Here is a 70,936-nt window from a genome sequence, read left to right as displayed (position 1 = left end):
AACCACAGATGGGTGTGAAGTAGAGTGCCGTGAAATAAATCTGGGATCCTTGCACCTGAATGGAAGCTGGGAAGTCGTTTGCTAAAACAGTACACATCAATCAAGAGATGAACGGATATATTCCATGATGTGTTCTCATTTAGATTTATTCATAGGAACTCAGTATGAGCTACAACAGGATAAACTCAGAAATAATGATGAGGGGCTCCTGGTGGCTCAGTTAGTTAAGCGTCCACCTCTTGGTTTTGGTTCAGGTCATGAACTCATGGGCTGTGGGATAGAGCCGTACATCAGCCTCCTCACTCAGCAAGGAGTCTGCTTGAAGATTCTCTCCCCCTGCCCTTCCCTCCCCCTCCCCCACTAATACTCTCTCTCCCTTTCTCTATAAAATGAATAAATAATCTTAAAAAATAATAATAATGATAAAATCAAGTTCCATAAGCTGTAAATGAAAAATTAGTTTGTGCCTATGTTCAAGAGGGAAGGTACCCCTCCCTACAAGTTTATAGAAGTGGAAATGGAGAGTTTCTTATTCTAAGCAGCTTGGAACAAGCTAGAAGAAACCAAGCATGATATGTAAATTTTGTATGAGCATGTCACTCATTACTCAGATGGCATTTAGGCATTGAGAAAACATAAATTACAACAAACCTGTAGAACAGAAAAATGCAGTTAAGGGGTAAGGTAAAGGAAAAATTTCAGAAGGAAAACTCTGATTGAGAAATGAAAATTCTATTAAGATTTTTCACTCTCCCAACCAGTTTGTCTCCCCCTCCGATTTCCCCCCTTCATTTTTCCCTTCCTGCTACCTCCTTCTTCTTCTTCTTCTTTTTTTTTTTAACATATAATGTATTATTTGTTTCAGAGGTACAGGTCTGTGATTCAACAGTCTTACACAGTTCACAGCGCTCACCGTAGCACATACCCTCCCCAATGTCTATCACCCAGCCACCCCATCCCTCCCACCCCCCACCACTCCAGCAACCCTCAGTTTGTTTCCTGAGATTAAGAATGCCTCATATCAGTGAGGTCATATGATACATGTCTTTCTCTGATTGACTTATTTCACTCAGCATAACAACCTCCGGTTCCATCCACGTCGTTGCAAATGGCAAGATCTCATTCCTTTTGATGGCTGCATAATATTCCATTGTGTCTATATACCACCTCTTCTTTATCCATTCATCTGTCGATGGGCATCTTGGCTCTTTCCACAGTTTCGCTATTGTTGTTTGTCCCATATTCTTAAAGTGGCACCCAGTTCACTGAACTAAATATTCCCCCCTGGCTTCTCAAGTTGTTATGAGGGACTCTATTAAAGGGAAATACTATCCTGAAGAGGGGCAAAACAGTAGATATGATTATTGGAAACCAGGTCAGTCTTTTTTTTTTTTCCATTTTACCTCTGCTCATGTACCTAAACACATTGGATTTTCCTCAACACATCATGCTTCCCCAAGTAGCGATGCTCCTAGTTACCTCCTGAGGGAAGTGAGGTGTTGGGAGACTTGAATATTTTGGTTTCCACCTGCAGGTAGTGTTTCTGAGATTATATACACAATTACAAGTATGCAGGAGAGCAGCAAATACCCCAGGGGATCCTTGAGCAAATAGGAAACCACAGAGAAGGTAAGTCCCTAGGCCTCTTGTAACTGGTTTGTTTACCTCCATTGAATTGGATTTTGCTCAAAACAAGACTATGGGAGAAAATTACCCTAGTTATCCAGGACTTTATTCTACTGGGTTGCTTGAATATGACCCATATTTTGCCCTCTCCTGGGGTCTCATTTATTTGGGATTGATTTTCTGACTCATCAACAAGAATCATGTTCTTGTGAACCCTTACTGAATTTACATGAAGGTGGTAAAATTTACTTTATCTGGTAGCAGCCACATCAGGAGGGGATATTTATCTTCCAGAGATTCATAAGCATTATCTGTCAGAATAAAAAGATATCTGACCTCATGAAACCTGGCCATCTTAGTTTTTGAATATTTTCTAATGATTTACACAAGTAATATATCAATATACTATTATTAAAAAGGCTTTTTAAAAATGCACAATCACAAGGATATAAGTGACTAGTGAAATCCACTCATGGCTCTCTCTTCCCACCTCCCTCGAGGTAATTACTGATAACAAATTGCTGTGTATCTTTCCAACTTTTTCTATTTGGTATACACAGATAGAAGATTTCTCAAGACTTCATTTGTAACTTTTATAAAATAAATAGTTATTTTGGAATGATTTTTAGAAAGATTCAAAGAAAAGATGCAGGAAAAATAGAAAGAATTGCTGTACACCAGCTTCATTTAATGTTAACCACAGTGTGTTTCTTAAAACTAAGAAATTAATATTGGTATATTGCTTTTTAAAAATTTATTTTTTAAAGATTCCATTCATTTATTTGACAGAGAGAGACACAGCAAGAGAGGGAACACAAGCAGATTGGGGGAGGGAGAAGCAGACCTCCCATGGAATAGGGAGCATGAATTGGGCCAATCCTGGGACCCTGGGATCACTACTCAAGCCGAAGGCAGACGCCTAACAACTGAGCCACCCAGGTGCCCCGGTATATTGCTATTGACTAAACTCCAGACTTCAGATGGATGTCACCAACCTCCCCACTATTGTCAGGTTTTTCCTGTTCTAGGATTCAATCCAGGATACTATGTTTCATTTAATTATCAGTTTCCTTATTCTCCTCTGATCCATTTGTTCATGACCTTGACACTTACAAGAGTATTGGCCAGAAATTTAAGGATAATTACCATATCGATGATATTATGTCATATCAGGCAATACATAGCATCAACATGAGTTATCGGTGGTGTCTATTAACCTTTATCACTTAGTTAAGGTAGTGTTAGCCAGGATTTCTCCATTTTTCCCTTTCCATACACTATTTTTATTTTTTTTTAAAGATTTTTATTTATTTATTTGAGAGGGAAAGGGAGAGAATCTCAGGCAGACCCCCGCTGAGTGTGGAGCCTGATGCAGGGCTACATCCCATGACCCTGAGATCCTGACCTGAGCAGAAACCAGGAGTCATATGGCCAACTGGGCCACCCAGGAGCCCCTCCATATCCTATTTTTTAAAAAAGTGAACCTCTAGGGGCACCTGGGTGGCTCCGTCGTTAAGCGTCTGCCTTCGGCTCCGGTCATGATCCTGGGGTCCTGGGATCAAGTCCCACATTGGTCCCCCTGCTCGGCAGGAAGCCTGCCTCTCCCTCCCCCACTCCCCCTGCTTGTGTTCCCTCTCTCGCTGTCTCTGTCTGTCAAATAAATAAATAAAATCTTAAAAAAAAAAAAGTAAACCTCTATGTCAGTCCACACTCAGAAGGATAAGGGCCTAAGCTCTACCTTCCCGAAGTGAGTATCTACATATTTATTATTTGGGATTCTGTAAGGAATTTTTGTCCCTTCCCTATTTATTTGTTAAACCATTTATCAGTATGGTCTCATGTATATCTATTTTAAACTTTGTGCTATCTTCCAACACCATGTTATTTATTCATTATGTAAATATCTAGGGGTAAGATTGCTTGTTTTTATGATATGTCTTCTTTAACTTAATGAGAAATCGCAAAATTGCCTTTGAAAGTTCTGTACCATTTTGCATTCCCACCTTGGCCAGCATTTAGTATTGCTAATCATTTGGATTTTAGCCATTTTAAAAGATGGGTTGTGATATGTTATATAATGTAAATTTGATTTGTATTACTCAAACTGCTAACAGGTTTGATCATTTAATTGTTTTTGAGTAAAATTTCAAATCAAGTCTTTTGTATATATACTAATTATTTATAATTCAGACTTTTTATATGTTTTATACATAAGTTCTTCATCAGCTATGTGCTTTACAAATGTATTCCTCATTCTGTGGCTTGAAATTATATTCTCTTAATAATGACTTTTTAAAAACATCTTTAGCAGGATATAATTCAAATATTATGAAGTTCACTCACATAATGTGTACAATCAAATTGTTGTAGTATATTCAGAGTCATACATCAATCATCACAATCTAATGTTAGCACATTTTTACCATTGCAAAAATAAACCCATACTAAGTAACAGTCAATGTCCATCTTCCCTTTTCCCAGACATAGGTCATCACTAATCAAAATTCATGTCAATAAAATCATGCAATATGAGCTTTTTTATAGCTTGCTTCTCTCACCTAGCATGTGTTCAAGGTTTCTGTATGTTGTAGCATAAATCAGCACTTCATTCCTTTTTATTGCCAAATAATATTATGTATGCCAAAGTTTGTTTACACAGTCATCACATTATGAGTATTTTGCTTCCACTTTGTGTATATTATGCGTAATTTGCTATGAACAATCATATATTTTCATTGCTCTTGGATGTTTAAGAATGAAATTGCTGGATCAAATGGTAACTCTATGTCTAACATTTTGTGGATGTTTTCACATGGTTTTTCAGTGACCACACCATTTTCCAATTCCACCAGCACTGTACAAGGGTTACAATCACTTCACATCTTTACAACATTTCTTGTCTGTTATTTTTTTTTAAGATATTTATTTATTGGGCACCTGGGTGGCTCAGTTGGTTGAGCGACTGCCTTCGGCTCAGGTCATGGTCCTGGAGTCTCGGGATCGAGTCCCGCATCGGGCCCCCTGCTCAGCAGGGCGTCTGCTTCTCCCTCTGACCCTCTTCCCTCTCGTGCTCTCTCTCTCTCATTCTCTTTCTCAAATAAATAAATAAAATCATTAAAAAAAAGAGATATTTATTTATTTGAGGGAGCGAGAGTGAGAGATGGAGAGAGAGCACATGAGAGGGGGGAGGGTCAGAGGGAGAGGCAGACTCCCTGCCGAGCAGGGAGCCCGATGTGGGACTCGATCGCGGGACTCCAGGATCATGACCTGAGCCGAAGGCAGTCGCTTAACCAACTGAGCCACCCAGGCGCCCGCTTGCCTGTTATTTTTATCTTAGACATCCTAACGGGTATGGAGTGCCATTTCATTGTAGGTTTGACTTGCATTTTCCTACTGACTAGTGATGGATGTCAAGCACCTTTTCAGTGCTTCTCTTACCATTGTGTGTCTTCTTTAGAGAAATGCCTACTTCAATCTTTCAACCATTTTAGTGGGGTTCTTCAGCTTTATTATTTTTTCTAGATGTAATGAGAAACAATTGACAGATACAATGATATATATTTAAAGGGCACAATGCGATCATTTGATAAACATATACATTATGAAATGATCACCAAGATGAAGATAATTAACATACCCATCGTCTCACAAGTTAAATCTTTTGTGGCTGTGGGTGAGAATGCTCAGTATATCAGCAAATTACTCTCTTAGTCCCAGCAAACTTCAAGTACTCAATGCCATATTAGCAGTACTTTGTCGTCAGGACTTGTCTGTCTTAAGTGGAAGTTTGTACTTGGATCTTCACCTCCCTGTTTTCCCCTCTACCCGGCTCTGACAGCCATCTTTTCTTTTTCTCTTTATAAAATCAGCTTTAAAGAATCTACTTATACTAAACAGTTTGTTTCTATCTGGCCTATTTCACTTAGCATAGTGCCTTGTACTTTATGTTGTCAAAAATGACAGGATTTCCTTTTTTTATTGCTTAATACTGTGTGTGTGTGTAACCACATTTTCTTTATCCATTCATATGTTGAAGGGCACTTAGGTTATTTCCATATTTGACTACTATGAAAAATGCTGCAATAAACATGAAAGTGTAGATATTTCTGTAAGATGCTGATTTTGTTTCATTTGGATAATTGCTTGATCACATATTAGTTCCAATTTTAATTTTTTGAAGAAGCCACATGGTTTACATACTGGTTTTACCAATTTACATTTCTACCAACAGTGCAGAAATGTTGACTTATCTCAATATCCCTCAATAATGGACATGTTAGCAAGTGTGAGGAAATATCTATTTGAAATTTTGATTTGCAATTTCCTGATAGTGATATTTAGTGACATTGAGCATCTTTTCAAGAGCCTGTTACTTGTTTGGATGACTTCTTAAAAAAAAAAAACAAAAAACTAGGGGCACCTGGGTGGCTCAGTCAGTTAGGCATCTGGCTTCAGCTCAGGTCATGATCCCAGGGTCCTGGGATCAAGTCCTGCATTGGGCTCCCTGCTCAGCAGGGAATCTTCTTCTCCCTCTGCCCACCCCCCCACTCATGCTCATTCTCTCTCTCAAATAAATAAATAAAATCGTTTTAAAAAATCTATTGAAATTCTTTGCCCATCTGTAATTGGAATATTTGTTTTTGTTTGTTTTGTCATTGAGTTGTATATGTTCCTTATATATGTTGAATAATAACTTCTTATCATTGAGTTTTGATTTGCATTTTCCTGATAATGATGTTCAGTATCTTTTTGTGTCTGTTGACAATCTATGTCTTCTTTGGAATAATGTCTATTCATGTTTTCTGTCCATGTTTAAATTGGGTTATTCCATTTTTGGGATATTGCGTTTTACATGTTTTTTTATGTTTTGGATCCAAACACTTTATAAGATATGTCATTTGCAAATATCTTCCCATTCCATAGGTTGCATTTTAGTTTTCTTGACTGTTTCCCTCACTGTGCAGAAGCTTTTTATCTTGATGAAGTCCCAATTGTTCATGTTTGCTTTTGTTTCCCTTGCCTCTGGAGATGTATCTAGAAAGAAGTTGCTGTGGCCAATGACAAAAAACGTTACTGCCTGTGTTCTTCTCCAGGATTTTGATGAGTTCCCATCTCACATTTAGGTCTTTATTGCATTTTGAGTTTCTTTTGTGTATGGTATAAGAGATTGGTCCAGTTTCATTCTTTTACATGTTGCTGTCTAGTTTTCCCAACACCATTTGTTGAAGAGACTATTTTTTCCCATTGTATATTCTTTCCTGTTTTTGTTTTTTTTTTTGAAGTTTGCTTGACTATATAGGTGTACGCTCATTTCTGGGTTTTCCATTCTGTTGATCTATTTGTCTATTTTTGTGCCAGTACCAACTGTTTTGATTACTACAACTTTGTAATATAACTTGTAGTCCAGAATTGTGATGCCTCCAGCTTTGCTTCTCTTTTTCAGGGTTGCCTTGGCTATTCAGGGTCTTTTGTGGTTCAATACAAATTTTAGGATTGTTTGTTCTAGCTCTGTGAAAAATGCTGTATTTTGATATGGATTACATTAAGTGTGTAGATTGCTTTGGGTAGTATAGACATTTTAACAATATTTTTTCTTCCAACCCAGGAGCATGGAATAGCTTCCCATTTCTTTGCATCCTTTCTAATTTCCTTCATCAGTATTTTATAGTTTTCAGGATACAACTGTTCACCTCTTTGTTAGGTTGATTCCTAGGTAACTTATGGTTTTTGGTGCAATTGCAAATGGGATTGATTCCTTGATTTCTCTTTCTGCAGCTTGTTATTGGTGTATAGATATGAAACAGATTTATGTATGTTGGTTTTGTATCCTATGATTTTACTGAGTTTGTGTATCAGTCCTAGTTATTTTTTGGTAGAGTCTTTCAGGTTTTCTACATAGAGTATCATGTCATATGCCAATAGTGAGTTTGCCTTCTTCCTTGCTGATTTGGATGCCTTTTATTTCTTTGTTGAGGGTTTTTATCAAGTTGTCAAATGCTTATTCTGCATCTATTGAGAGGATCATAAGCTTCTCCTCCTTTCTTTTATTAATGTGGTGTATCATGTTGATTGATTTGCAGATATTAAACCACCCCTTCAGGCCAGGAATAAATCCCACTTGGTCACGATGAATAATCTTTTAATATACTGTTGGATTCAATTTGCTAGTATCTTATTGAGAATTTTTGCATCCATGTTCATTATGAATATTAGCCTGTAGTTCTCTTTTTTAGTCGAGTCTTTCATTTTGGTATCAGGGTAATATTGGCCTCATAGAATGAATTTAGATGTTTTCCTTCCTTTTCTATTTTTTGGAACAGTTTGAGAAGAGTAGCTTTAAACTCTTCTTTAAACATTTGGTAGAATTCCCCCAGGAAGCCATCTAGTCCTGAACTTCTGTTTGTGGGGAGATTTTTGATTACTGATTCATTTTCCTTGATGCTTATCAGTCTGTTCAAGTTTCTTATTTCTTCCTGTTTCTGTTTTGGTTGTTTTTTATTTGTAGGAATTCATCCATTTCTTCCACGCTGTCCAATTTGTTGGCATGTAGTTTTTCATAATATTCTTTTATAATTGTTTGAATTTCTGTGTTACTCATAGTTATTTCTCCTCTCTTCTGTGTGATTTAATTTATTTGGGTCCTTTCTCATTTTTTTTCAATAAGTCTGGCTAGAGCCTTATCAATTTTATTAATTTTTTCAAAGAACCAGTTCCTGGTTTCATTGATCTGTTCTTTTTTTTGGTTGTTTGTTTCTATATCATTTATTTCTGCTTGAATCTATTATTTCCCTTCCTCTGCTGGCTTTAGATTTCATTTGTTATCCTTTTTCTAGCTCCTTCAGTGTAAGGTTACATTGTTTATTTGAGATTTTTCTTGCTTTTTCTTAAGATAGGCCTATATCTCTATATACTTCCCTCTTTTGATGATTTTTGCTGCATCCCAAAGGTTTTGGAACATTGTATTTTCATTGTCATTTGTTTCCATGTATTTTTTTTTTTATTTATTCTTTGATTTCCTAGTTGACCCATTCATACTTTAGTAGCATGTCATTTAACCTCCACATATTGATGGTCTTTCCAATTTTTTCTTGTGTTTGATTTCTAGTTTCATAATGCTGTGGGAATAAAAGATGCATGGTATGATCTCAGTTTTTTTGTGCTTGTTGAGGCCTGTTTTGTGACCTAGAGTGATATATTCTGGAGAACATCCCATGTGCAGTTGAAAAGAATGTGTATTCTGCTGCTTTAGGATGAAATGTTCTGAATGTATCTGTTAAGTCCATCTGGTCCAGTGTGTCATTCAAAACCTTTGTTTCCTTGCTGATTTTCTGCTTAGATGATCTGTCCATTGATGTAAGTGAGGTGTTAAACTGCCCTACTATTATTGTATTATAAACGAGTTCCTTTATATTTATTAATAATTGATTTATATATTTAGGTGCTCTGATGTTGGGAGCATAAGTATTTACAATTGTAAGAGCTTCTTTTTGGATAGCCCCTTTTATTATGATATAGTGCTCTTCATCTCTTATTACAGTCTTTGGGTTTTCTTTTTTTTTAATTTTATTTTATTATGTTATGTTAGTCACCATACAATACATTATTAGTTTTTGATGTGGTGATCCACGATCCATTGTTTTCTTATAACACCCAGTGCTCCATGCAGTATGCGCCCTCCTCAATACCCATCACCAGGCTAACCCATCTCTCCAACCCCTCCCCTCTAAAACCCTCAGTTTGTTTCTCAGAGTCCATAGTCTCTTGTGGTTCATCTCTCCCTCCGATTTCCCCCCTTCATTTTCCCTTCCTTCTCCTAATGTCCTCCATGCTATCCCTTATGTTCCACAAATAAGTGAAACCATATGATAATTGATTTTCGCTGCTTGACTTATTTCACTTAGCATAATCTCCTCCAGTCCCATCCACGTAGATGTAAAAGTTGGGTATTCATCCTTTCTGATGGCTGAGTAATATTCCATTGTATATAGGGACCACATCTTCTTTATCCATTCGTCTGTTGAAGGGCATCTCGGCTCTTTCCACAGTTTGGCTATTGCAGACATTGCTGCTATGAACATTGGGGTGCACGTGGCCCTTCTTTTCACTACATCTGTGTCTTTGGGGTAAATACCCAGGAGTGCAATTGCTGGGTCATAGGGTAGCTCTATTTTTAAGTTTTTGAGGCACCTCCACACTGTTTTCCTAAGTGGCTGTACCAACTTGCATTCCCACCAACAGTGTAAGAGGGTTCCCCTTTCTCCACAACCTCTCCAACATTTGTTGTTGTTTGCCTCACCAAGACATAGTTTATTTAAATTTGTGAAATATAACAAAAAGAAAAAAATCTTTCTTTAGATTTTTATTTATTTATTCATGAGAGACAGAGAGAGAAGGGAAGGCAGAGGCAGAGGGAAAGTGGACACGGGGCTCCATCCCAGGACCCTGTGATTGATCATGACCTGAGCCGAAAGCAGATGCTTAACCATCTGAGCCAGCCAGGTGCCCAAGGAAAAAAAAACTCTTAAAAAGAGCAAGAAAAAAGAAGTCCCTCACTTACAAGGAAAGACCCAACATGCTAGCGGCAGATCTCTCAACAGAAATGTGTCAAGCCAGAAGGGAGTGGTTGATATGCTCAGTGTGCTGAGTGGGAAAAATCTGCAGTCAAGAGTACTTTATCCAGCAAAGCTGTCACTCAGAATAGAAGCAGAGGTAAAGAGTTTCCCAGACAAACAAAAACTAACAGAGTTCATGAACACTAAACCAGCCCGTAAGAAATATTAAAGGGGACTTTTTGAGTGGGAAGGAAAGACCAAAAGTAACAAAGACTAGAAAGGAACACAGAAATCTCCAGAAGCAACAAGAAAACAAGGAATGAAATGGCAGTAAATACATATCTATCAATAATGACTCTGAACGTAAATGGACTAAACCCTTCAATCAAAAGACACAGGGTGTCAAAATCGATAAGAAAACAAGACGCATGTATGTGCTACCTCTAAGACAGTCATATTAGACATAAAGACACCTGCAGATTGAAATTGAGGGGTTGGAGAAACATTTATCATGCAAATGGACAATAAAAGAAAGCCAGAGTAGCAATACCTATATCAGACAAACTAGATTTTAAACCAAAGACTGTGGGGCGCCTGGGTGACTCAGTTGGTTAAGCATTTGCCTTCATCTCAGGTAATGATCCCAGAGTCCTGGGATGGAGTCCTGCATAAAGCTTCTTGCTCAGAGGGGAGTCTGTTTCTACCTCTGCCTGCCGCTCCCCCGCTTGTGCATGCACCATCTCTCTCTGACAAAAAAGAAAAAAGAAAGAAAGAAAAAAAGAAATACTTAAAAAAAGAAAACCCAGGGGGGAGGAAGAAAAGATGGCAGAGGAATAGGGGACCCTAATCCAACCAGTCCCTGGGATTGAGCCAGATTTCTACCAGACCACTCTGAGCACCCACGAAATCAGCCTGAGATGTAGGAAGATAGATCTGGATCTCTACAAACAGAATATCGCAGGCAGTTGGTTTTGAGGTATGAAGTGGGGAGCTGTGATTCCATGGGCAGATATTGGAGGATAAAGGGCAGCAGGAGGGAGCCTGGCTGTGGGGATCTGACACCTCTGGTGAGCAATAGCCTCCTGTGCTGGGGACGGGGAACAGACTCGCAGACCAGTAGCAGTGGGGAAAGGACTTTAGATGGAAACTGGAGCTGTGGGGCAGCCCATGCAAACTGGGAGCGGCTGGCAGTTTTAGAAGCACAAAGGGCAGAGACGTGCTCCGACCTGGAGGAAGGACTGGGAGCACTGCGGAGGGGCACACAACCCAGGATGTTGCAGTTTATAGCAGCACAGACAGAAATGGAGATAGTGTGGCCTGAAGAGCTCACAGAACAGGCTGCGATCTCTCTGCTCTGAGGCAGAGGGTTGGAAATGGTTTCTTCTGCTCTGACTCTTGGAAGAGACGCAGAAAGGCACCAAGGGAAAAAAGCCCCAAAATACCGGTTCCCACTGAGCCCATCCCCCACCACAGGGGGACAGGGCAACTCCGCCCAAACAAGGTTGCTTGAGTAAAAGCGCAACAGGCCCCTCCCCCAGAAGACAGGCTGGGAAAACAAGATGCCAGCAACCCTAAGGTCCCTATAAAACAGGTGCTTCTTACTTGGGTTGTGGTCAATAATTTGGACTCTGTACATTCCCTCAACCACCCCTCAACAGAATGACTAGGAGGAGGAACCTCCAAAATAGGAAAGACTCAGAGATTATGACTTATGCTGCAGATTTACAAATGGATGCCGATATAACCAAGATGTCGGAGATGGAATTGAGGCTAACAATTGTGAAGACAATGGCTAGAATAGAGAAATCAATTAATGGCAACATAGAGTCTCTAAGGGCAGAAATGAAAGCTGAATTGGCCGAACTTAAGAATGCTATCAATGAGATCCAATCCAATCTAGATAATCTAACTGCTAGGGTAACTGAGGCAGAAGAATGAATAAGCGACCTGGAAGACAATATAATAGATAAAAAGGGAAAAGAGGAGGCCAGGGAAAAACAACTCAGAATCCATGAAAATAGAATCAGTGAAATAAGTGACACCATGAAGTGTTCCACTGTCAGAATTATTGGAATCCCAGAGGGAGTGGAGAGAGAGAGAGGACTAGATGTATTTGAGCAAATCGTAGCTGAGAACTTCCCTAATCTGGGGAATGAAACAAACATTCATGTCCTAGAGGTAGAGAGACCCCTCCCAAGATCAAGGAAAACAGGTCACACCCTGGCATGTAATAGTAAAACTCACAAATCTTAGAAACAAGGAAACCATCTTTATTATTATTATTATTATGTTATGTTAATCACCATACATTACAAAAATAGTTTTTGATGTAGTGTTCCATGATTCATTGTTTGTGCATAAAACCCAGTGCTCCACGCAGAATGTGCTGTCTTTAATACCCATCACCAGGCTGACCCATCCCCCCACCCCCTCCCCTCTAGAACCCTCTGTTTGTTTTTCAGAGTCCATCGTCTCTCATGGTTCGTCTCCCCCTCCGATTTACTCCCCTTCATTCTTCCCCTCCTGCTATCTTCTTCTTCTTTTTTTTTTCTTAACATATATTGCATTATTTGTTTCAGAAGTACAGATCTGTGATTCAACAGTCTTGCACAATTCACAGCGCTCACCATAGCACTTACCTTCCCCAATGTCTATCACCCAGCCACCCCATCCCTCCCACCCCCGACCACTCCAGCAACCCTCAGTTTGTTTCCTGAGATTAAGAATTCCTCATATCAGTGAGGTCATAGGATACATGTCCTTCTCTGATTGACTTATTTCACTCAGCATAACACCCTCCAGTTCCATCCATGTCGTTGCAAATGGCAAGATCTCATTCCTTTTGATAGCTGCATAATATTCCATCGTGTCTATATACCACATCTTCTTTATCCATTCATCTGTCGATGGACATCTTGGCTCTTTCCTCGGTTTGGCTATTGTGGACATTGCTGCTATAAACATCGGGGTGCATGTACCCCTTCGGATCCCTACATTTGTATCTTTGGGGTAAATACCCAGTAGTGCAATACAAGGAAACCATCTTAAGGGCAATTAGGGGGAAGATGTACAGAGGGAGGAACATCAAAATAATGTCAGACCAATCCACAGAGATCTGGCAAGCCAGAAAGGGCTGGCAAGACATATGCAGGGTACTAAACGAGAAGAACATGCAGCCAAAAATACTTTATCTAGTAAGGCTGTCATTTAGAATGGATGGAGAGATGCAGATCTTCCAAGACCGGCAGAAGCAGAAAGGATATGTGACCACTAAGCCGGCCCTGCAAGAAATATTAAGGGGGGCTCTATAAAAGGAGAAAGACCCCAAGAGTGATATACAACAGAAATTTACAGGGACAATCTATAAAAACAAAATCTTCACAGGCAACATGATGACAATAAATTCATATCTTTCAATAATCACTCTCAACATGAACAGCCTAAATGCTCCCATAAAATGGCACAGGGTTGCAGATTGGATAAAAAGACAGGACGCATCCATATGCTGCCTACAAGAGATTCATTTTGAACCTACTTTAAGATCAGGAACATTTGAAGGATGGCCGCTCTCGCCACTATTGTTCAACATAGTACTAGAAGTCCTAGCAACTGCAATCAGACAACAAAAAGAAATAGAAGGTATTCAAATTGGTGAAGAAGAAGTCAAACTCTCTCTTTTTGCAGATGACATGATACTCTATGTGGAAAATCCAAAAGACTCCACCCCCAAATTACTAGAACTCATACAGCAATTCAGTAATGTGGCAGGATACAAAATCAATGCACAGAAATCAGTTGCTTTCTTATACACTAACAATGCAACTGTAGAAAGAGAAATTAGAGAAACAATTCCATTTACCATAGCACCAAAACTCGTAAGATACCTCGCAATAAACCTAACCAAAGAGGTAAAGGATCTATACACTAGGAACTACAGAACACTTATGAAAGAAATTGAAGAAGACACAAAAAGATGGAAAAACATTCCATGCTCATGGATCAGAAGAATAAACATTGTTAAAATGTCTATGCCACCCGGGGCAATCTATACCTTCAACACCACCCCGATCAAAGTTCCGATAACATCTTTCAAAGTGCTGGAACAAACAATCCTAAAATTTGTATGGAATCAGAAAAGACCCCAAATCACCAAGGAAATGTTGAAAAAGAAAAACAAAGCTGAGGGCATCACGTTGCCCAATTTCAAGCTATATTACAAAGCAGTGATCGCCAAGACAGCATGGTACTGGCACAAAAACAGAGATATAGACCGATGGAACAGAATGTAGAGCTCAGATACGGACCCTCACCTCTATAGTCCAATAATCTTTCTCAAATCAGGAAAAAATATGCAATGGAGAAAAGACAGTGTCTTCAATAAACGTGCTGGGAAAATTGGACAGCTATATACAGAAGAATGAAACTCGACCATTCTCTAAAACCGTACACAGAGATAAATTCAAAATGGATGGAAAACCTCAATGTGAATCAGGAATCCATCAAAATCCTAGAGGAGAACATAGGCAGTAATCTCTTCAATATCGGCCACAGAAACTTCTTTCAAGATACATCTCCAAAAGCTAGTGAAACAAAAGCAAAAATGAACTTTTGGGACTTCATCAAGATAAAAAGCTTCTGCACAGCAAAGGAAACAGTCAACAAAACAAAAAGGCAACCCAGAGAATGGGAGAAGATGTTTGTAAATGACACTACAGACAAAGAGCTGATTTCCAAGATGTCTAAGGAACTTCTCAAACTCAACACCCAAAAAACAAACAATCAAGTCAAAAAATGGGCAGAAGACATGAACAGACACTTCTCAAAAGAAGACATACAAATGGCTAACAGACACATGAAAAAATGTTCATCATCATTAGCCATCAGGGAAATTCAAATCAAAACCACACTGAGATACCACCTTACACCAGTTAGAATGGCAAAAATTGACAGGGCAAGAAACAACAAATGTTGGAGAGGTTGTGGAGAAAGGGGAACCCTCTTACACTGTTGGTGGGAATGCTAGTGGGTGCAGCCACTTTGGAAAACAGCGTGGAGGTGCCTCAAAAAATTAAAAATAGAGCTACCTTATGACCCAGTAATTGCACTCCTGGGTATTTACCCCAAAGACACAGAGGTAGTGAAAAGAAGGGCCATATGCACCCAATGTTCATAGCAGCAATGTCCGCAATAGCCAAACTGTGGAAAGAGCCGAGATACCCCTCAACAGATGAATGGATAAGGAAGATGTGGTCCATATATACAATGGAATAGTACTCAGCCATCAGAAAGGATGAATACCCAACTTGTACACCCACATGGATGGGACTGGAGGAGATTATGCTCAGTGAAATAAGTCAAGCAGAGAAAGTCAATTATCATATGGTTTCACTTATTTGTGGAACGTAAGGAATAACATGGAGGACATTAGGAGAAGGAAGGGAAAAATTTGGGGGGGATTTGAGGGGGAGACGAACCAGGAGAGACTATGGACTCTGAGAAACAAACTGAGGGTTCTAGAGGGGAGGGGGTGGGGGATGGGTTAGCCTGGTGATGGGTATTAAGGAGGGCACGTTCTGCATGGAGCACTGGGTGTTATATGAAAACAATGAATCATGGAACACTACATCAAAAACTAATGATGTAATGTATGGTGACTAACATAACATAATAAAAATAAATTAAATTTAAAAAATATTTTATTTATTTATTTGAGAGAGTGCAAGCACGAGTGAGCACAACTTGTGGGGGGTGGTGGAAGGGCAGAGGGAGAAGCAAGCCCCCCGCTGGGCAGGGATCCTGATGTGGGGCTCAATCTCAGGACCCTGGGATTATGACTTGAGTCTAAGGCAAACACTTAACAGACAGCCACACATGTACCCCTAAATTTATTTGCAAATAATCTCCCATTCAAAATTTCATTTGCAAATATATTCTCCCATTCTATAGTTTGCTTTTTAATTTTGTTGATTGTTTCCTTTGCTGTGTAGAAGTATTTTATTTTGATGAAATGCCAACAGTTTATTTTTGCTTCTGTTTCCCTTGTCTCAGGAGACATACCTAGAAAATTGTTGCTACCGCGAATGTCACAGAAAGTACTGCCTGTGTTCTCTTCTAGGATTTTTGTGGTTTCAGGTTTCACATTTAGATCTTAAATCCATTTTGAACTTCTTTTTGTTCATGGTGTAAGACAGTGATCCAATTTCTTTCTTTTGCATGTTGTTGTCTGGTTTTCTCAACACCATTTGTTGATGGGAATTTTCAATATTCTTTCTTGCTTTGTTGAAGCCTAATTGACCATATGATTGTGTGTTTATTGGGTTTTCCATTCTGTTCTATTGATCTGTGTATCTAATTTTGTGCCACTACCATATTGTCTGAATTACTACAGCTTTGTAATAAAACTTGAAGTCCAGAACTGTGATACCTCCGGCTCTGCTTTTCTTTTTCAAAATGGCTTTGGCTATTCTGGGTCTTTTGTGGTTCCATACAAATTTTAGAATTGTTTGTTCTAGCTCTGTGAAAAATGCTTGTGGTATTTTTTTTTTCTAATTACAAAGACATTTATTATGTCCATTCTAAATGCAATACATTTTCATCCCTAGCCAATTTTTCCTTAATAGTATCCTGTTTCTTTTCTTTTCTTCAAGTCTTCCTTCCTTCCTTCCTTTCTTTTCTTTCTTTCTTTTTCTCTTTCTTTCTGTCTTTCTTTCTTTCTTTCTTTCTTTCTTTCTTTCTTTCTTTCTTTCTTTCTTTCTTCCTTCCTTCTTTCCTTCCTTCCTTCTTTCCTTCTTCCGTCCTTCCTCCTTCCTTCCTTTTCTTTTCTTTCTTCTTTCCCTTCCTTCCTTTCTTTTCTTTTTCTTTTTCTTCTTCTTTCTTCTTCATCCTTCCTTCCTTCCTTCCTTCTTTCCTTCCTTCCTTCCTTTCCTTCTTTCCTTCTTCCTTCCTTCCTTTCTTTCTTTCTTTCTTTTTTCTTTGTCTTTCTTTCTTTCATCCTTCCTTCCTTCCTTTCTTTCTCTTTTTTCTTTCTTTCTCTTTTTTCTTCTTTCTTTTTCATCCTTCCTTCCTTCCTTTCTTTCTTTCTTTCTTTTTCTTCCTTTCTTTCTTTCTTTCTTCCTTCCTTCCTTCCTTCCTTTTCTTTCTTTCTTTCTTTCTTTCTTTCTTTCTTTCTTTCTTTCTTTCTTTCATCCTTCCTTCCTTCCTTCCTTCCTTTTCTTCTTTCTTCTTCTTTCTTTTCTTTCTTTCTTTCTTTCTTTCTTTCTTCCCTCTTCCCTTCCTTCTTCCTTCCTTCCTGTCGTGTTTCCTTCTTCCTTCCTTCCTTTCTTTCTTTCATCCTTCCTTCCTTCCTTCCTTCTTCCTTCCTTCTTTCCTCTTCCTTCCTTCCTTCCTTCCTTTTCTTTCTTTCTTTCTTTCATCCTTCCTTCTTCCTTCCTTCTTTCCTTCTTCCTTCCTTCCTGTCCTTTTTCTTTCTTTCTTCCTTCCTTCTTTCTTTTTTTTCTTTTTCTTTCTTTCTTTCATCCCTCCTTCCTTCCTTCCTTCCTTCCTTCTTTCCTTCCTTCCTTCCTTTTCTTTCTTTCTTTCTTTCTTTCTTTTCTTTCTTTCTTTCTCTTTCTTTCTTTCTTTCTTTCATCCTTCCTTCCTTCCTTCCTTCTTCCTTCCTTTTCTTTCTTTCTTCTCTTTCTTTCTTTCTTTCTTTTCTTTCTTTCTTTCTTTCTTTCTTTCTTTCTTTCTTTCTTCCTTTTTCTTCTTTTCTTTCTTTCTTCTTTCTTTCTTTCTTTTCCTTCCTTCCTTCTTCCTTCCTTCCTTCTTTCCTTCCTTCCTTCCTTTTCTTTCTTTCTTTCTTTCTTTCTTTCTTCCGTTCTTTCTTTCTTTCTTTCTTTCTTTCTTTCTTCTTTCTTTCCTTCCCATCCTTCCTTCCTTCTTCCTTCCTTCCTTCTTTCTTCCTTCCTTCTTCCTTCCTTCCTTCCTTCCTTCCTTCCTTCTTCCTTCCTTCCTTCCTTCCTTCCTTCCTTCCTTCCTTCCTTTTCTTTCTTTCTTTCTTTCTTTCTTTCTTTCTTTCTTTCTTTCTTTCTTTCTTTCATCCTTCCTTCCTTCCTTCTTCCTTCCTTCCTTCTTTCCTTCTTTCCTTCCTTCCTTTCTTTCTTTCATCCTTCCTTCCTTCCTTCCTTCTTCCTTCCTTCCTTCCTTCCTTCCTTCTTTCTTTCTTTCTTTCTTTCTTTCTTTCTTTCTTTCTTTCTTTCTTTCATCTCTATTTCATTCATTTCTGCTCTATTATATATTATATATTATTATTTCTTTTCTTTCTCCTGACTTTGGACTTTGTTGTGGGTTTTTTTTTTTCTATTTTGACTTTTTTTTTCTAGTTCCTTTGGGTGTAAAGTAAGGTTGTTTATTTGAGATTTGTTCTTGTTTTTGAGGTAGGCTTGTATTGCTATAATCTTCCATCTTAGAACAGCTTTTGTTGCAGCCCAATAATTGGGATTATTGTGTGTTTATTTTTATTTGTCTCTATGTGTATATTTTTATTTCATTGAACCATTCAGTATTTAGTAGCACATTATTTTTTAACTGATTTAAAAAATTTTTTTTAAAGATTTTATTTATTTATTTGAGAGAGAGCAAGGACACAAGCAAGGGAGAAGGGCAGAGGGAGAGGAGAAGCAGTCTCCTTGCTAAGCAGGGAGCCGCATGTGGGGTTCAGTCCCAGGACCTGGGATCATGACCTGAGCTGCAGGCAGATGCTTAACCAACTGAGCCACCCAGGTGCCCCTAGTAGCACATTATTTAACCTCCATGTTTTTATGTTATTGCCAGATTTTTTTCTTGTGGCTTATTTGCATTTTCTTACTATTGTGGTCAGAGAAGAGACATGACATTATTTCAGTCTTTTTGAATTTGTTGAGACTTTTTTTGTGGCCTAACATGTGATCTATTCTGGAGAATGTTCCATGTGCCCTTGAAAAGAATGTATGTTCTGCTGTTTTAGGATGAAATTTTCTGAATATATCTGTTAGATCCATCTGGTTCAATAATGCTATTCAAAGCCACTGTTTCCTTATTGGTTTTTTGTGTGGATGATTTATCCTTGATGTAAGTGCATTTAAGTTCCCTGCTACTATTGTATTACTATTGACTTCATCCTTCATGCTTGTTATTAGTTGCCTGTGTATTTGGATGCTCCCATGTTGGGTGCATAAGTATTTACAATTGTTATATCTTATTGAACTGGTGTCTTTATGATTATGTAGTGTTCTTCTTTGTCTCTTGTTACAGTCTTTGTTTTAAAGTCTATTTTGTCTGATATAAGCATTGCTATCCCTGCTTTCTTTTTGTTTTAATTTGCTTGGCAAATGTTTTCCATCCCTTTACTTGCAATCTGCAGGTGTCTTTAGGTCTGAAATGAGTCTCCAGTAGCAGCATATAGATCAGTCTTGCTTTTGTATCCATTCAGTAACCCTATGTCTTTTGATTGGGGCACTTAGTCCATTTCAATTCAAAGTAATTATTGGTAGGTATATACTTATTGTCACCTTGTTACTTGTTACTTGTTTAGTTCTTTTTGTAGTTTTTCTCTTTTTGTTTCTTCTCTTGCTCTCTTAGAATTTGCTTCCTTTTGTGATATGCTTAGATTTCTTCTCTTTATTTATTTTTTCTATATCTATCACAAGTTTTTGATTTTTGTTTACCATTAATTTGATGTATAACATTTTATGTATATAGCAGTCTATATTAAGTTGATAATCACTTAATGGTTGAACTCATTCTAGAAGTACTGAATTTTTGCTCCCCCTGACACATTTCATGTATATGATGTTATACTTTACATCCTTTTCTTTTGTGAATTCTTTGACTAATTTTTTAAAGGATTTTTAAAAAGTAATATCTACACCCAACACAGGGCTCAAACTCACAACCCTGAGATCCAGAGTCACATGCTCCACCAACTGAGGCAGCCAGGTCTCCTTGACTAATTTTTATAGATATAATCTATTTTTTGCTTTTGTGCTTTAACCTCTGTACTGGTTTTGAAGAGTTTAATCTACTACTTTTATTATGTTTTTATTTACCTGTGAATTTTTTTCCTTTATTAAATTTCATACTCCCAATATGACCTTTTCTTTCCAAAGAATTCCCTTTAACATTTCTTGTAATGTTGTTCTTGTAATGTAAATGCTGGTTTAGTGGTAATATGAATTTAACTTTTGTTTGTCTGGAAAATTCTTTATCTCTCCTTCTACTATGAATGGTGGCCTTGCTGAATAGAGTATTCTTGGCTGCAGTTTCTTTTTTTTTTTTTCCTTTTAACATTTTGAGTAAACCATACCACTAGTTTCTGGCCTGAAAACTTTCTACTGAAAAATCAGCCGATAGCTTGATGGGGTTTCCTTATGTGTAAATGTTTCTTTGCTGCTTTTAAAGTTCTTTTTATCACAATCTTTTTATTTTAATTACTATGTGTCCTGGTGAACATCTCTTTGGGTTTATTTTGTTGGGCACCCTCTGTGCCTCCTGGATATGGATGTCTGTTTCTTTCACCAGATTAGGGAAGTTTTCAGCTATTATTTCATTACATAGATTTTCTGCCTCATTTTCTGTGTCTTTTCCTTCTGGGATTTCTACAATGCAAATGTTATTACACTTGATGATGTCACTGAGTTCCCTTAACCTATTCTCATTTTTTATTATTTTTTCTTTCTTTCTGCTGTTCAGTTTGATTGCTTACCATTACTGGTTTCCAGGCCACTGGTCTATTCTTCTGCTTCCTGTAGTCTATTATTTATTCCCTGTCGTGTATGTCTAACTTCAGTTATTGAGTTCTTCACATCTGATTGGTTCTTTTTTATATTTTCTATCTCTTTGTTGATGGTCTCACTGAGATCCTCACGTCTTTTGTCACATCCAGTGAGTATCTTTATGGCCACTTCTTGAATTCTCTATCGGGCATAATGCTTATCACCATTTTTTTCTGTGATTTTGCTCTGTTCTTTCATTTGGGACATATTCCTCTATCTGATCATTTTGTCTAACTCTCTATTTCTATATATTAGGAAAGTAGTGGCCTTATGAAGAATAGGTCCTGTAGTGTCCTGCAGTGAAATGTCCCCTGCTCACCAGAACCAGGGGCTTCAAGGGTTTCTAACAGCTTGTGCCCTACTGTTGTGGTTGAGACATGTTTGCCTTTAGTCCAATCAACTGCAGTGGCCCCCTTTTGCCTATTTTGGGTAGGGTTTGATCCTTGTGCTCCTAAGGAGCCAATATGGGGCAACCTTGGGCTTGTCATTTAGTCAGACCAGATGCCAGCCGTCAGCCCCATTCCTGGATATGTGGGCACACCAAAGTGCAGGGTTCTCTCCATGCATTGTACCCTGAGAGAGTTTTTACTGATGGGCAAGACCTGCAATCAGACCAGATGTCTGCCCCTACTATGTTGTTGGGGTTGTTGAGACCCCAAACTACAGGGCCCTTTTCATGTGCTGTCTCTTTTGAGGTTGCTTGTGTATTTGTTTGTTTTTTGGTGGGGTGGGCTGGCAGTCAGATCAGATACTGGTCCCCAGACCACTGCTGCATCTGTGATCAAACTGGTATATGTGGTTATCTTCCCTTCTCTCCAGGGCATGAGTCACTTTGGAGAGATGGTGGTCACTGTTAGGGCTGCTTGCAGAATGAGATGCATCAGGTGCTGCTTTAGAGGACTCCAGCTGAGTGGGGCAGGTTGAATGGGCTAAATCTAATGGAGAATGTGGGATGGGGTACATGGTGTTAGCAAGCTATGTGGCGAGTGTTGGTGCTGGTTCTCACAGATGTCTGGGTATCTAGGTTTGGTTGGGAGGAGACAAATAGTGCCTACCAGTTCTTTCATTCCTAGAGAAATCTCCTAAAGATCCATGCCCCTCCAGCACAAGTTCTGAGCTCAGTAAATAAATCTCCTTCCCGGGCGCCTGGGTGGCTCAGTTGGTTAAGCGACTGCCTTCGGCTCAGGTCATGATCCTGGAGTCCCGGGATCGAGTCCCGCATCAGGCTCCCTGCTCGGCAGGGAGTCTGCTTCTCCCTCTGACCCTCTTCCCTCTTGTGCTCTCTGTCTCTCATTCTCTCCTTCTCAAATAAATAAATAAAATCTTTAAAAAATAAATAAATAAATAAATAAATCTCCTTCCCATATAACCTAGGCGCTTTTCAAACTGGTGCTTCTATTCTGTATCTCCACTGGGTTGTTTGTTATACTTTCTATAAGGATGAGGACTCAGTTTCCTATTGCTTTCCAGCTCTCCTAGAGCCAAGTCTGCTGGGTTTTTTTTGTTTTGTTTTGTTTTGCTTTTAGATTTTATTTATTTAAGAGAGAGAGAGTGAGAGAGAACAGGTGGGCAAGAGGAGCAGAGGGAGAGGGAGAAGCAGGCTCCCCACTGAGCAGGGAGTCTGATGTGGGGCAGGATCTTGGGACCCCGGGATCAAGGCAGACGCTTAACCGACTGAGCCGCCCAGGCACCCCAAGTCTGCTAATTTTTAAAGTATCTGTAGTTAAGCCCCACTGGTTTTCAAAGCCAAATATTACAGGGACTTCTCTTCCCAGTGCAAGTCCTCTGGGTCTAGGGTGCCTGGTATCGATCTGTTCCTGTCCCTTCTCTACATGTGTGGCATCCCTCTTTCTTGTGTTTAGTCTCACTGGGAGTTGGGTTCCTGACCATGTTTCCACCCCTTCCACCCTTCTAAATGTGACCTCCCGTCTAGAATTAACTGTGGAGAGTCTGTTCTGCCGGTCTTTGGGTCATTTTCAGGGTTAGTTGCACCAATGGGGCTATTATTTAGGTGTATCCATAGAACAAGGTGAGCTTAGGATTCTCTTACTTTTTATCTTCCTAGACTCCCTGAATTTTTTTTTTTTTTTAACATGGGTAAACTCTTCTGGTAAAGTAGAAATGGAATGAGATAAAATCCAGGTACAAAGTAGAAAGTTAAATGCAGTGCTCAATGACACACATGGTTCTTTGATCTTTCTAGCTGACTGCCCTCAAGAATTGCTTCCTGGTTCAGGTTAATCCTCCTATTTGAATTCAGCATTTTGTTTACCATTATTGGATTTTTTGCACTGTAAAACTTTGTCTCCTCTCTATAACTCCATGTTATAAAGACACCATCCAGATAATGGTCACTCAGCAATCTGAAGTGATTTCTAAGGCTTATGAGACCTCACATGAGGAAGATGCAGAAACTCCAGGACACGTTTGGCCTTCAGGGAACTTAATGGGAAAGCCACTCCTGTTGTCAAATGTGGTGTAAGCCTGTTAAGCAAATCAATTTCCTCCTCCTGGGAGATACCACACTGGGAATGAGTCTTCCTGAAGAAGATAGATCAATAGTGCTTGATGGCTTATCATCACTACCAGGCCAGGGGGATAGCCTCATCATATCAGGGACAAAAAATCAGTGGACAAACTCCCAGTGTTGGTTCAAAGGTAAAGATGGACCTGACACACATTGTTGAGTTATATTTGCAGGATATAAACCCCTTTAAGCACTCAGATACCAGAGCAACTGAAACCAGAGAACTAATGACGCTGACTCTTGTTGGCCCCATGACTTAGACGTGGACTTTTTCCCCAATTCCATGCTGAATTCCCCATTGGGCAAGCCTCTTCATGAATATGTATGTGCCCTTAACTTTAAACTTCCCCAATCTTGCTGTTCAGGGAGACACTACTTTGAGAAATACCCTAGGGTTCTCCTAGGTATTACTAGGTATTTCTCCTAGTAAAACCCTTGTTGCAAGTAAAACCCTTCCTTTTCCACTCTGGCTTGGTTGTGTCTTTTGTCTCCACACCCGCCAAGAGGTCAACCCGATCTCAGACAAACAGTGCCTTCTAAAAGTTGATCAGTGATGCTTTCAGAGAAAGATGCAGATGAAAGGGGGAAAATGTGAAAAACTGACATGACTGGAACCATTTTAAAACAGAGCCTGAGTGGCCACTGCAGAGAAACTGCCTTACCTGTCTTTGTATGAACTGGGATATAATCTTTGGACTGGGAAAAATAGCAATTGTTTTAAGCAATTGCTGGAGAAGTCAGGGGAGAATGGACATCCTGGTCACAAGACTGGTGGTTGTAGACTTTCGAAGATAGAATCAGTGCTCTATCAGTGTAACTTAGCTTGTTAACACCTGTAGAAAACTTTGTTTTCCTTTCTCCAACTCTCGTAAATGTCCCCTTCCTTTTTCCCCTTAAAAACTCCTCGCTTTTACCCTACAAGTGGGATGCGATTTGGGTTTCTACTTGAATCTGTGCTCACTAAATTGCAATTTTTGATCCCAAAATATGCATTTGTTTCTCATTGTGGCTCTTATTTTCAGGTTAACATTACACAGGTGTGGTACACTCATTACAATTGATGAATTGTTATGATACATTCTTTTTACCTCAAGTTCACACTGTATTCAGACTTACTTAGTTTTTCCTTAATGGGCTTTTACTGTCCCAGGATCCCACATGACCTTTAGTTGTCAGTATTGTCTCTCTTTGTCTTTTAGATACACATTTACCTAGACGCCCTACTTCCAGGCCCTCTGGTCTTCATGATTTCTCCCGAGGCCACCTCGTCTGCTCTCAGGGCTTTCATTGTAGTGACAGGGCCCCCAGTGTCTCCCCTACAGCCTGAACAGATAGACTTGTCAAGCTGCTCCACCTTGTGGCTAGTCCCACACTGAACCTGTGCCAAAATACCTGTTCTTTCTCAAGACGGCATCCTGTTCAAGTCAGAAGCTAAGAAATTTTCTGAGCTTCCTTCCCACATATTTCTCAGATCTCTCTTCCTTTCTGCACTTCTGCTGCGGTAATCCAGCTGTCCTACCTCAATGGCCTTGAAACTTCCCTCCCCAAAATCTCTAGCTCTGTCCCAAGACCCTGACCCCACTGCCCTTCCTTTCACCCCATGTTCAAATGGACTCTCAAGGTAAATTTCAAGATCTGGTGCCACTCTGGCTTTGTTCCCCTCCCTATATGCTGCTGCCTTTTATTTATCTGCCACATCTCACTTTTTTTTAAAGATTATTATTTATTTATTTGACAGAGAGCGCGCAGGCAGGGGGAGCGGCAGGCAGAGGGATACGCAGACCCCCTGCTGAGAAGGGAGCCCGCTGCGGGACTCGATCCCAGGACCCTGGGATCATGACCTGAGCTGAAGGCAGATGCTTAAGCAACTGAGCCACCACCCAGGCATCCCTGCCACATCTCACTTTTTTAAAGTTACTTCTCAGGGCACCTGGGTGTCTCAGTTGGTTAAATGTCTGTCTTCAGCTCAGGTCATGATCCCAGGGTCCTGAGATTGAGCCCTGAATTGGGCGTCCTGCTGTTCTCCCCCTGCTCATTCTCCCTCTCAAATAAATAAATGAAATCATTTAAAAAAAATAAAGCTACTTCTCATAGAAGCCTTCCTGTAGCCAGGGCACCAGAGTGCAAGATCACCTGCTCTGGGATTCCTAAACAGACCAAGTCAGCCACGGACTGGTGACAAAATCCAAAGGTAGAGAGAAAAGTGGTGGTAAAACAAGAAAGGATTTTATTTCAGTGATTTGAACACCAGGAAGACAGCAGACTAATGTCTCAAAGACGGTCTCCCAAATGCCGAAAATACTTCCAGGTTTATATAAGGAAAATGTGGGGCAAAGGTGAGTACACGCAGGTAAGCAGAGAAGGTCAAACCATCATTGTCTTGCAATCAGTCAAGGGTGTGTTCTTGCTGGCTCAGGGCAGTCCTTATTTACTTGAGGGGGTAGTTCTGGAGGATGCTTTGCCCTTGGGGTCTTCCACCTGAGCCAAGAGACAAGGTGGAAAGAAGAACCCAACTAGAAAGTTTGAGGTCAAAATGGAGGTGGCCTAACACCGCTTTCATTTTCTGACCCCACTGAGTAAGGGCAACTTCCCCAATATGTTCTCTCTGTCACCCTATCACAGCATAATTTAAAAGGTATTTGTGCAATTTGTTATCCTATGCCTGAGATGGCAGTTGCTGGCTCAGCATGAGGGAATGCCCAGACTACCTAGATGGGCTTCCATGAATTGGAATCTTGGGTCCATTGTGTCTCGTACACGCCCATTTCTTAACCATTGTGCCTCCCTGTGAAACGAGGGACTAATGGTGCTTGCTCTGCAGGATGATCACGCAGATTCGAGTTGGCATGTGGAAAGAGCTTCCAAGCTTTTCGAATCAACATGGAGCAGTTGCCGGGACAAGTAAATACACAAGTTTCCTCCAGGTAATAGGAAGGTGCCTGAACTTCCTTTTCTGCCTCTCAGTTCATCAACCAAAGGGAGGGGCATATTGTGGTTTAGATAAAGTCTTGCACAATGCAGGTGGCTTTCTCTTCCTAGCTCCAATGACCCCAACCTAGGGCCGAGCTCAGGTTACAGGTGCTGCAGTCACTGCTGCACCTCTGTCTACCCAAGGCCAGGAGGCTGTTACTGAGCAGACCTCTGAGGCTCAGAGCAGTTAAATGAGTCCCAGGAAACCACTTAGGGTCATCAGAAAGTAGTGGGACCAGAATCCAGTCAGTTCTCCTTCTTAGGTCTCTCCTCTGCACTCAGGTGTCCTTCTGGAAAACAGATGAAAAGACAGAGGCTGGGGAGGGGCAGGAGATTAGAGGTGGGAGAACTGCATGCCTTCAAGATGTCTGCGGTCAGCATGTCCACGGCTCACTCTGGAGGTTTGATCTGATTATCACGACAAAATGTGCACAAGATATCCAGAAATGGGCACTACCACCCAGCTTCTGCTGTAGCCCTGAAAGCAATGCTCTGGAGTTCCAAAAAGAGCTGCCACTCTGAGTAAAGAGTAGATGGCACCCAGGAGTTTATGTCCACCTACCAGCACACAGCAGCCAAGCCAAGGGGTCCTGGCCTTTTATAAGTTCCTCACCACCTGGCCTGCTGCTGAGGTGGCAAAGTTGAGGGATAGGCAATGAGAACAGCCCTAAGTCTTCCAGGTAAAACCAGTCCTCTCTTCCCGTAGTCTCCCCTCACATTCAAAGTACATTGGGGTCTTCCGATTAGACATTATCTTTTTTCAAATTTTTTTCTTTTTCCTTCTCTGGATTTATCATGACTACTCCCTTACTTTCCAGAGCCTGAAGCTCACCCAGGGCTGCAGCTCAGTCTTCAGCCACACCTTGTGACCTGGGCACTGACCTGCCTGGAGGAAACTCCCTGGCCAGAGCAGCACCCCCCAACACACACACACACACACACACACACACACACACACACACACACACACACACACACACACACACACACACACACACACACACACACACACACACACACACACACACCTTTCCAGGAGGACCTTCCCCCAGGCTAAGGGGGATGAGCTCAGATTGGGGGAGGAGCAGGTTCTCTGGCTTCAGATAAGCATTTGTCTTAGACTTCTCCTTCCCAAGTGTCCACTGATGTAGGAAAGAACATTAGGGTTTAAAGCCAACGGCCAAGAAAGAATTCTTGACATGCCTTCGTTGCAAAAAGGTGATTTTATGAAACCCCGGAGGCAGGACCTGTGGGCAGAAAGAGCAGCACTGGGGTCATGAGGAGAGGCCCAGTATATACTTTCAAGTTGGGAGGGGGTTAGGGATAGTGTGAGTCTCTAAGGAATTTGGAAGCAAAGTTTCCAGGACCTTGAGAGGGCTAGCTATTGTTGGGAAAAGGTCATTTATTACCGTCTAAAAAAACCTTAGTCTTGAGACCCTTCAGATGTATAGCGGTGGGCCATATGCCTGGGGGATGATGGGAGGCACTGCCTTTAGGCAAATAAGGAATTCCAGGAACTCAGATGCCTTTAGCTCAAAACTGTACTTACCCCCACAGTGGCATATTTTGGGGGGTTTAGAGATAAAGGAAGTTTCCAAAGGAATTTTTATACGTTAAAGTAGACTCTCATGATCCTGGGGGGTCGGGCTAGGATTACCTGTTGCCCTTAGCAAAGTATTAACATCCAGGCAGGTGAATCCTTAGAGGAAGGTCAGTCACTATTCCTGTTTCAAGGACTTGTCAGTGGGCTCTAGGTAGTAAGGACATTTAATAATTTTTCTTTTGTTTCCCACATCATCCATGAAGATGCAGAAAAGCAGTTTTCTTTCCTCTGCCTCTTAAAACCTGGCTCGAAATCTCACCTCCACGAAAACATAGTGACAACAATCATGCGTTCCACGTTCTCAGACTGTCCAGCCTAGCAGGAGAGAACTGCATCTCTTACATTTATTCCCCCTCCAAGGGGACTCCCAGGGATGGGGTGGAGGCAGTGGTAACACACAAGGCCTTTTCTGCCACCCAGCACCCTGCTCAACATGGCCAGTAAAGCAGTGATTGGGCGAGGCACTTCCCAGGAAGCACTGAAGGGCATCAGGATGTGCCACCCCAAAATATGCCTCTGTGGGGGTAACTCCAGTTTTGAGCTAAAGGCATTTGAGTTCCTGGAATGCCTTATTTGCCTAAAAGCAGTGCCTCCCAAATGAACTGATATCCTAAATCCCCTCGCCTCCTGGGAGCGTCACCAAAAGTCCATAAAAGGTTGACTTTTATCACAGGAAAGGCGACTAGAAGTCAGCACCACACCCACACAGACTTTGTTGTAAACTATGGTACCTCCCATCTGTTCTCCTAAGGGCCCTTTCAATAAAGTCCTTTGTGTTTCCATAAGCACCCTTTCTCCCCACCCTTCTAAGAAGTCATTTGTTCTCCCCTCTGGCCTTCCCCACCACCTATTAAGATGCTATATAAGCCCCAAACTCCAACCACCACCTGGAATCACAGTTCCCTATGAATTTGTCTACATGTGCATAAAAATCCGTCTTTTCTCCTGTTTATCTATCTTTTGCCAGTTTTATTTGGAGGTTCCCAATTAATGAATAGAAGAGGGTAGAGAAAGAGTTTTTTCTCCCCAGCAGTGCTCAGTGAAGACCAGCTGAGACCAGGCACAGAAACTGGGCTTTGAAATGTGGAAGTGCGACAGGAAATTGGGCCCAAATAGAACAGGATGGTACAGATGACCATGTACGCAGAGCAGGTGCCAGCCCTGGGTGAGGGAAACCGAGCTTCAAGAAGAGATGCCCCAGCTGCAAGTAACAGAGGTGCTCTGAAGCTGGGGGAACCTGCACCAAGTGATGTGAAGAACAAAGGCAAAAGAAATGCAGATGAAATGAAATTTCTTTACAATTTGCAGCCCATTGACCAGTACTTGAGACAGGCAAGAGTATGGCATTCCTCCTCGAACTCACAACTGCCTTCTTATTAATGCTTTGCTGGAGGCAAAGCTGGCTTGACAATAGCCAGCCTCCAGGAGTCTTTTTTAACATATGAAAGTCCTTTGGGAAGCAAGGTTTCCAGGATCCTGAGAGGGGCTAAGTAGTGTTAGGAAAGGTAATTTATTACTGTCTAATAAAACCGGAGTCATGAGACCCTTCAGATGTATATCGGTGGGTCATATGCTTGGGGAATTGCAAACATGTATCTTGCGGGGGGTTTGGTGGTTAGAGATAAAGGAAGTTTCCAAAGGAATTTTTATATGTTAAAGTAGACTTACAGGATCCTGGGGGGTTGGGCTAAGATTACCTGTTGCCTTTAGCAAAGTATTGACATGGAGGCAGGTGAGTCCCTAGAGGAATGTCACTCTGCCTGGTTCAAGGACTTGTCAATGGGCTGTAGATAGTGAGGAAATTTAAAATAATTGTTTTTCTGTCTTTGTTTCCCACATCATCCCGTCCTCATGTTGAGTTTTGCTCAGTTTGTGAAAGTCGCATTCATAGTCTAGGCAATTTAATCTCAGCATGTCAGGTAGGAGAAGAAGGTGGTGGCATGGAGTTTCAACCTCTCCACTCAGAGTAGAAACAATGGTTGAGCCTAGAGTTGGGAGAGAGGTCCCTGATTTGGAGCATAGCCTCTGAATGGAGGAAAACAGGCCACCACAATATTCTTCTCAGCCTGCCTTCCTGCTTCTCTAGGAGGTGGGCTTGGATAAGCTCCTGAGCAGGGAGATGCAGAATAGGAGGTATCAGGATGGGGGCAGCTGGTGGCAGGAGGGGGGCAGGAAGGAAGGGAAGGAAGAAAACAGATTCATGGGTCTGTTTTCTTTCCGTCAACTTGAGGCAGTGAGTTATGGAAGCTGTGGAAGAGAGAAGAGGGCAGGTGTTTGTTTAGGCCTCTGGGTGGACACCCAAGTATGGAGCAGGGGAGATGATCAGGGGCACTGGCTTCTGGAGCCCAGAGGTCAGGTGCTCACCAGGGGACATCATGTCCACCTGTCCCCTGTAAGCTGCCTTGAGTAGGCTGCCCAAACCATGGCATGGGTGCCATCAGGGAGCCAGGGATGCCCTGGGCCTGTCCAGAACCCTCCTGAGAGAAACCAAGGAGGCCTCTCTGCCAGCCAGTCAGTTTCACCCATGCAGCATGTCGGAAGCTCAGCGAAGTTTCATCTCACCTCTAAAGGTCATCTTCCTGCCTCCCAATTATTTACCCTCTTGAGGTTCAGTCATTCTTTGAACAGTCACATCCTAAGAAGACCCTCTAGATTGTGCAGAGATAATACATAATATATAACATACAGTTCCTCCCACCCCCTTCTTCTTTCCCTAAGTGGGGGACAAAGTCAGCAAGGAGGGGAATGGCAGGACTCTGGCAAGAGGCGGGACTGGTGAGTGGCCAGGAGCACGAGAATGGGGTGTCCAGAGCTGTGTATAGCCCTGACCCATGGCTTCCGCTGGCTGTGCCTAGGGTTGGTTCTAGCTGACCCCATCGTGACAATGCTCAGGACACTCAAGGGACTCTTGAGAATTTCAGCACTAATTGAGAGGCTTGGAACAGAGCTCTGTCCTGACCAGACCTGAATTTACTTTCATGATGAAGAGCCAACTGTAGACCTGGCCGGCCGTTAACCTGGCCATAGGGCTAATTTGGAACCCACGTTTTTAACTCACTCAAGACTTCTTGTCACCAGCTACCTGAGAAAGTGGGGATTTTGCCTCTGTGGCACAGAATGGGTCACCTAAAGAAGTGGGAATCTAAGTGTGATGGGTGATTGTATGTGTCAAAGTGGGGGGGTCGTGGTGGGCAGATATTTGGTCAAAAAATTTTTGGATGTTTCTGGGAAGGTGTACTTGGATGAGACTAACAGTTAAATCAGTAGGTGTTGAATAAAGCAGATTGCTCTCCGTACTGTGGGTGGGCCTCAGCCAATCAGATGAAGGCTGCTATGGCCTGAATGTTTGTATCCTCCCCAAATTTATATGTTGAAACCTAATCTTCAGTGTAATGCTCTGAGGAAGTGGAGCCTTGGGAGTTGATTAAGTCATGAGCTTCTTGACGGGATTAATGCGCCCTATACGGAGATCCAGAGAGCTCCCTCACCCCTTCCACCATAAGGTCCCAGCAAGATGTCTGCTTATGAACTAGGAACTGGGTTCTCACCAGACACCAGATCCACTGGAGCCTCATCTTGGACTTCCCAAATCCCATAACTGTGAGCAATGTTTAAGAAACATTGCCTTGCCCCCCAGCCTCTGGCACTTTTGTTATTGCAGCCCCAACTAGGACACTAGCCTTAATAAAATCCTGGCCTTTCCCAAGAAAGAAGAATTCTGCCAGCAGACCGGCCGTAGACTCTAAATGCAAGCCTTCCTGAGCGTCCAGCCAGCCAGTGCTCCCTGTAGATTCTAGACTTGCTAGCCCCCACAATCATGTGTGCAACTTCCTTGAAATAAATTCCTATTTTTCCTTTCTGTGTATACACATCCTGTGTTGGTGCCATTTCTGTGGAAAATCCTGATAGATACTGTTAAGATTATTTATTTATTATTATTTTTTAATTTTCTAAAGATTTTATTTATTTATTTATTTATTTCAGAGAGAGAGAGACAGAGAGAGCAAGAGAGAGCAAGAGCGAGGAAGGAGAGGGAGAAGCAGACTCCCTGCCGAGCAGGGAGCCCGATGCAGGGCTCGATCCCAGGACCCTGGGATCATGATCTGAGCTGAAGCAGATGTTTGACTGAGCCACCCAGGCACCCCAAGATTGTTTATTTTTTTATTTAAATAATCTCTACACTCGCTCAACATGGGTCTCGAACTCACGACCCCAAGATCAGGAGTTACACACTCCACTGACTGAGCGAGCCGGGTGCCCCTCTTGACAGAGACCATTAAAAAACAAAACAAAGCTCAACTGAGTAAATTTAAAGATCTAATTGGCTTTATTCCGTGATTCATGAATTAGGCAGCATTCCATCTAGTGAATAGAAGGGAACTCTGAGGTGCTGTATAAAGTGGAAGGCTTTAATAGGCAGAGAGGGGCAGGGTCAAGGGAGTCATAAGCAAAAGAAATTATTATTTCAGGCGAGGTCACCTTCCTTTGTGGTAAGGGTGAGGATCTATCATGCAGATTACCTTCTAGTGTTGATCAGGAAATTCCAGACTGAGGGGTTGAAAATTCTACTCTAGGAGAGGCTGAAACTGCAGTTGGGTTAGTTATTAAGTCTTGATGGGGCTTAGCAAGAGGGACTCCACTTTGGGCCTGTTGTTTCTTTTTATCAACACACTGAGGTATCACCCTATCTCTCTTCTCACCAACCCTGGTGTTGCAGACTGGGATCCTGGCCCAGCAGCTGACATCCTGGGTTCTTCCTCCTGGTCTAGGATCTCACACAAAGCCAAACTGTCCCCTCCTACCAAGGAAGGTTCAGGTAAGTATTCTTGGTTCTTTCAGGTTTAACACTCTGGACTCTTGACTGAAGAGAATCATTTCCCGGGGGAGCATTTCTTTATTGTGGAAAACCAGACTCTCAAGGGTGGTTTTAATTAGTCAGCATGGTAGAACATTACTAATTGACTGGCTGGATTTGATTATAATCCTCCCATGAAAGAGTCAGATCCTCAGTAATCACCATAGCAACGGGGCCCCCTCAAAGATCTGTTTCCTGAAGCTTGTGAATGTAACCTTATTTGGAGAAAGGGACTCTGCAGATTAACTAAAATAAGGTTCTTGAGATGAGACCATCAAGGATTATGGGTTGTTCTTAATTCCAATGAGACAGAAGATGTGGTGAAGAGACAGAGGCAGGGTTGGCGATCCTGCAGCCACAAGCCAAGGGATGCCTGGAGCCAACAGAAGCTGGTGTAAGGGAGGGATGTCACAACAAATTGTCACAAACCGTGTGGCTTAAAACATCCAGAGTGTGTTCTGACACAGCTCTAGAGGCCCAAAGTCTGAAATCAAGGTGTTGAAGGCTCTAGGGTTTGATCATTTCTTGCATCCGCCAGCTCCCGTTGGCTCGAGGCTCCCTCAGCTTGTGGCCCCTCACTCCAGTCTCTGCCTCTGTTCTGACAGAGCTTGCTCCCGTGTGTCCCCTCTTCTGTGTCTCTTCTTGTAAGAACACTTGTCGTTGCATTTCAGGTAACACTGGAGAACCTATTCCAAAATGTTTAACCTGATTACATCAGCAAAGACCCTTTTTCTCTAAATAAAAAAGGTTCTGGAGGTTAGGACATGGACATATGACCTTTCTGAGGGACAGAATTCAACCCTCTCATTCCCATCCAGTTTCTCAGTGTCTTCTCTTACTCCCCCCTGGGGCCATGTTTTACCCCATTTTATTTGTAGCTTGTTGTTGTCTTGTTTATACCAGATTCTCAGGAATCTTTAATGAACATTCTTTCTCCCAAGAATATTTGTTTAACTTGGGATTTCACTCTTAGTAGTGAGGTCTCCTATGGAGTCTCAAGATTAATAACACAAGAAACAACAGATAGTGGCAAGAATGTGGAGAAAGGGGAACCCTCTTACACTTTTGGTGGGAATGCAAGCTGGTGCAGCCACACTGGAAAACAGTGTGGAGTTTCCTCAAGAAGTTAAAAATAGAACTACCCTACGACCCAGGAGTTGCACTACTGGGTATTTACCCAAAGGATACCAAAATACTAATTTGAAGGGGCACCTGCCCCCCCCCCCCGTGTTTGTAGCAGCATTACCTACAATAGCCAAAATGTGGAAAGAGCCCAAATGTCCATCAACAGACAAAAGGATAAAGAAGATGTGATGCACATATGCAGTGGACTTATTACTCAGGGCAGGTCTTTCTGCCCACGGGTCCTGTCCCCATGCTTTAATAAAACCACCTTTTTGCACCAAACAAACAAATAAACAAACCAAAAGCAAAAAACCAATGGAATATTACTCAGCCATCAAAAATAATAAAATCTTGCCATTTGCAGTGAGGTTGATGGAGCTAGAGAATATGCTAAGCGTCATAAGTTAGTTAAAGACAAATACCATATGATTTCACTTCTATGTGGAGGTTAAGAAACAAACCAAGCAAACATAGGGGCGAAAATAGAGACAAACCAAGAAAGAGACTCTTAAGTACAGAGAAGAAACTGCTGGTTACCAGAGGGGTGGTGGGTGGGGAGATGGCTAGATGGGTGATGGTCATTAAGGAGGGCACTTGTTGTGATGGGCATATACCTGAGACTAATGGGGGAGCAAATTCAGCAAGGAGGGGAATGGCAGTTATTCCACTCTGTAATAACTAACTGGAATTTAAATAGAAACCTAAAAAAAGAAAAAGAAGGAAACCTATGGTGCCCCGTTGGGTAGTGAGGCGTGGATATTTGTGGCTACTCATACCAAGAGTCCCAGGAAGAGCATTCAGGAGATGTGGCCATTGGTCTGAATGGTTCTGCATCAAATCAGCCACCTGGTCAACCCTGAGGTCTTACTATCAGGACCCTGACCAAGGTGTTCATGAGTCTCAGGTTCTACAGCTCTAAAGCTGGCTCTCCATGAGGCATATTCCTCGCTTTTTCTTCCTCCTCCTCCTCCTCTTCCTCCTTCTTCTTCTTGAAAGGGAGAGGCGTGGGGAGGGCAGAGGGAGAGAGAGAGAGAGAATCTTAAGTAGGCTCCATGCCCAGCACAGAGCTGACCCAGGGCGTGAAATCACAACCCTGAGATCATGACCTGAGCTGAAATCATGAATCAGACACTTAAGGGACTGAGCCACTCAGGCGCCCAAGACAAAATCCCTTTATGTCTTTCCTACTATTTTTATCCCTTGACCTTTAATAATTGCTTCTGTGCTTGGGGTTGTGCTGGTCTCCTGTTTCCAAGGGTTGTGTGGATAAATTGTGAATACAAATGTGTTGGAAGACTGGTTTCCTGGGAGTAGGAAACAGAGCCAAATACACATACTTTAGCCTAAATTACTTCATGTCTTTTCAGACTCTCTACCTCATCTGCTTCAAAATGAGGGGCTAGAAGAGCCCCTCTGACGCTCATTTCTTTTTCTTTTTTTTTTTTTTAAATGTTTTCTTTATTTAGTCATGACAGTCAGAGAGAGAGGGAGAGAGGCAGAGGCAGAGGGAGAAGCAGGCTCCCTGCCTAGCAGGGAGCCCGATGTGAGGCTCGATCCCAGGACCCCCGGATCATGACCCGAGCCGAAGGCAGACGCTTAACCATCTGAGCCACCCAGGCACTCCTGACACTCATTTCTTTGCGGGGCAGGGGCCTGCCTTTCCGGTGACTCTGCTATTTTGTTGACAGCTTTGTGCCAGTGGGGCATCCGGGAGAATCCACACAGACAGCGACAAGGAGCCGGCCTCCTGGGAAAGCGCCCCAGTCGTATTAAGGGCTTAGTGAATGCAGCGAAGTGAGTCAGTGTGCTCGCCCAAAGCATTTCTCTTCTTTAGGCTGATGAAGCATTTGCAAACATGCACCGGGGCTGCAAACCATCTAAGAAGAGGCAGGCAGGGGGTCGCATGGTGGGAGCTTCCACAACTGGGAACTGAAGGAAGCATGACTAGGTCACTGTCAGCAAAGACCACTGGGGTTTCCAGTTCCCGCGCGGGTCTAACACGTAGCATGTGAGGTTTAGCACAGACTGAGGAAGGTAATTGTGGATGGGAACAGCAGTATTGCCCTGTAGCCCCAGGAGGGGTCTGTCTGGAGCAACAGAGAGTTCCATATTTGTTGGCTAGTGTTTGACACGCTCATACCCCCGTTCACCACTCCTTTACATCTGGGAGTCCGCTAAGACACGTAGAGACAGGTTTTCCCTGTTGTAGACACAAAGGGGGAGGGTGCAGAGAAATACCTTCTCGAAAATCACACGGTATTAAACCCAATCACCTGCAACCCTTTACCACACCAGGGCTAACTCCCTGAGTACGAAAGATTTCTCGAAAAGTTCTCTTTTCGGAGTTGCCTCTGGTTAGAAACGTTTAGGATTTGAAGGTCTGACGTGTGAGAACATTCACCTGCAGGCATTCCTTCCCAAGGTCTGAGCTTGAGTCTCCATCTGGAGACTAAAGTCACGGCCATGTAGTGTTTTGTTTTTGCAGGGGTGGTGTTGGTGTTTTGGTGGGGTGTGGAGCCAACGGCCACAAAAGAATTCTGGAGACGGCTTCAGTGCAAAAAGTGGTTTTATTAAAAGTACAGGGACAGGACCCGTGGGCAGAAAGAGCCGCTGCAGCCCCGGGATTACGTCCCTTGGGGTTGGTGGGAATAAAATAAGGGAAGTTCCAAAAGGCCTTTCATATGCTAAAGGCTCACAGGATCTTGGAGGAATGTCCCACTGCCTGTATCCCAAGCATTAGTCAGTGGGCTGCCGGTTACAAGCACCTCTCCCTACATTTCCTTCTGCCTGTTTCCCACATCAACGGGGCTGATCTCCTGGCCCGCCCGGTGCCGGCCACCTTGGCATGCATCGTGGGGCTGCGGGGGGGATTGGCATCGGTCAATACAAAATCATGTCCTTAGGGAGGAGCCCACCATCTTTGAGTAAAATCCTCAAAGCCAAGGCCACTTTGTTGTTCCCCTAGTGTATGATTGTGCGATTCTCTTAGCTGCTTGAAATTGGGGTGGATCAGAAGTACTAGTTAGTACTACTCAAACCAGCCATTCCCAGGAAAGCGCCTGTCCTGCAGGTCCAGGGGCCTCTGCCGCCCACGGCGTTTCTGGGAAGCTGGCAAGCTGACCTCCGTAAGCGAAGCAGCACAGGCAGGTGCAGCCAGGAGGGGGCGTGGCGCCGCGGGCACAGGACAGGAGCAGCATGGGGCCACCTCCCCGAGACACGGAGGCACAATAAAGACTGTATCTGCTCTCGGTCCCGGCTCCTGCACAGGACCTCAACTATGCGGAGGGGCAGACGTGTCTGTGTTATGCTGATGAGGCGATTCGTGCTGGGGGTCGGGGGTGTAGCCTCAGGATGGGGCTGGTCACCAGGAAAAGCAAGCACTTGACGCAGGGCTTGGGACCTCGGGCCAAACCCAGTCACACGGGGCACTGTGATGAAACTCCGACAAGAACTCGGAGCGGCTCGGCTCTGGGGAGCTTTCGGATGGGGAACACAGTGTCGTGCTGGGAGGCGGATGCACCCTGACCCCACAGAGAAAGGGCACAGAGCTCTGCACTGTGACCCTGCCTGCCCCTGCCCTGTGCATGCCTTCCATGTGGCCGGTCCTCCGGTGTATCCTTTACACTAAAAACTGACCGTGAAGACAGTGCCCTCAGTGAGTCTGCTGCAAGATGAGGGGTCACTGGAGCCCCGATTTGCAGCCAGCCCAGAGGAAGTAAGAGTGGCCCCTGAGACGTGTGGTTGACACCCAAAGTGGGGACCGTCTAGTGCAGGATTCCGCCCTTGAAACTGCGGGATCTGATGTTAATCCCCAGTTAGTCAGAGTCCGGATAGAATTGAATTGTTGGACGCTTACTCGGGGGAAAGGAATTGGCATTAGGACACTGCGTGGCAGGCTGTCCTGGGCTCCTGGACAAGCTGGTTTCCAAGCCTCCATGTCAGCTCCTAGAGGGAAGAAGCGATGGGGTCCAGCCCTATGGGGCACACATCAAAGTCCCATTTTAACAGACACTGAGCTGCCGAGATAAACGGATGAACACATTGAGGTTCCTGCCTTTGGTGAGAAGCTGTGGAGAAAATTTTGAGAAGATGCACTATCATCTACGTGCCCTCTTAGTCCCAGCTGCAGCGTGGGTCTGTGCTCACCTTCTCGGAGCCCCAAGCCTGCCTACCTGCCTAACAGCGTTTCACAGGACAGGGCAGCTACACACGGGGACTGGAGACTGCCTTCAGGATGCTGCCCCCCAAGCCATGCACCCCTGTCCGGGTGGCTGTATTTGCTGGAACACCTGGTCTGCCTCTACAAATTTGGTGAGTGCCCATGCAGACTTTGGGCTTCTTGAGCGCAGACTAAAGGAAGTTGGTAGTGAAGGTTTCAGATCTTGGCCACAGAATATCATCCTAATAGCAGCCAAGCCGTTTCAGAAAAATACGAGTAGCCAAAAGGGCCACAATATAAATATGGTCCAGCCACCCTCCGTCCCCAGCTCCCATTGCTACCCTGTCCACCCCACAACTAGAGGACCCAGTGTTGGCTGAAGATGCAAAGTGCTGGTAGGATTTCCACCTGACTTTAGATACTTTCCCGCTGCAGATGGTCTTCTTGGGGAAAGAGCCGGGGAGAACACAAGTATCCAGAAATCTCACTCTGAGTTTACCTTCACACTGGGCTGGAGGCAGGTCTGTCTCTCCTTAGAGCCACACTTTCAGAAGCGCTCCGCCTTACTTTGGGTGGGATCAGCTGGCCCCAGCTACCAGTTGTCTTTTCTGACCTGTATGGTTTTCAAGCAGGCCTCCCAGTCCCTCCATATTTTGACAGGATGGAGCAAGACCTGAATATATACCTTGTTGTTTTTTTTAAGCAGAACGTGAAAAACAAAGGCAATCCCTTGCCAATTGCTTGTGTGGTGAGACAGCCCCTGCCTCGAGGAGGTCTCCCGCCTGCCTGTGAGCCCCTCGGCTGTAGCTAAAATGTTGCGGGTAAGCCCCTGGCTCTTCACACTTGTGTGTTCCTGAGGAATCCGCTTTCTCATCTCCTCTGCAGAGAGTTCTGCCTCTTACGTGGAATTTCTGCGGCTTCAATGCACTGTGGTAATTATATGCACGTTAAACATGGTGCCCTGTTGTAGACTACGGTTTCCAGAGGATTGAGTTCCCCGTGGGTGCTGGATGGTCAGAGCAGGTATGGATGGACCCCCAGGGCTCTGCCCTTGATGAACTGATCTCTGATAACCAACGTCTGGAGGCTGGGTGCGCTGCGAGCGGGGTGGGGCAGCAGGAGGCCCGGATCATCCAGTCTTTCCCCCACTGCCCCTTCCCTGCCCAGCCTGCCTTCCTGATCCCTCTTCCTAACTTGTCGCCTCGTTACATGGAGCACTGGAGGGCACTGACCGCTCCTTTATTTTTTAATTTTTTCAAACATTTATTTATTTTAGAAAGAGCACGTGAGGACGGTGGGGGTTAGAGGGAGAGGGAGAATCCTCAAGCCAACTCCCCTCTGAGCGTGGAGCCCAGTGGGGCTGGATCCCAGGACCCTGAGATCACCACCTGAGCTGAAATCGAGTGGGCGGCTTAACCGCCTGCACCACCCAGGCGCCCCGACAGTATCAACTTTGTCTTTGCTAGTAGAAAACGTGCCTAGCCTTGCTTGATGGGACTGGAGACCGTCAATGCCCCTACACTACTCTGCAAGCCGAAGAGCTTGCGCCTGGTCCAAGTTCCCGGTTTTGGCGGAGGGAAACCATCTCGGGGGGAGAGCACCTTGGACCAATCCCCAGGTCTAGGGCTGGTGTGCACGCGCACCTTCTCTTCCGTCTGTGTCAAGGTGTGACTTAGGAGTGGCAAGAGACCCCCCTGGCACTGGTCTTTGTCTTGCCCAGGCAAGAGGTCAGAGGACAGAGGATACACCAAACCCTGGCCAGTCCTGGGGTAAGTGGCTGTGGCGTTGATGTGGTTTTGGAATACAGGTGGGGTTTGGTGGGGTGGAGTCCAGAGGCGACGGCCAAGAAAGAATTCTTGAGGTGTCTTTGGTGCAAAATGGTGGTTTATTGGGGCATGGGGACAAGGCCCGTGAGCAGAAGGACCTGCCGCCCCAGGGTGCCGAGGGGCGGCTGATTATATACTACGGGGTTCGGGAGGTAAGGAAAAGGGGCGGTTTTGAAAGAACTTTCACGTATTAAAGAAGACACTCAGGAGGATATCGGAGGCTTTGTGGTTTGTCAAGTTGAGGTGGTTTTCCCTTCTAGGAACCATTAACTGGGATCACTGAGGGCTTCCTGGAGGAACGTTACATTCCTCCGATCACAGGCCCTTATCAATGGGCTGTAGGCTTAAAAGAAATTCAATTTTATGTACATTTCCTCCTCCCTCAGGCTCCGTCAACCTTTTCAAGGGGTGGGTGACGTTAGGGCTTCAGGAAACTTGAGTGACGGGTCTCCGGAGGTCAGGCTATTGATAAGAAAGCTTCTTCATTGTAGATCACGAGGACGCGTGTAAACTGCGGGAGACTCAGGTCTTGCAGGATCGTGATCTCTGTAAGGTAACCGTTTGCTTTTCCTTTAGGGCCGCCAGGAGTGCCCGAGGAATGTCACAAATATCCCAAAGTGGGGGAGGGTTGTGGGGTGTCAGCCTCTGCTCTGTCCCCAGCAAGCCTTCCGTTCCCTCATCCCTGTGAGCGGGTCTGTAAGCTCCGCCCGGTGTAGGGAGACCCTCTCTCCCCCAGACAGGGTCACGTCAGGCGACTGACACTGAGACCTACGTTTCCCAAGGCGATGCCTGACGTCCTGAAGGACCGTTTCCAGGGTCCCTGCACCTCCAGCTCTCCAACCGAGTGACCCTCTCTCAGGCTGTGTTTTTTTTTTTTTTTTTTAATACAATTAAGTCTAACACGAATGTTAATTCAGTGAGTTTTTATTATGCACCTGTTAAGTTGGTGGGGAAAATGCCAAGGGATGAGAGGAACAGGGAGGGCAGATGTCCCTCAGATGTGCGGTCTCTGAACCTCATGGCAAGGCAGACCCCTCACCTGCCTGCCCAGCCCCCACAGGGGGAGGGTGGAACCAAGCGGGGGCCAGCTCTCCTCTCTGGAGCTTCCCGCCGTGCGGGTAACCCTGGCCTCTCACGCGTGGCATGAACCTGGGACCTGAGCTCCATCGCCCGGGAAGGTCTCCCGGGGCAACGTCAACTCCCAGTTCCCCAGGCGCCCCAGTCAGCTCTGGGTCAGTGAATGCAAGAAGGCCGCACAGTATTTGATGGGCACCCGAGGAAATGCACAGCCTGTTACATACACTCCATTTGCTTCTTATTTAGGACCCGACTTTACACAGAAAATACACTGGTGAGTTGAACGATGCTCTTTTTAGGCAAGTTTCTGACACGGGTGGGTTAATATACTCACCACCAACGGAACCTTTGGGCAAGAGCTCAGGTGGATGGGAGTCGGGCTTCTACTTGGAATTTCCACTCTCTTAGGCTTAAACGATTTTGGGGGTTCCTTCTCCCCTTTCAAGAGGCAAGCTATTTAGAAAGGGTATGACCAAACGGTTTTATTGCATTTACTGTCCCTGGCTAGGTGGAGGCATCTACGCAGGTCCGGAGCTCGATGGCAGGACCTGGTAATGCTCACTGGGTTTGGGGGAGTGGCGTCTCGATGTGGCAGTGAAATGTCACCCGATAAGGGGAACGGGTGGCTGAGGGGCCCCGGGCATACAACTATACAGGACACCCGGGCTGGAAACAGGAGCTTGGGTCTGAATCCGGCCAGTCTGTATGGATTCTCCCGTGACCTGGGAATGACAGCAGCCTTGCAGGACTGGCCGGTGTTGTGGGTTGAATGTGTCCAAGCCCACAACTTGTAGGTTTACGTCCTAACCCCGGTACGTCAGTGTGACTTTATTTGGAAATACAGCCGCGGCGGATGTCATTAGCAAAGATAGGAACAGATAGGAGTCGGAAGGGTAGGTCTTACATATGGTTGGTGTCCTGGGAGCAAGGGAAACGTGGAGACAGACACACACGCCACCATGTGAAGATGACGCATGGATGGGGCGATGCTTCTACAAGTCATGGCGTATCAACTGCCCGCAACCACCCGCCAGAGCAGACACGGGACACACACACTCCCTCTCAAGGACCCAACCCTGTGGGCACCTCCGTGTCCCACTGTTGCCTCCAGATCTCAGAGGAGGCATCTAAGCCATCCCGTTTTTACAGCAAGCCTAGCGAACAAACGGGACCAGAGGCTGAGTCAATGCTCACAGAACGCCGTGTCCCCTGCCCACCTCACCCAGACAACGCTGGGGGCTGAGCTCCCCGTTCCCAGAGCAGGTGGGATGGGATGGGGACCACACTCCACCCCCCCGTGACTACTTATGAGGGCCTCCCAGGTTCCAGACACATTTTGGGGAGGGCGTGCAATAGTGTAAAATGTGGGCTTTGCCTTCGATGACCTCACGTTCCCGAATAACCAGACACCATGACAAATAAAAGGGCGGGACAGTCTAACTGTGCAGGGAGCGCTTGCCCCCCCCCCCAGGCTCCCGATGACAGCGGATTGTTCCTATGGCCAGACGGTGATGGGGGGCCGACTTCTGAGGACCGGACACGCGGGGTGCCTGGCCCTGCCGCCCACATGCCCCAGGGGGACACCTGCCCACGGCCTTCCCCCCAGCCCACCCCCACCCCCGAAGCTTCTTGCTGTCAGGCAGAAGTGCAGTTACTCCCGACCTCAGGTTGGGGGAAGGGACGATGTGGAACAGGGCTCTATGGGCGTGTGTTTAGACTGGCTGACACGGGACATGGCCCCGGGGGGTCACCACGGTGGGGAGCGGCCCAGTCCCTCCCTGCTTGGAAAGCAGTGCAGGGGGTTCGCGAAGACCTGGAAAGATGGAAGAGTCAAAGCTGGTGGAGACAAGCCCTCCCTGCTTTTTGGCATAGCATAGACAGAACAAACGCTCAATCGGCCACTATCTCGTTTCTACCTGAGAGCAAAGGGCAGGAGGATTGTGACTCTGTCCTGGGGGAGGAGCATGGCGGGCGGGGGGTGGGACCAGTCGGTACCGAGGGTCTTGCCCTGCTCTGTGGGGACGGAGGGATGCTACCCTGCCCGGGGAAGGGGGGGTGGCAGTGCGCCCTGCTGGAGTGGGGGGACATGCGCCCTGCCCGGGGAGCGGGGGTGGCAGTGCGTCCTGCTCCGGGGGAGGCGGAACACGCGCCCTGCGCCGGGGGGATGTGCCCTGCCCGAGGAAGGGGGGGTGGCAGTGCGCCCTGCTCCGGGGGGACGCGCCCTGCCCGGGGAAGAGGGGGTGGCAGTGCGCCCTGCTCCGGAGGAGGGGGGACGCGCGCCCTGCTCCGGGGGCATGTGCCCTGCCCGGGGAAGGGGAGGGTGGCAGTGCGCCCTGCTCCGGGGGGACGCGCCCTGCCCGGGGAAGGGGGGGGTGGCAGTGCGCCCTGCTCCGGGGGGGGACGCGCGCCGCCACCCCCGCAGGCCCCCTCAGTAGGAGTTCAGAGCCTGCTTGGAGCGGCGCTTCATGTGCAGACGCTGGTGGCGGAGGAGGTCACAGTTCTGCGAGAAGCTCTTGACGCAGTAACGGCACTGGAAGGGCCGCGCCTTGTCCTTGGCGTGCACACTGCTGCGGTGGCGCGCCAGGTGGTCGGGCCGCTGGAAGGCCTTGCCGCACTCGCAGCACTGGAAGCGGAGCTTGGCCGCGCCGTCACCCGCGCCCGCGGGACCCCCGCCCATGGGACCCGCGCCCGCCGCGCCCGGCTCGCGCTTCTGCAGAGGCGGCAGCCTGCCGGCGTGCAGGTGGGCGCGCCCGTGCGACAGCAGGTGCGAGTTGAGGCGGAAGCTCTTCCCGCAGGCGCCGCAGCGGAACGGTTTCTGCGCCTCGTGGCTCTCCAGGTGCCCGTCCAGGTCCTCGCTGTCACCGAACAGCTCCCCGCACACCGAGCACTCGTGCGGCTTCTCCTGCTCCCTGCGGCTGCGCAGGTGTCGGATGAAGTTGACCCTCCAGCGGAAGATCTTCCCGCAGTTCGGGCAGATGTACGACTTGTTAGAGGATGACGTCTGCACCTCGCCCGCCGCCTCGGCGCCGCTCCGGCGGGCGGCGGGCAGGCTCCGCGGCTCCTCCGCGCAGTAGGGGCCGAGCTGGGAGTCCTCGTCCCCCGAGCTGGACAGGACGATCTCGATGGTCACCTCCTCATCCAGGCCGTTCCCTGGCGTCAGGGCGTCAGCTCCGGCTACGGGAAAGCCCCGGGGAGGGTCGGCCGTGCTGCGCCAGCCACGGCCCCGCACCTACCAGCCCGACTCGGCGAGGCTCGGCTTCGCTCCCTCCGCCCGCGGCCCCGAACCCCGCTCCTTGTTCTTCCTCTCTAGGCACTGAGACCCCTACAATCTCTGACGACTTTGGGTCTCTCTGCGTCAAGCCCTGGCCACGCACCCATCAGGCAGCAGCGCCCTACCTAACCCCGCATCGGGCACCCGAAAGACCCCCGAGAGGAAAAGACCCTCTACCCCAGAAAGGCAGGGTAGACGCCGGCGACCACATGCTGAGCGCTGAGGTCCAACAGCCCCATCTGCTCTGGGACACATCCCTGTGACCTGTTCCTTGCCAAATTATACACACGAGCCAACCTGGGTGACACGCTCTGGGCTCAGGGCGGAAGAGGGAGCTGGCCTCGCTGTGCTGACTGCCCGACCACCGCCACCACCCGGGTCACCCGTGGCCCCTCTGAGGCCCACCAGTGGGGCAGGGTAGTGCTTCTGGACTTTATAACCTAGTCGGAAGCAGACTCAATGAATCCCAAGTTTGTGATGTTAGGGGGGATGTGGGGGCCTGAGGTCACAGCCCACAGCCCCCACACAGCTCCCCCTTGGTTCTGTTTCCTCACTTCGAAATGTGGGACTCGGGTCTAGAACGGGGACTAGTGGTGCCAGACCCCTGGAGACAGAAGCAGGAATAGGGTGGTTCCAGATGCAATCTCCGGAGGAAGGAGAGTTCTGCCAGGTTCGGGCGCCCGAGGGCAGATGGAGCTGGAGACAGAGGCAGGGCAGGAAGACCGGGAAGCCACACAGAGCAGGAGACTGCAGGCAACAAGAGACCTACGGGAACATCTGCTCCCCAGAAGACAAGGGTCAGGGGGCTCGGCACGACATGAGGCTGGGGGATGGGAGGAGATGTGAGTATCTGGAAAATTCCAGTTTCACCCACATGGGAGAAAGCGACAAAGCGTGCTCTGGAGAGAACACACAGGAGTGGCTGGAGAAGCAGCAGGTGAAGGGTCAGGGGTGTGAGGCCCGGATCCAGTCGAGCAGCGGAGATGAGGCGGGAAAGACCCTGGAGGACCCGCCTGCTGGACGGCCTGAACTCCCAGGGACCGCACGGGGCCCAACGCTGGTTCTGAGACTCGTGTCTGAGCGGGAACATGGCTAGCCGGGGCCGAAGGGCAAAAGACGGATGAACCTTGGGGTGCAGAGCTCCTCACCCTCGATGCCCGGGGCAGGCCGGCTGCAGAGGCCGTCCCTCCGGAGACCGGACTCCAACCGCATGCCGGGCCGACGGGGACGGAGCCCTGAGCCTACCGTTCCCTGCAAGCCGCATATTCTCATGGCTCACTGAATTCCAACCCTTGCTTGGGGGCCATCAGCCTTTCTTCCTCCAAGTTTCTCCCTTTTGAAGATTTTATTTATTTGTCAGAGAGAGAGAAAGCACAAGCAGGCGGAGAAGCAGCAGAGGGAGAAGCAGGCCCCTGCCGAGCCCGGAGCTCGAAGCGGGGCTCCATCCCAGGACCCCAGGATCATGACCTGAGCCGAAGGCAGACGCTTCACCGACGGAGCCCCCAGACGCCCCCAATTTCTCCCTTTTGGAATGAGAAGGTCCATTCTACGCCCACCCCACCACTGCATTTTGGGAGGCACATAACGTCATATGTGGTCTCGCAGATGCAACGTGATATGTGGTCTCGCAGCTTTGCATCTGGAGAGGAACACACCTGGGTGTGCCCCACGCCCGCTCTACAGGATGTTTCGGTGAGATGCTGGATACAGGGCGGATGCCGGAACACACTGAGGGACGTTTGGAGAGGGTGAGTGTCTGCGTGAGGGTACGTGAGGAGGACAGGAGCTTTGGGGCACCTGAGGGTGGAACGCAACGAGCTGAGATGCATCCCCTGAAAAATCTGTATGTTGAAGTCCTGAGCCCGATACCTCGAAGGCGACTGTATTTGGAGATAAGGCATTTATTTCAAGGGGTAAAGAGGTTAAAATGAGGCCATCAGGGCAGGCCCTCCTCCAGCAAGTGTCCTTCTAAGGAGAGATCGGGGCACAGACATCCGGAGATGAGCCATGTGCAGCCGTGGGGAGACCTCCATCCACAGGCCAGGAAGGGAGGCCTCAGGGGAAGGACACCATGCCACCCGCCTGCAGCCTACACTTCGAGCCCTGAGATTCCTGAGAAATCGGTGTCTGCTGCTTGTCATGCGTCCGTCTCTGGTGTTTGGGGAGCAGCCCTAGGAGACTAACATAATGCCTACGGGGTGACATGCCCTCCCCATCAGAGCTCAGTGCCAGGCATGGAGGAGTCACTCAGGGTGAGCGCGGGGGCGGGCAGGATTATAGGATTACTGGCCCAGGTGCTCCTACGTGAATTATTTAATCCTATGACTCCACCGGCGGCCAAGACCGTTCCCTCTGAGAGGCAATGCTGCCCAGGGCTTCAAGACAGCAAAGACGGAGCCCGAGCTTGGCGAGCTGCAGGCGGGAAAAGCCAGCCCGCGGGGTGTGCTGGGGGCACGTGCATATGGCCACACTGGGAGCTCCTGCCTCGGGAAGGGCACCCGTGGCCTGCAAACGCACCGCTTGCCGGATGGGGGGCTGAGTCACGGCAAGGGAGGGCAGCCGGACGTGACCATAAACAAATAAATAAAAACCCGAGCATCCTAAGAAATACATGCTTGTCCTGTTGGAACGGGGAGCCTTTCTTACAAGACATAAAACCTGAAAGGAGAGCATGGAAAAATCTACATTATTAAAACGTAGAAAGGCTTTCCTGGGTGGCTCAGTCGTTAAGCGTCTGCCTTCGGCTCAGGTCATGGTCCCAGGGTCCGGGGATTGAGCCCCGCATCGGGCTCCCTGCTCCGCGGGAAGCCTGCTTCTCCCTCTGCCTCAGCCTCTCCCCCTGCTTGTGTGCGCTCTCAAATAAATAAAATCTTAAGAAAAAAAAATGTAGAAAAAAATGGGTTCACATACAAAGTCTAAAAGAAGGGAAGGAACTGCATGCAAATATGTAAGAGGCAACCGATGCAGGCCCATAACTGAGAATTTTGAGGAGATTCCCAGAGAGGGCAAGCCCGGTGAGGTGCAGGCACAGCCCGGAAGCCCTAACTTGCATGAGGGCCTCAGGTAGGGCGGCCTCTGGGAGGCAGCTGGGCCTAGACGCAGTCCTGACGGTGGGACCCCCGTGCTGGCTGAGCACTTACAAGGGAAGAAGAGGCAGGACGGCATGACCTGTGTCCAACAGCAGGGAGAGGCCACGTGAGCACACAGGGAGAAGGCAGGCGTTCCAGGCCAGGGAGCGCTCTCACCGTCCATGGAGCCCCTCCAGGACCGGGAGAAGGTCCTGCTGTTTTAGCGGACCTCACGGAGGTGTCATCAGCCCAGGATGCACACGCAGCACCTTGCACAGACCTGGCGCTGCTGCAGGGCCTGGGGCCCCAGCAGAGCTCACCCCGCGGGAGGGGACACAGGCAAACACCGGGACCGCAGAGTACTACGCGGGCAGTGCCGAGAGAGCACGCCGAGCCAGAAGACAGTCCGTCTCAGTGCGGCCTTACGGCGGCCAGGCTGGGAGCAGCCTGCATGTGGCCCCGGCAGGGGGTGCAGGCCCCTTCCTGCTGAGGGGCCACGGGCCACCAACGGCTTGGAAACCTAGCATCCCTCCCTGTTCTCGGACAGCAACACTCAGCGTCTTGCTGTTTCAGAGCCAAATCCCCGCCGGGCCGGGGCAGGGGGCGCGGAGCCGGGTACTCCTCAAGCCATGACCACCCTCAGCACGCAGACCCCCGCAACCCGCAGAGGGAAGGCATGGAGGGGAGGGTCCTGAGCAACAATACCAGCGCAAGCAGTGAATAATCCACAGGAGCAATCAGTGCGGATCTGCGAGACCCTAGGACACCCCCAGCAGCACACACATGCACACACCCCATGCACGCACACGTGCACACACATGCAAGTCACACTCAGTGCACGCACATACACGTGACAGCACACGCACACGCCCCCTGCACACACACTCAGCACACGCACACACACATGCAAGTCACACTCAGCACACACCCCCTGCATGCACACACCCCATGCACGCACATGCCCCCTGCGTGCACTCAGCACACGCACACACACGCAAGTCACACTCAGTGCACGCACATAGACGTGACAGCACACGCACATGCCCCCTACATGCACACGCCCCCTGCACGCACTCAGCACACGCACACACACATGCAAGTCACACTCAGCACACACCCCCCCTGCATGCACACACCCCTGAACGCACACTCAGCACATGCACATACCTCATGCACACATGCACGTCACACTCAGCACACGCACACACACCTGCACGACAGCGCACACACATACACATGCACACATGCAAGTCACAGCGCACACACACGCACGTGACATTGAGCACACACACGCCCCCTGCACGAACACGCCCCCTGCATGCACTCAGCACACGCACACGTACATGCACGTGACACTCAGCACACGCACACGCCCCCTGCACGCACACACACCCTGCATGCACACATGCACGTCACACAGCACACGCACACTGTATGCACAGATGTACGTGACAGCGCACGCACACACACATGCACACATGCATGTCACACTCTGCTCGCGCAGGTGCCCCCCCAGCCCTTCGGTACCTGGGCAGGTGTTCTGGGTGAGCATCAGCTGTTGGCAGGTTTGGAACTCTGGCACCTGTAGCTCGTCCCGTTTTCGTCTCTCTTCTATCTGGAATGGCTGGAGGCTTGGAAAGTCTTTGCAGAGAAGAAAATGGAGAAACTGATTTGTCGTGCAGCTAGTGGGCCATGGTCGGAGCAGCCCCGGGATCCCGTGCAGGTGGCCACGCCCGGACATGGGTGCTGAAACTGGGCAGGACTGTCCGTGCTGGGTGTCTACGGGGCGTACGGGGTTCCCGCACCCCGCAGGGATGGTGCACAGACGCAGCCTGCAGTCGGCCGGAGCACGCACACGCTTGTTCTGGGCGGGGATGGGGCCCAAACCTAGGGTCCCGAGGGGAAGGGGCCGTGGGGTTGCTGCTCATACGTCACAGAGCCCACTCCCCTGCAGGAGATGTGTCCACGGCTCAGAGGCTATGGGCCTGAGCTCTGTGGCCACACGTGGGGAGGGAGGAGCCGAGAAACCACCACCACCGAGCCCTAGCTCCTCCCCATGCAACAGCCCCGAGTGACACAGCCCCGCGGCCTGGGGCTGCAAGCTAGAGTGTCCCAGCACCCGCTCCTCGTCCCCAGCCTGACGTCTGGGGAGGATCTGTGCTCACTCGTGGCCGGGCCACCTGGGCAGCACAGGGACGGACTCCTGTCGAACGTCTGTGGTCGAGGCGGGTGGCTGCGTTAACCGCTCACATCCTCTCTGGCAGGAGTCAGGGAGGAGGCCAGACGGGGTGCAGGGCTGACACCGGGGTGCAGGAGGGGCGGAGGGACGGGCCTGCCTCTGCCCAGCAGCAACCTTCCACCCAGTTCTGGACCCATTACTCACCCAAGTACGAGACCTGGGTCACCTCCTTCCCTTGGGGGTCCTGCAGCTCGGGGACCCGGGGCTCGTTCTCCTCTCCCTGGGAGAGATCCAGCTGGGCGGCCGGGTCGTCTGTTCACAAAGGGAGGACACACACCCATGAGCCGTGGGTGCCCACAGGAAACCTGGGCGGGTGGGGGGCGGGGACCCCACAGGTCCAGAGGACAGAGCTGGAGGCTCGCAGCCCGGGGCCCGGCCCCACGGGGGCGGGCAGGCCTCCTGAGAGCAAGCAGGGAGGGGGCAGGGTCTCAGAGACGAGCAGGGCGAGGGCGCCCCCTGCAGGACCACCAGGCAAACAGAAGCAAGCGAGCACAGCCCACCGGCCGCAGAACCAGGCGCACGGAGAGCACGTTACACTAGGGTGAAGTGCAGAGCAGCCAGGTAGGCCCGGCGTGCGCGCCAGGTCGGGGGGAGCAGCGAGGCAGATGCGGGCCCCACCGGCCTCTGGTGTCAGGACACAGGGGCGAGGTCTTACTTGGAGGCAGCGAGACGCCACAGTCCTCTCCGATGATGAACTCGCCGTAGAAGCCGGTCTGCGCAGGGTCCAGAAGGGACCAGTCCTCTTGCGAGAAGCAGAAGATCATGTCCTTGAAGGGGGAGACCCGGCTCTGAAACCACAGGAGGGCAGCAGGGACGCCTCAGTCCCGGATCGGGCCAGGGCAGGCGTGCTCTGAGCGCGGGGAGGGCCAGGGGTCCCGCCAGGCGAGCGAGCATAAGGGCTGCCTGCAGCCCACGCTCTCCCTCGCTCCAGCCCCACATCCTCCCCCCGCCGCTCGGGTCTGGCAGGTAGGGATCCCTCCACCGTCTGCTGCTGCCTGTCCCCACCGGGAGGCGTCTCGTGGCCAGGGGCGCCGGCGGCTGCTACAGGGGCCGCACGAGATTACTACCGCACGGACACGGTTCGGAGGCTTTGAGTCATGGACCCCGGGAATGTATCAAAATTCCTTTTGATCTAGAACATGGGGCGCCTGGGCGGCTTAGCTGGGGAGGCATCTGCCTTGGGCTCCGGTCATGACCCCGGGGCCCTGGGATCGAGCCCCGCGTCGGGCTCCCTGCGCCCCCTGTCTCTCAGAAACCATGAAGGCATATCCACATGACAACACGAAGTGGGGGTCATGAGCTTCCCGTGAACTGCGATTTGACAGACAGTAACAGCAAAGGTGCAAAAATGATTCATTTTCTCTGTAATAAATACTCTGGGACCTCGTGTCTGAGAGAACGTTTGGCAGAAGTGAAACGCGGAAGCAGCGCGGTCTCGCCGACACTTCTGTCCGGACAGAAGCACGGAAATGCTGATTTCCACTGGCAGTGACTGTGTATCCACCGGCCCAACGAGCCAAGTATTTCCGCAAGGGCTTCCAATCACAAAGCCCTTAAAATTCCAATTTGCACTGACAAATGGTGAGCCCTTTAACTGGAAAGGAGTTCAAAATGAAATGTGGAGGGAAGAATGCAGCCAGTACGAACATCTGCTGTAAATAAATGAAAACGAATTCACGGTGTTTGCAACGCAGGTCTGGCATGCCCCTCGATTTCTGGAAGGTCGGCATCCGTGCCAGCCGGGTGCCTTGGGGGCCTGGCCCGCGAAGCAGGATTTTCTCCGTCAGTCCTGTCTGGCCCCTTTGGACTCCCACTCCCTCACGTGCACGCCTGATGTCCCCAGTGGGCACGTCTGTCACTCGCATCCTCCCGCTCTCACATCCGCTGCTCGGGCTCCTTCCGCTGATCTCCGCGGAACCACAGGCGTGCGCGCCGGCCCGGGGGGCCTGCCTACCTCCGCTGCAGGGTGGGCGCCCCTGGCACCGACTGCCGGGCCTCGGACGGCCCCACGCAGCTAAGAGCGACCCGGCCACCACGTCCCCAGAGCCACGGTGGACAGACTGCACTGCAACACCCCAGAAACTGCACCCGGGTCCGGTGACCTCATCCCGTGTTGTGCGAATTATGAAAGTCTTCCCTTTCCAAGGAAAAAAATCACAGAGGTGCAGAGGTGCTGGTGACGCGCAGGGAGGATGGGGAACCGCTGGGTTAACCTACTAACGGGGCCCCAGAAACCCTGCTGGACATAAGTGTGTCTTTACACACCCAGCAACAGGGATCCCACTGAAATTCGACAGTCCTAGCTTCGTACTCACTAGCTTTTGTTTCTGGGTTTTTTTTTGGCCCAGGAGCATCTGAAATGTCCCGCTCCCCTGCGTCCTTTGAGAATTTGGGAAATGGGTCCTCACGCACGCTGAGCAGAAACGCACGTCTGCGGACCCGGGGGGGGGGGAAGACCTAAGAGGCACGCCCACCGTTTCTGGGCGGTTCAGAGACGCAGGCAGGAGCGCGCAGAGCACGCCGCGGGCGGAACCATGTGAGCTTCCCCTGGAGGCTTCTCCGTCGCGTCCCCGGAGCGCGCACCGTCTATGGCGCCAGCTCTGGGGAGAGCATTCCTCACCACTTGCACCGTAGTACTGACACTGACACTGACCCAACACACGCACGTACGTGTAAGAACCAGGGGCACTCACAGCCTTGGTCTCGGGTCGGCAGGGGTGTCGTCTGCGCTCCGCGCGCAGCCCCACCTGCAGGCCTTGCAGAGGGAGGCCGCCTCGGGGCCCGGAGCTGCGCGGTCACTGCCTGCCTCGGGGCCCCCACCAGATCTGAACGCAGGCTCCACAGCGCTGAAGCCCGGTCGGCTCGCCCTCCCGTTCGGCTGCGTTCCCGGCACGCGTCCAGGCCACGGACTGCGCTGAGGCGTCCCTCGGAGCGCAGCGGACCCACCCATTCTTCCAGGGCTCCCCAACAGTCCGCCGCTACGGAGCAGCTCCGCGAGCTCTCGGGGCCTCCCCGTCCGTGCGCAGGGGCCTCCAGGGACACACGCAGCGCCGCGCACCTGAGCCTTGTCTCCCCACGGCGCGCCACGGTCTGCAGCTCCAACGACTGGTGCGCAGCAGTCCGACCGAGGACATACCTGCTCTCTCCCCAAGAACCTTGCCTCTGGCTTACTGGCCAGTCTGCGTCCGTCTGCTTTGAAACACTACTCTGTTCTCTTTGCCTATTTTTCTATTGTCTAATGGCTCCTTTTTCTGTTTTGTTTTTTTAAACCAGCTTGTTTAAAATTGTGGATATACCTCACTCTTATTTTTAAAATAAAAGCATAATGTTATTTTAATTTTAAAATAAAAAAAATCCTATCACTTTATGGTGGGAAAAAAAAAATCGGTAAACGTTAGCGGGGTATAGGATGAACCGCAGGAAAATGCTGAACACATCAGCACAGGAACAATTTTGATAAGAGAACTTGGAAGTAAACATACGGTTTTGGAACAAAACAGACCCACATAGAAGAAACAGTCATGACACAGGATTGAACAGATAAAACCTAACCTACGTGAAAAAGCCAAATCCTATTCAGTGCAGAAAGGGAAGACATAATTTTTATCCAATGTATTTGATATAGTTGGTTGACTAGAAATAAAACGAGATCCTGATCCTTGATCAAACTAATATAAAAATATAAAACCCTTAAGGGCACCTGGCAGGCCCAGGTGGTGGCGTGTGCGACTCTCAGCCCATGTCGGGTGCACAGCTTGCCTAAAACAAATTAAAAAACAAAATAAACCCCCCAAAAGCCTTAAAGTACCAAAAGGGGGAAAATGGCTTTTGGGGAATAAAAATAAGGACCATACAGAGAAATATTGGGCAGACACCTGAAACTTACGAATATGCACAGTAATGATGCAGCCTGAACGCGATCAAGACACAGGTGCACCAGGAATGAACGGGAAGGGGGCTGAGAATCCACCGAGCGCCTGGCACACAATCAGAGAGCCTTTAGTGCCTGCTGAAGGAAGAGGGAAGCAAGCTCACCTCGACCCGTGCACGAACACACGGCCAGGAGACCGCCTTACTGTCCTGACGCAGACTGGAAGGCAGGTGAGGGGTGTCAGCCATCTCTGACCACTCAGCAGGGGCTGGGAACTGCCGGCAGGAGCCCGGGCCCCTGCACTTACACCCTGAGAACCTCTGTCCCCTTGCTCTGCCCTGCGGGGGGTGGGGGGCTTTCACTGCTGCTGGACTCTGCTCGCCGGGGCTGCCCTGCACCGGCCGGGGTCCCCCTCTACCCTCCAGCGGCCAGGGTCCCCCTCTACCCTCCAGGGTCCCCCTGCGGCGGCCGGGGTCCCCCTCTACCCTCCAGGATCCCCCTGCACCGGCCGGGGTCCCCCTCTACCCTCCAGGGTCCCCCTGCGGCGGCCGGGGTCCCCCTCTACCCTCCAGGGTCCCCCTGCGGCAGCCGGGGTCTCGATTCACTCATCCCACATCTGATCGGGTCCCCCCACTTTAGGAGGACCTTGAACCCGGGGCTCTCCCTGGATCTTCTGGGGATCTCTGGGGACTCTCCCTGGTGCACTGATGACCTCCGCTGCAGGTGACTCCTGGGTGAGGACCCGAAGCCCCGGGGGGGATCCCGCCACATGGCCCCTGCCCACAAGGATGATGGGTACCCCCTCCCATACTTCGGGGGACCCCTCCCTTCCTTCCCCCTGCAGCCCTGCGGCAGCCAAGCCCCCGTTGTCCCCGGATGACTGAAGGCCTCCAGCCAGGGTGGCTCTGCGGGGTGGTCTGAAGGGCGCCCAGGGGGGCTGTGGGCACCTGGGGGGTTGGGACCCCTTTCCCCGGCACTCCCACTCGGCCCCCCGCGTCTCCGTTCCCAGCGCGCGGAGCAGCTGGGTCACGGCCAACGGGGACCCTGTCTGGAAGGGCTGGTCCCCGCCGCCCGGCTCCTTCCTCCCGGGCCCCTTGTCCACCTTCATCCACCGCAAACCCAGTCCTTCACCTGCCTGGTTTTCGGGGAAACCCACCATGGCTCTCCCAACTCCCTCCCTCCTTAGCACTGCTGCTCTCAGTACTCAGACCCCTCGTTCTTGGTCCCCTTTCTTTAATCTGTTAGTCGGTCTCATAGCGACTCCACCAATTCCATATGGGAAGGACTGTGCCATTGGAGGGGCCCCTCCCCCTAAATCCCATGGCCCTGGCCACCCAGGAATGTCACCCAAAGGACCAAACCACACTCTGGTCCGTAACTGCACCCCTGCTGGACGGGCCGCCCCCCCCACCCCCCGCCTCAGCAGGAACCAGCCACATCACCTCCACCCAATGCCACAGATCCGTCCTTGTCCGTCTGTGCGGGGGGCGGGGGGCAGGCCGCCTTCAGAAGCCTCAGCAAGACAGGCCCATCGGGCAGCCAGCTCAGAACAGCCACAGGCCGGAGTGGACCAACAGGCCACTTACCACTGAGCACAAAAAAGGAAGCCTTCCCTACGTCCCCAAACCTCCTCACCTTCCCCCTGCGCCACAGCCCCCGACCGCCTCCTGGCACACGGTCTCCGCTCTGCCGTCCAGCCCCGCTCCCTGGCACTGTAATCAATAACCCTGTATCTGCTCTCAAACACCTGGACCACCGCCTCGCTGGATCCTCCCAATCATAGGAAGGCCTTGGGATCTTCTGGAAAGATGGTACCTGATAGGTAAAAACAACAAGGTTGCTGGCCAGCAAGCCAACCTACAAACAGCTGTATGGGCACAGTAACTGGGAGATGAAAATAAAAAAAACAAAACAAAACAGACCACTTACAACCTCAAAACCGAGGACTTCCTAAGGAAAATGAATGCAAACTCCGTATGCCGCCCAGACACAGAAGCACTGAACACGTTTCTAGACCGTTACGATGTCAGTTCGCCCCACAACGACCTGTAGATTCTAGGCGATCCCGCACAAAAGCCCCACGGGGCATTTGTAAAGAAACTGATGTACTAATTCTGAAAATAATATGGACAAGCAAAGCACTTAGAGCAGCAGAAAGAATTCAGAAAACAAAGCATCAAACAGGAGAACCCCACGACCCTGCTGCAAACCTTACTATGAAGTTCTGGTGGTTTGGCGCAAAGAATCAAAGCACACATCAACCACGGTGCTGCCCAGAAGCTCAGAAGTAGGTGGACAACTGATTTTTGACAAAGGTATCAGGGCCACTCAGTGGAAGAAAGGAAAACCTTTTTTTTTTTTTTAAAGGTTTTATTTATTTATTTGACAGAGAGAAACACAGCGAGAAAGGGAACACAAGCAGGGGGAGTGGGAGAGGGAGAAGCAGGCTTCCTGCCGAGCAGGGAGTCCGATGCAGGGCTGATCCCAGGACCCCGGGACCATGACCTGAGCCGAAGGCAGATGCTTACTGACTGAGCCACCCAGGCGCCCCAGGAAAATCTTTTATATATTAAGATAAAAAAATAACCCCACAACTCCTATCAAACACACACAAAAATAACGTGAAATTAATCAAAGACCTAAATGTAACAACCCACAGCTCTAAAACTTCCAGAAGAAAATGCTTTGTGACCTTGGGGTAGACAAAGATTTCTTGAATGACGAAAGAAAGAAGTCGATAAACTTGAGCTCGTGACAATTAAACATGTCTGACCTTCCAGAGACACCATTAAAACAAGGAAAAGGCAAACCACAGGCTTCCAGTACATGTATCGGACAGATGACTCTCCTCCAGAACACATGATTTGTACAAAGTTCTTAAAACACGGCCAGACGGGCGCCCGGCTGGCTGAGTGGGAGAGGGCGAGTGCTGACCTCAGGGTCCTAAGTTCGAGCCCCACGCTGGACGGAGAACTTACTCAAGCCTACGCAGTAGACAAGGAACCCGAACCCAGTCAGTACACAGGCTATCTGGACGCTTCACAGAGGACAGAGAGGAATGATTCACAAGCACACGGAAGGGTGAAACGCTTCGTGAGTCAACACGGAAATGCAAGCTAAAACCGTAACGGTTACTCTAATGGCCAAATGCATACTTTGTCTAAGAAAATGAGAACAGCAGGAAATGGGGAAGATGGGCATTCCCTAGGCGGGAGTGTAGTGGTACGTCCCCAGGGAAAATGGCCGTCCTTTCCGGTGTCATCGATCACACCCTCACCCCCTGACGGCGTCCCTCCCAGAAGAAATAAAAATATATATCCGCAAAAAGACATACAAATGTTCCAGAAGTTCCTTCATAACAGCCAACAATGGAAGTGAGCAAAATGCCCGTGGACGGGCTGTCACCACCTGCGGATGCCACTCGGTGATGAACGGGCACACGTGAGTGATGCCTGGGTCCCCGGGCTGGGTAAGAGACCGCATACCGTACGAGTCCGTTTACTGCAATTCCAGGAGAGAAGCTTGAGTGCAGAGGCGGCGGAGAGAGGCCCCGGCGTGAGGGCCCGGCTCCACCGCGCACGGGTGCCAGGGTGCCTCTGGGGTGACGCAGAGACACTCCCCATGCTCATGGGGGCGACTGGCACTGCAGTGCACACGCTTGTCAAACACTCTGCAAGCCGGACGCAGAAACAGGTGCACCGTATGCAAATCACAGCCCAAAATTAGACTGTTTTTTAAAAGTAGGCTCCATGCCCAGTGTGGAGCCCAACCTGGGGCTTGAACTCACCACCCTGAGACTGAGACCCCCGCTGAGATCCAGAGTCAGATGCTTAACCGATGGAGCCCCCCAGGCGCTCCTCAAAATTAGATTTAAGGAACTACAAACCCAGCATTTTCCACCGTCGTTCTGGCGAAGATGAGAAGATGCTCATATAAAAGCGTACGTGTGCAATACACACTGTATGAGGCGTCAAGCCCCCCGAGACCCGTCCTCCCGTGGGCGTGCACGCATCTCCTGCAGAGCTGACCGCAGCTTAGCGAGGGCCAGTCTTCACCCGCCAGAGCGGACGGTGGACCGTGGAAGCCACGGGCTTGCTGCAGAGTCAGGTGTAGGTCTCAGAGCCGGTCCCAAAGGGCCACCATCCCCAAACATGCCACTGTGGCGTCGGGACTTTCCAGCTGAGGGAAACCGAGGAAGGACACCGCGGAGAAGGCGCTCTGCTCGCCCGTCTCTGCCTAAAGCCAGGACGGTTCTTCCTGAAGGAGAGCCCCTCGCCTCTCCCTGCCTGGAAGGGCCAATGGGCCCTTAGACCCCAGAGAGGGCCGCACCCTGGCCGGCCCAGAGACGGCATAACAAACGTCACCGAGCAGACCTTAGTGTCTGTCACTGTCCCCAGACGTGGACCTTCCCACGGTTTACCAACCCCGGAGCTCGCATCTGGAGCTTGGTCCTGCTTTCTCCTGAACGCATCGCGCGGGCAAATGCTCTGTGGATGTGACCGCCTGCTTGGGGCCCTCACAGCGCGTCCGCGACGCTCCGCGCACGGACACACACGCAGAACACACATACACACACACGCAGGACACACGCACGGACACGCAGGGCCCCCTTCTCTCCGGCACGCACGCAGGACACACGCACACACACGCACTCACGCAGGGCCCCCTTCTTTCCGGCATGCACGCAGGACACACGCACACACACGCACTCACGCAGGGCCCTTCTCTCCGGCACGCACACACGCGCACTCACGCAGGGCCCCCTTCTCTCCGGCACGCACACACACGCACGGCCCCCTTCTCTCCTGCACACACGCAGGACACACGCACACACACGCACTCAGGCAGGGCCCTTCTCTCCGGCATGCACACACGCGCACTCACGCAGGGCCCCCTTCTCTCCGGCACGCACACACGCGCACTCACGCAGGGCCCCCTTCTCTCCGGCACACACGCAGGACACACGCACACACACGCACTCATGCAGGGCCCCCTTCTCTCCAGCACGCACACACGCGCACTCACGCAGGGCCCCCTTCTTTCCGGCATGCACGCAGGACACACGCACACACGCGCACTCACGCAGGGCCCCCTTCTCTCCGGCACGCACACACACGCACGGCCCCCTTCTCTCCTGCACACACGCAGGACACACGCACACACGTGCACTCAGGGAGGGCCCTTCTCTCCGGCATGCACACACGCGCACTCACGCAGGGCCCCCTTCTCTCCAGCACGCACACACGCGCACTCACGCAAGGCCCCCTTCTCTCCGGCACACACGCAGGACACACGCACACACGCGCACTCACGCAGGGCCCCCTTCTCTCCGGCACGCACACACGCGCACTCACGGAGGGCCCCCTTCTCTCCTGCACACACGCAGGACACACGCACACACACGCACTCACGCAGGGCCCTTCTCTCCGGCACGCACACGCGCAACGCCCCCTTCTCTCCCGCACGCTGCCCGGCGGCTGCTGCGCAGGCCAGCACTGACCCCGGGCGAGAAGCGGAAGGGGCTTGCTCCCCGACGTCTGCGGACGAGGAAAGCATGGCAGCACCACAGCTGGGGGACAGAAGGGAAGCAGAGCTGCCCGCCCGCAGCGCCTGCCGCCTCTGCGGCTCCGGGGAAACAACGGACTCCGCATCGTGACAAGACTTACGCACTCCCCTCCCTCACCCTCGGGCCGGCGCCTGAGAACGCACCCAAGGAAGAGGAACGAAACCCAGTGGGCCGAGCGCCCGGCCCCGCAGCCCCGCGAGTGGGATCGCAGATGCGCCCTGGCCGGCCACGGAGCCCCAGGGGACCCCGCACGGCACGGACGGGCGCTCAACAGTTCAGAGAATGAAAACCAATTCTAAACAACCTCCTGAGGAAATCAAGAGCGGACCCATCCTGACTCATCTTGCGAACCTAGCATAACGCGGATACCAAAGCCGGACAAAGACCGTGAAGACCAGGAGCTCCAGGAATCCCTAACGAAATGTACGTGACCCTTGCACTATGCGGGGCTCAGGGGCACAACCCTCCCCCTGCAACACACAATCCATGTATACCTTCTGACGTCCCCCAAACTTGCCGGAAACAGTCGACAAACATATTTTGTATGTTATACGTATCACATGCCGTAGTCTTACAATAAAGGAAGCAACAAGGGGAACTATTAAGAAAATCAAACTGACATCAAAAACTAATGATGTAATATACGGTGATTAACATAACAATAAGAAAATTAAAAAAAAAAGAAAAAATCAAACTGAGGAGAAGGCACATTGATGGTACTCTACTGTATTTGTAAAAAAAAAAAATCTGCACGTAAATGGACAAGCACAGTTCAAATTCGTGTTGTTCAAGGGTCAATTGTAAAAGCAAATAAAATTCGGCACTGTACCCACAGAATGTTACTCCACGACCAGAAGAGGTCCATTCCAGGGATGCAAGGCTGGTTTGATATCCACAAGTCAATAAAGATAACCCACAACATTAACAGTCTACAGAAAATCCACGTGACCAACTGGAACAGAAGTTTTGACAAGTTTCTTTTTTTTTAAAGATTTTATTTATTTATTTGAGAGAGAGAGAATGAGAGACAGAGAGCACGAGAGGGAAGAGGGTCAGAGGGAGAAGCAGACTCCCTGCTGAGCAAGGAGTCCGATACGGGACTCGATCCCGGGACTCCAGGATCATGACCTGAGCTGAAGGCAGTCGCTTAACCAACTGAGCCACCCAGGCGCCCAAGTTTTGACAAGTTTCAACAGCCACCTGTTATAATTAAAACTGCAGGACAACAGGATCGAGGAAGTTTCCCAACTGCACGAGGAGTATTTCCAAACCTGTGGCTGCCGTTGTCGTGGACGGTGACAGCGGACGGTCAAAGACTGAACCCTTTCCTGCTAAGCCCCGACACGGTGCTGGGAGTTCTCGTCTGAACGAAGCCGGGAAAGGAACAAGACACAGACCGGAAAGAAGTACGACTGTCTTTACGTGCACACACCGTGACTGTGAACACGGAAATCTAGAGCACGCCGTTTGAAAACAAATGGATGCACAAATCCAGCAAGGTCACAGGATACAAGAGAAACCTACAAAAACGAACTGCACTTCTTTTTTTTTTTTTAAAGATTTTATTTATTCATTTGTCAGAGAGAGAGCACAGCAAGAGAGCAGCAGGCAGAGGGAGAAGCAGGCTCCCCGCCGAGCAGGGAGCCCGATGTGGGACTCGATCCCAGGACTCCAGGATCATGAGCCGAAGGCAGCCGCTCAACCGACTGAGCCACCCAGGCATCCCAACCAACTGCACTTCTTAGACAAGAAATGAGTATGTTGTCATGAAAGTACTAAAATGATAATCATATCGTTTGCCATTGCTCAAAAAATGAAGTACTTAGGTATAAATCTAACAAAACACGAGGGCGCCTGGGTGGCTCAGTTGGGGAGTGTGCTACTCACTCTTGATCTCTGGGTCGTGGGGTGAGCCCCACCTGGGGTGTAGAGGTTATTTAAAGACAATAAAAAAAAAAAAAAAATCTTAAAAAAAAAGAAGTAAATGGAGAGGCACGGCACATCCACGGACAGAATGAGTCAGAGGGCAAAAATGTCAATGCTCCCCAAACGGACATGCAGGCTTAACAAAATTCCTATCAAAATCTCAGTTAAGAGTTTTTGAGGATGGGGACAAGATTATTCTAAAACTTACACAGAAAGCAGCAGGACTGACAGAGCTAAATAATTAAAAAAAAATAATACAATGGGAGGAATCAGTACCTGACTTCCAGACCCAGTGTGCGTGCGGCTACAGCAGTCAAGAGACGCAAAAGTGCATGACCCCGACGAAGAAGCCGGAACAGACCCACAGAAATGGGCTCCAATGAGGTTTGCACTCCGAGCGAGGACAGAACCTTCCAGCACTCGCGGCTGGAGCAAGCTGGCATCCGCTCCCCAAATCAGAGACACCGCAAGCCCAGTCCCACACCGGATACAAGAGGGACTGCTCACGGGCTCCAGTGTGAGCGATCACAGGTCCTGGATTAAATGCAGCGTGGACTTGAAGTGCAAGATGTTCAATTACATGACTTTTAGGGAAAAACAGAGCAGGAAGTCTTGGGGATCAAAGAGGGTTCCAGGCCTTTGCACCGAGAGCATGATCCTTAAGAAAGGAAAACCGCAGAACCTGGACTAAATCCGAATGAAACACTTTCGTGCTTCAACCATACTTTAATACAAAATAAAGTAAAATGAAATGATTGAAATCCTGGGGAGAGAAAACACAAGACACTTTTGCTCTGCTAAGCACCGTGAAAAGGGATGGCAAGACAAGCCCGAAAATGAGACACACACCCAACGAAGAACGAATCTCCAGAACAGACACGGAGCTGCCAAAGCACCTGCAGAAACGCAAATGGAAACACCTCGAGGGAGAGGATACACAGAGCCGCCGGGTCAGCGCCCGACTCGACACCGAAGCCTGCGACTCCAGCGAGGATCACGTACACCGCAACAAGCCGGCGGCATGGCGCAGAGTCAGAGGGGCCGAAAGAAAACACCGTGCCACCGGCAGACAGTGGCCGGGACGTGAGAGTGGGCGCCGCTCACACGGCGCTCGGGAACGTCATGCCACAGTCCCTCTGGAAAAGGACGTGGCAGTTTCTCACAAAACATGCACGTACCGTACAACCCAGCAAGTGCAAACCTGGGGCTTCATCCCCCAGCAAGAAGGCGATGCTCCCACGGTGGCCCGCACGCCGGTATCTACACCAGCTTTGTGCAAAATGACCCCAGACTGGAAACAAGCCGGCGGTTTCAACAGCGGAGTGGTCGCGCGCACCGCGGTGCACCCCAGCCGTGGACTCTCACCGCACACAGCAAGGCACGAGCCAACGACACCTGCAAAGCCCGCCCCACTCCACTGCTGCACAGACTGAAAGCACGCAGTCCACAGAGGTGGGATCCGTTTACGAACGTCCGTGGTTGGGCAGCCCGAGGACAGAGCAACGCAGGCGTGGGCCTGCGATCAAGGGCAACGGGAAGGATGGCTCCGGTGAGGCCATGTTCTGCATCTTGTGTGCATCCACACCAACGTGCTGGCCACGACCGTCTACGGTATTTTCCCGACACGACCGCGTAGTGCGATGAGTACAAGGGAGCTCTGTTCTCTCTGGCCGCTGCAGAGAATGCAATCATCCCCAGAAAGACAAAGATCAACCATACGTTTACGTGTGTGTGTCTGTGTTCACAGCAGCACTGCTCACGGGGGCCGCGAGCTAGATGCAGGCCAAGTGCCAGGGACAAGGGAGTGAAGAGAACGCATTATGTGCACGCCACGCGGTATTACTCAGCCTCAGAACGGAAGGAGAGCCTGTCACGTGACAGTGTGACCAAACCTCGAGGACACCACGGTGCACGAACACGCCAGCCAAGGAGACACAAACGCTGTAAAGGTGTCCCTGCACTTGCACGAGCTATGAGGAGTAGTCGAATTTAGAGGCAGAAGGGCCGTTTCTGTGTGTTGGGGCGAGGGGAGTTACTCCCTAACCAGCAGCAGGTTTCCATTTTGGAAGATGAGACAGTTCTGGAGACCGTCTGCACGACAGTGGGAACATAGCTAATATCGCTGAATGCTTAAAGACGCTGCCATGCGTTAAAAATAGTTAAGATGGGCAATTTTATGTAATATGTACTTTACCACAATTAAGAATTTAACGAATTTCAGGGCGCCTGGGTGACTCAGTCGTTACGCGTCTGCCTTCAGCTCAGGTCATGATCCCGGGGTCCTGGGATCGAGCCCTGCATCTGGCTCCCCACGCCGCAGGAAGCCTGCTTCTCCCTCTCCCACTCCCCCTGCTGGTGTTCCCTCTTTCACTGTGTCTCTCTCTGTCAAATAAATAAAATCTTAAAAAAAAAAAGAAAAAAAGAATTTAACGAATTTCATCAAAAACTAATGATATAATGTATGGTGATTAACATAACATAATAAATAACTCCAAAAAAAAAAAGAATTTAACGAATTTCAAAATGATTCTGAAAAAATAAGACCTCTGTGACAGTCACTTCCAGTGCCCTGAGCAGAGGTGGAGCGAGCAGAGGGCGCTGACTCACCGAAATCCGTCTTCCCGTTGTACAGGAGCAGACGGAGCCTCGGATGGGTGCCGGGCTCACTGGATGCTGAGCTCACAGCACCTCTCTGCACGTCATACCGGTCAGAAGTCTTGACCTTTACTAAGAAACGTGTGTTTCACCTCCTTTGGGTCAGTCTGTTCTACAGCCGTCACGGCACACAGCCGATGCCATGGATAAGGCTCGAGATACAAGAGCCCCTGGATAAGGCTCAAGGGGAACGGGGGACGGGGAACGGAGACGTCCTGAGCCACATACTCACTAGCTCCTCCCCACCCTGAGCCGACCCCACTCCCAGGTCCCAAGTCCCGTTGGATGCACGGTGCTGGAGGCACACCTGGGACCCTCAGACAGCGCTCCATCTGCCAGGTCCATGCCTCACGGCACCCACTTCCCCACGGAATGAGACCACATCGCCTGCCAGCCAGGGGAACGTGTCAGGAAAACTTCCAAAGGAGGCATTATGAGAAGCTGCAGCCAAAGGCAGCAACAAGGCCGGAAAGGAGGGAGCGAGACCACTCGTCGGACAGGCTCTCCATCGCATGGGGCATGCTTACGAAAGGAAGCCTTGCTTGGATGTGTGCTGTATCACACGGGAACGTACCACAGAGACTCCCGGACAACGCGCCCGGCTGTGTACGGTACTGCAATGACCTGTACCTTCTCCCTCCACCTCCCAACACTCTGGAACTCAATCAGTGTGACGATTAGGACAGAAACGGGTACGCTGTGCGGTCTCCCATCTTTCACGGGGGGCCCTAGAGCGTCCAGAGGACGGTGCATGGGGATGTGAGGCCGCTGCGCTCCACCATGCTGTGTGCAGAGGGCAGTGGGGGTTCAGGAGCTCTGGCGGAAATCACTCACCGGGGGCAGCTGGAGGGCGGTCACCTGCTGTGCATCCCTCAAACTCGCTTCCTGAAGAAGGGGAGTGTCTTGCAGAACTGAAAGAGAGAGAAGTGCGTCTCTTTCCTCACCCGCAGGAGGCGGCCCATGAAGAGCACCTGCGAACCACAGCGATTTCCGTCACTCTGACACCATCAGCCCGCCCGCCCTCACCCGGGGCCCCTGGCAGCTCCGCGCCGCTGTGGGAGGAGGCCTCTCCCGCCTGGACCCTACCGCGTCGCAGGCGGGGAGCCATGCACCTGGCCCATGGGGCCGCCCCGTGAGAGACAGCTGTTTCGAAACCTGCTCCTTCCCCAGAGGAAGGCTTGGAGCACTCGCGTCTGCCGGGTCAGGGCCAATCCAGGAGGCGAAGCCTATGTCACATGCTGAATCCCCACCCAAGCTGACGCTAGCATCTGGTGCCCGTCCCCGGCAGGGCTGGGCCACGAGCCTCCACCACAGCGAGGGCGAGCGGCCGGGTGAGCTCAGCCTGCAGGGACAGGTGTCCTCGCTGAGCGGCAGCCTCTTCACTCTGCCGCCCCTCGCGCAGGCTGCGCGGGCTCGCATGGGGGGGGCCCTGTTGTACTTCGGTCTCGTACCTGCTGCCTTCCAGGCAGTGGTCTACAGCCCTCCCCCACCCGTCCCCGAGAGAAAGAAGTGTATGGACACCGTGGAAATCACCCTGGAGAGCCTTCAGTCTCCACCGAAATGTAGCTTTTTAGGAACACCTGCGTGATGAGGAACCATATGGCTTTTACTGCACGCTCCCCCCAGTGACCGGTCACGAACGTGTAACCTCGGAGTGCGACGGCACCCAGAGATACGGTCTTCCGAGGGGTAACTGAGCTACACTGAGGTCCCACGGGCCAGTGACTCCTGATCAAAAGGGTAAGGACCCGGACGGACACGGGGAGAATAGGCTTGTGAGAAAGCCACCCTGTCCGCGCGCGACGGAGAGCGCCGGCCCCCCAGAACTGTGAGAATATGCGTTTCTGCTGTGGGAGCTGCCCGGGGCATGACGCTGCGTCACGGAAGCCCCAGCGAGCCAACGCAGCCAGCCACCCCCACGTTAAAGCAGGGAGAAGCTGAAGACTTGCACAGAAGGCGGGTGAATTTCACACAGAGAGAACTTTAAGATGCCTTTTTTTTTTTGTTTTATCTACAAACCTTACTATGTCACAAAGGACCACAAGCATGCACCCCTGGCTTTTTGCCCGCTGTAGCCACAGGACAACGTGGCGAGTCCACCCAAACCAACCCTCCCACTGTGGAGGTCACCGCAACCTCCCAGGATGACCATGGGCGGCCCGGGCCCCTGCTCTCAACAAACCCCGTAAGGCACTGGGGACTCGCCACCAGGAAAAGCCATATGGTTCCTAATCGAGCAGTGATGGTGCCTGGCTGGTCCCCAAGCCGGCAGGGCCCGCAGATGCACCCCCCAACAGGTGGCAGTGGTCCCCATGCGTGGGCCGAGCACAGACATGAGGGCAGACGTGCTCCTCGGAGTCTGACCGCATCACTCTGGGGAAGGACCCAGACCCCGCACACGGCACGTTCGTGGCTTTCCGGTGGATGAGAACGAGACACCCAGGCAGGGCGCCGCTGCAAGGGCACAGGGAGGGGTAGGCATGCCTCCCTCACCCCCTTGGCTGGTACCTGGATCCCCACTGAGCTGGCCTGGAGGTCTGCTTGGGAGCCCGGGGCCTGGCGCCAGGGCCACAGGCTGGGTGTCCTGACTCCTGGCGAGGTCGCCCTGGGCTTCTGCCGGCAGCCGTTCCTGCTCCGGGTCCGGAGGGCCGTCCCCATCCTCGATCACCACGGGGTCCTCACGGTGCTTGAGCTGCAATCCCAGGGAGGGTGTTTCAGGGCCAGGGGGGCAGGTCCCTGGCCAGGCGAGGGCTGGTGGCTGAGCCAGAAACTGGACCAACACCGTCCCCCGGCCCAGGCCCGCCGGGCACCTTCCCGGCGGAGCACGGGAGGCTCACACAGGACCCCTCAAGGAGCGGAACCCGCCGTCTCGGGAAACCGACTCCAGCGGGAGCCTCGCCGAAGCCCGGCGCTCCAGACGGAATTTCTCACCCCTGGCCAGGGGACACGTGATGCCGCCGAGCTTCCAAGTCCACGGCAGCCCCTCTCCACCAACGCCCCCCGCCCCGGCCAGCCCAGAGCAGACCCACGCTCACCCACTGCCACGGTCTCCCTGGTTCCCGCTCCAGAGCCTCCACGGCCGCCACAGCCTGGTCGCCGCTCTCGGGCTCCTGGGCCCGCACCCAGCCCTGGATCTCCCGGGGCAGGATGGCCAGGAACTGCTCCAGCACCAGCAGCTCCAGGATCTGCTCCTTGGTGTGCCTCTCAGGCCGCAGCCAGCCCCGGCACAGGTCCCAGAGGCGGTGCAGGGCCTCCCGGGGGCCCGCCGCCTCCTGGTAGCGGAACCGGCGGAAGAGGCGGCGGGAGGACTCGGGGCTGGGAAGCTCCCCCTGGGGGCTAGGGTTCTCTCCCGGTGGGCTCCTCATTTTCCTGGGCTCCTCACTTTCCTTCGGAGCCAAGACTCGGGGGCACAGGGCTGTGGGCATGATGGGGTTTGATGGGGGTCAGCAGCAGAAGACGACCCTATTTCCAAACAGAAATCACTGGCTTCAATGTTCCGGTCTGCTGTGGTAGGTTCTTGGGGGTGGTGTTGGGGAGTGTGCAGAGCCCACGGAGACCAGCCCTTGGGAGAAGGTCTGGGACGCGCGGGAGGGGTCCACGTGGCTGCCCTTTACACAAGGGGGTGAGGGAAATCCCACCCCCGCCCCCAACAGCACCATCACGTGATCCCCCTCGCTGGGTGACCAGACACCCAAGGCGGGGGGTCTGGGAGAGAAGCGCTATGGCAAGACGGGACACGGACGGGGCCACACGCAGGACTCAGATGGAAGGAAGGCGCTGTGGTACCTTTGGTGGCCAGGTTCTCGGAACAGGACCTGAGACGCACGCGCCGAGCGGGACGTTATCTTGAGGCTCTGGAGCCAAAGTCGCTGTCCTCGCCCTTGAGACTTTTGCAAGAAGAGCTGGGAAGATAAAGGCAGACGTGCCTGGGAAGGGCATTCAGAGCAGACCCGGGACCAGAAGTCAACCCCGCAGGGGGCCGGGGCCGAGCACCGGTGGGTGCTGGACCTGCCAGACTGAGCCGGACAGAACAGAACTGCCGATGAGAGGCGCGGAGAGGCCAGAGACGGGCAGAGACGAGAGACAGGGAGAGGCGAGAGACTCAGCCGCATCCTGCGCGCAACCAGAGAGAACTGGCTGTGTACTTGGAAGCAGCAGCGCCGCAGGTCAGCCTCCGCCCCTCACTCCAAAGTCTGGATACAACTTTGGGTACCAAGCCGTCCTCCCTGGCCTTCGGCCTGCACCCCTCGCGTGTCATTCCATTCCCAACCATGCTGAAGGCGACAGCACACAGCTCACGGCCCTTCCTCAGACAGGACAGAGGTGGGGCGCTCGGCACGGGGGCTGGGGGGGCGCACCTCCCCAGGAACATCAGGGAGCCGCGACGGCTCCTGGGGGGTCGGGCGGGGGACTCCCGGAACGTGAAGGGCACATGGGGAGACACGGCCCCTTCCCTACCGCTCAGGCCTCACCAAAGCACTCGGGGGGTGTCTGCGCCAGCATCTGGAACACCGTCCCAGCGCGCCTGGCCGCCAGCTTCTAGGAGCTCGGCCCTCACCCCGCGGCACGGCGTCCAGGGCGCTCAGGTCGGCCCCCGGGCTGGGAGCCCCGCGCCGCGCCGCGCCTGCAGCGCTCCGGGCGCTGCGGATGACCCCCGAGCACACAGCCCGGTCCCTCTGGGTCACCCGGGCCCCTGGCACACGCAGGCGGCTCGGCAGGAGATGCCCGCTGGTCCAGGGGGCATTCCCGGAGGGGGCGGGGCGAGCTGAAAGCCGCTCCCGGAGGACGCAGCCCGGGCGGCGGAAAGGAAGGAGGGTGGCAGGCCGGGCCGGGCGGAGGGGCCGGCCTCCCTCGCCTCCCCGCCGGCCACCCAGGCGCGCCCGTAGCCCCGCCCGCTCCCGCCTGCTCACCGCACCGCCTGGAACTGCGGCCCGGCGTCTAACCCGAATGCCTGCTGCTGCGGCGGAAGTCTCCGGCAGCAGCTCCTCATCCTCCCAGCCCGCTGCCCCGGGCGTCCTTCCTGAGGCGGGCCGGTTCCTCGCAGGGGCCCACTCCGTCCCCGGCTCATCCAGAAAGCCGCGGCCGCGCTCGCGACTGGAGACGTGGGAGCAAATGGAGGCGCCTGAAAAACAGCATTTGTGTCGCCTTGCGGCCCCGCCCGCACCGTCCCCGCCGCTCGGCTCCGGGCAGGGCGGCCGGGGCGCGCGGGGAAGCGGGGCGCGCGGGGAGCCGGGGCGCGCGGGGAGCCGGGGCGCGCGGGGAGCCGGGCGGCCCAGGCCGCACTCACCGCCGCGGCGCGTCCCCGGTGGCGGGCCGCGCGAGCCTGGCCGCCGCGGAGCCCGCCGGACGCGCAGGAAAGGAAAGGCCGGAGCCCTCCGGCTCCCTCCCCTGGGACACTTCCTGCTCCGCTCTAGGACCGGGGAGGTCTCCGCATCTCAGTGGTTCGCTCCCCCGCCCCCCGGCCGAGGTGTGCGCGGGGGGTGACATCCGACACCCCCCGGCCCGGCCCGGCCCGCGCGCCCCGCCCCGCCCCGCCCCGCCCCGGCTCCGCGCGCCCGGGCCTCGGCGTCCGGCCGGGGGCTTTGTGGACCCACCGCGCGGTGGCGGCCTGGGCGACCCGGAGCCCGCGCGGGGGACGCGCGCCGGGGGCGGGCGAGCGGGCGGCCGGGGACGCGGGCGGCGGCGAGGCGCGCGCGGCTGCCCAAAGGGCCGTGTGGGGGCTCCTCCCGCCGCCGCTCCCCCCAGCCCGGCTCCCCCCCCCCCCCCACCCCGGGGCTGCGGGCGCCGGGAAGGGCCGAGCGCGACCCCCGAGCCGCGCCCGGATGCTGGACGTGGGAGGGGGGAGCGGAAGGAGGTGCGCCCTGCTCCCGCGCGCCGCGGGCCACTCCATCTCCGAGCCCGCCTGTGACCCTCCCGACCCCGCACCCTGACGGATCCAGTCCCCTCGCCGCCAGAACCCTTCCCCTCCGCCAGGCTCGCGGCCGCCGCAGAGACCACCCCTAACCGCCGCCCCCCCCCCCCCAAGTCTCATCCACTCCGGGAGGCCGGGCTTTCTTGGGATGAAGCCCATTTTGGGAGTTTCACAGTTTAAGAAAGGCTGCCCGCTGTATGGCCCTTCTGAGCATCAGGACAACGCTGGGGAATGCGCAGAGGGGCTGGGGTCAGAGCCGGCCCCAGTGGGTGGTCAGGAAGCTCACTGCGGGCTTCAGGGGAGGGTACGGCTAGATGTTCCTACTGTGGCGGAGAGAGAGGTTATGGGCCTCTGAAGTCCGGTGGCAGTGAGGGGTGAGCGGGGATTGGAGCCACCGTACCCCCCAGACAGGGCTCCTTGACCCCTACCCTGTGCTGAACATAGCCCAGGGGCTCAGCGGGGTCTTCCTGGATCCATCTCGAGTCTTCCAGGTTCCCGAGCTTGGGAGAAAGCATGTCGGGTCCCTGAGCAGGCCTGATTGGTACCAACCCTTCTGCATCCCCTGCTCCTCGCTGCAGCTGGCCTCTCCCACGGAAGAGGAGGCAAAGGAAAAGTTCCGGGTCCCACAGGGGCGCCTGAGTGCAGATCGCTGTTTGAGGCCAAGCAGAAAGAAAACCAGTTCGCCCAAAGAGAGTGGCCTGGCTCAATAGAGGGGGAGAGAGCGAATGGACTTGAGGAATCTGGACCCTCATCTGTGTGTTCTCAGTCCGTGGGCCTGGGCGCCTCCCGTTTCCCATAAACTCCAAATAATCAATCCTGACCAGCGGGGTTACTGGGAGCGCCATTTGCCAGTCGCCTGGATTCTGACTTTAGGAGATGCACCAAAGTGAAGGAGTGGAGCTTTTTGTGAACAGTGAGTGTTGCCCTCCCAATGACAGACACAGGCAGGGCCACCCAGAGGTCTGCTGTGGAGCCACCCCCTTCGGACTTGAGCAGACTCACCGTTAGCAGGATTCACGCACACCTCAAACCTCAGGAGCACCCGCCAGCCCGGCTCCTGCGGCTCAGAGGGGAGATTCCCCCGGGGAGGGACCAAGGATCCGCCCAAGGTAGGCTGGGCTTCGGTGCAGGCACTGGCTTTGCACGTCCACACCCTCCTTTTGCTGTGACCGGTTGGGGAGCCGGCAGCTGAGTGCTGGGAATCTGGCGCTCACGGCTCTGCCCGGGGCAGTTCTACCCCAGATAAAACGTGGAGCCTAGAAATGGCTAGCATACAGCATCAGATCAGTCTGTGCTGCTTCGCCCAGTTCCTTCCCCTG

At 50.4% G+C, this 70,936-nt stretch overlaps 1 protein-coding gene across 2 annotated transcripts; it reads right to left on the bottom strand.

The window, feature by feature from the left end:
- Positions 1-42,947: 42,947 nt before the first annotated feature.
- Positions 42,948-69,055, bottom strand: ZNF496 (zinc finger protein 496). 2 transcript variants are annotated; one of them, XM_028094967.2, is made up of 10 exons: positions 68,994-69,055; positions 68,617-68,828; positions 67,493-67,608; positions 66,742-67,168; positions 66,215-66,398; positions 64,541-64,617; positions 50,344-50,476; positions 49,833-49,940; positions 48,977-49,090; positions 42,948-44,284 (listed from the first exon to the last, which is right to left on the bottom strand). In XM_028094967.2, exons 4-10 carry the CDS (start codon positions 67,129-67,131, stop codon positions 43,539-43,541), a joined length of 1,752 nt encoding a protein of 583 aa, XP_027950768.1. In that variant the 5' UTR covers positions 67,132-67,168; positions 67,493-67,608; positions 68,617-68,828; positions 68,994-69,055; the 3' UTR covers positions 42,948-43,538. The 2 variants fall into 2 exon arrangements, with proteins under 2 accessions (XP_027950768.1, XP_027950767.1); XM_028094966.2 differs by having other exon boundaries at positions 68,650-68,828.
- Between the last annotated feature and the right edge of the window lie 1,881 nt (positions 69,056-70,936).

The sequence above is a fragment of the Eumetopias jubatus genome, unplaced genomic scaffold (assembly GCF_037043125.1).
Source record: "Eumetopias jubatus isolate StellerSeaLion01/CBP00866 unplaced genomic scaffold, mEumJub1_p1.0 scaffold_30, whole genome shotgun sequence".
Classification (NCBI taxonomy): Eukaryota; Metazoa; Chordata; class Mammalia; order Carnivora; family Otariidae; genus Eumetopias; species Eumetopias jubatus.
Note: the sequence above shows the minus strand (reverse complement) of the source record. Positions and strands in the feature narration are given on the sequence as shown.

Bases quoted from the DNA above. Each gene is read 5' to 3' on its own strand.
- ZNF496 (XM_028094967.2), bottom strand. From the start codon at position 67,131: ATGCCCACAGCCCTGTGCCCCCGAGTCTTGGCTCCGAAGGAAAGTGAG. The intron at 49,941-50,343 runs GTAAGACCTCGC...CTTTGTGAACAG, and splicing joins TGGCGTCTCGCTGCCTCCAA to ACGACCCGGCCGCCCAGCTG. The intron at 44,285-48,976 runs GTACCGAAGGGC...GCTTTCCCGTAG, and splicing joins CACCCAGAACACCTGCCCAG to CCGGAGCTGACGCCCTGACG.